Raw genomic sequence first — 72,089 nt, forward strand, 5'->3', positions numbered from 1 at the left:
ATTGGCCCAGACTTTACGTTCTAAGAGAATAGACTATGTGTGAGACTTTCTTAAGGACCACCAGCTCCATCCCCGTGTAGTCAGACGCCTGCAAGACACAGATTTTTATAGGATCATTGAGATCGGCCAACTGCAGCTAGATTGGTCGTTGATCACAGCTTTGATAGAGCGATGGCGACCAGAGACGCACACATTCCATTTGCCCATTGGCGAGGCCACTATCACACTGCAGGACGTGGAGGTCCTGTATGGGTTGTCGGTTGATGGACTTGTTGTTTCTTTGTCGCAAGGCATGAGAGATTATATGGGAGCTGAGTACCTGGACAGGTTGCAGCGGCTCACCGGTTTCTGGCCAGAGGATGAGGGTGTATTGGTTGGGGCTAGTCGTCTTGCATTGACGCCCATCCGGGTGCATTTGGAGGCCATGCATGATTATATTACTCATGATACACATGAGCTTTATATTAACCGGTACACGAAGTCACTGATGCTGCTTATGTTTGGAGGCGTATTGTTCTCGAACACTTCGGGAAACCTAGTCAGCTTGAGATTTCTTCATCATCTTGAGCGGCTAGATTATTTGCATGAATATAGTTGGGGTGTTGTTGTTCTTAGTTACTTGTACCGACAGATGTGCCAGACATGCATGGGCATCCAGCGAGACGTTACAGGATTTATGCCGCTACTGAAGGTGAAAACATAGTCAAATACTCTCTTCATTATAACATACATCATTAAAATATACCTTAAATTTTACGTCCAAATTGTATGTTAGGTTTGGGCTTAGGAGCGGTTCATGCAGTTTCAGCCACCTCTACCACCTATAGCTCAGGATGCACCACCTCCACCATTTCTCCCTTTGGCTAGGAGGCAGGTTGAGAGGCCGGGATACGGGCGCGAGTACGAGGCTCGACATAATCTCCCTTATTACAGTGAGTTGTTGGATTTGCTGGAGGACGCGTAGGTAATTCTATACTTAAGTTTACTTGACATGCATTAGATATGTGTTTTTGTATACTCACAGTTCCTGTTTTTACATAATAGCTCATTTGGAGGCCATACAACGACGAGCTAGTAGTTGGTTTGCCCAATTATTGCTCGCCCGGGCGGCTTATCTAGAGCTCTTTCGTCCTGTTGATATGTCTCGATATTGTCGAGCATCATACCACCGAGCGAGTCCTTCGCCAGTTTGGTCAACCACAAGTTGTACCTCTACCTCCCGCTTGGGTTAGGCCACATTACCAGCAGGATGATCGTTCGAGGGTTGACCAGGCATATGAGGCATGGCAAGAGGCGCAAATCGAGACTTGGGACCAGCGGCGTGACCAGATTCCACCACCCCCTCCACCAGAGCTTATGGCTGGTGTGCATGAGTATATCTACTGGTACTCCAGCATTACCCAACTTATCCTCGGAAATCATATTCATCGCACTGGCGGTCGGTTCGTTCCATTCGCCAGGAGGCATGAGGCATTGGTATGTTATTTGGTATACTTAGTTATAACATTGACATTACTTCTTCGTAATTAATATTTATATGTTGTGCAGGTTATTGGACTACATATGTTCCACCAGTTGGGACTGCAGATGCAACAGCATAACGGCGAGGGAGCGGCCGCTTAGCATGACTATGGCCGTCAGGTTACAGATTTGGCTGCCCAGACATTGCAGCAAGCTCGAGATGATGAGAGTTTGGAACACGAGGCTGATTATATGGCGCCGGAGTAGTGTCATCGTGGGCCAATAGTGTAGCCTGAACGTGGTCGACGTGGCAGGGGTATGCCACTAGGCGGGGGTGTGCCACGAGGTAGGGGTGTCCCACGAAGTCGTGGGGGTCAGCGAGGAGGTGGTCCCCAGCAAGGGGGTGTTGAGGAACCTATTGAGGATGTTGGAGTTGATCAGTCGGGTGACCACCCTAATCCTAGTGATGTGCCATCATTTAGCTCGAGGCTTACTCCTGGGACTACGTAGGTGACCCCGTCAGCTCCATTGTCGATTGTGGGTGTGACCTTTACCTCACATGATTGAGATGCGTTATTTTTTTACCATCCAGAGGCATCGACGGTTGCTGATGCTCGTCCGGTACGAGATGTGAATAGTGGACGCCGACTTAGTTATGGTTCATCACCGAGGGATGCTGAGGATCTTCCAAAGGATTTGGTTAGTTTGTATTATTATTACTTAATTTTTGTGTTTATCTCATTGATTAGTCATAAATATCTAAGGCATATTTTTTTTAAAGCCATCATCCTTGCCCATCGCGGAGGTCACTAAGTGCGACACTCACATGCCTGAGATGGATGAGTATATCCAGGAGCCCGCTGCGACCATGGTAAGATATTTTAATTATTTTTATGCAATCAATACCTACATTACTATTACATATTTCATATACTACAATATGACATTATTTTGTAAGTTACTGTTGCACCGACGACCCCTTCTATCGAGCCTGCTAGCCTTACTGGTGATCATATTGCAGCTCATCCTCCGATAAAGAGATGTCATAATGAGGATGACCCTGATAGTGTAGTCGGGCGGGATGGGATGCGCCTCAGGCCAACGGCTGCATTAAAGAATACAGGATACAGGATACAGGACACATTGATTTTTTTTGTATTTTAAGTACATATGACATTCAGTAAATAATAAAAACTACATTTATTGTTTACATTATATGTGAATTATGTTTTTATCTCTATGGTTCTTCATTATTTTAATACTACAACACAAACACAAATATAGCAACTTAACATAATTTAAATTCAGTACAATTAATGAAAATACAAGACAAGGAAAACATAAAGATAAGATACTACACTCAACACATACATGTCATTGTGTAGTCACTACCGCCTAGTATTCTCTGCTCCAACCACTTAAATTTCTCTTCCATCTTATTTTTTTCTTCTTCTGCCTCTTTTAGTTTCTCCTACAATGCCACAATTTCTCGTTTCATTTCAGACTCACGACGTTGGTATTCACATTTCATATTTCAAATATACTGCAAAGATTCTTTGTAGCATTCATGCTCAATGGGTTCATCATACCATTCCTCAAAATTGCAATAATTTCTGTCATTGCCTCAAAACCTGTTTACACACATCCAGTATTTGCGCCCAACATGACCATCGGACCAATATGACTTCATGATACAGCATTTGCCACAATAGCACATTGGTTGGTCATTGCGTCCAGACATTTGTTAATGCAAAAAAGAAAACACCATGTTTTTATGGAAAGTTTTTCTATTTGTTTTGGTTAAGCACAGATAATAACTAACACTAGTTATTTATAGGAAAGGCAACACATATAACGTAGTATTTAACCGCGCTATGCTTCGCGTGCTAAAGATTCTTTCAGGTACGATACAGTTTTTCCAGGCGAGCAGCTTTTTATGTCGACAAGACAACCCACATAACGTAGTATTTAAGCGCTATGCTTCGCATGTTAAATATTCTTTCGGGTACAAAATAGCTTTTGCAGGCGAGCAGCTTTTTACATCGACACGACAGCCCACATAACATAGAATTTAACTGCGCTATGCTTCGCATGTTAAAAATTGTTTCGGGTACAATACAACTTTTCTTGAATTTATCTTTTGTAGGCGAGCCACTTTTTCATACTTGTTAGAAATAGTGTAAGGAGGTTGTATATAAAATTTGAAGTCTTATTCTGTAGATTCGTCTACAAACACTTGTGTCTTTTTTGAAATTTAACTCAAATCTTTCTCAAATCTACTCCAAATCACTTCAAATTTTAATTTTTAACTCATTTACTTCAGATTGTTGTACTGAAGTATTAATGTTAAATATTAATAAGATTTAATAGCAATGGAAACATAATTTTATTTCATACATTCTTCAAGATAAATAAATACATACACTTATTATAACTACATTACAAACAAGATAAATAAAATACTACGTGTATCCTTGATAGTTGGGCATATGAAATTCCACCGGGAGTTGGATTACCACCACCACCCAAACCAGCTGAAGGACATTTACGATGGTCGTGTCCTGCTTGCGAGCATATACCACATTTACACGCATAAATCGTATCACCAACATCCATTTGGTTCTGTATATGCGTTCTTTTTTGCACTTGTAGCTTACACAAATAGTCCTTGTTACACACCATCTTAAATGGTTCTAGCGGCCAATAGTGCTCAGTACCAACTGGCTGCAACTGCCCACTATATATGTTTAAGTATGCAGCAACACTGTATTGCTTATCAACATAGTTGGTTGGCCCTAAACCTGTATGTTGAAAGTACTTGATAGCATGTGAGCACGTCATGTGGTAGATGGACCATTTCCCATAAGAACATAACCTGTTCTCTTCATTTACAGTGTGTATATTATTCCCCCGGTTTTGATGGATAGCGGTGCAAACTTCAAAAGTATTCCGTTCATTGCAATACTGTAAAAATGAATGCCAATGTGCTCGCCTCCTATATTTCTCAAATATTTTCATTAGGTTTGGCATAAATTCAACACCCTTCTCCATCAATTATGATGCACCTCTATGCTTTTCAACAAACCTCTCCGCCATCTGTTTGAATGACATCCGCACCATGGCAGTGACAGGCAATCCGTGTGCAGACTTCAATAACCCGTTGAAAGACTCTGACACATTTGTAGTCAGGGTTCCCATCGTCTGCCACCATCCGCATGCAACGTCCACTTGTCAAGCTCATGTCGCCATCAACCAATGATAGGATCTTTTGTCTTCCTACCTGATCGATTTCATGTGCCTCTTGAATTTGCACTCCTCGTCATCAGTTGCAGCCATCCACATTAAATCATGCAACTTTTTGTTGGGATATTTTTTCAGGAAATTGGCCTTCAGGTGCCTCACACAGTAACGGTGGTATGCATACGGTTCCTGCTATTCAGGCAAATACTCTACATAACTTAAAATACCGCCATGCCGATCAGATATTAGACAAATACCTGAATGTTGTTTGACAACATGTTCCTTCAAGTGGTTCAAAAATAGGGTCCACGTCTCTTGTCTTTATTGGCACAGATGGCAAAAGCTAGGGAAAATATTTGTCCATTAGCATCTACTGCAACAACGATCAACAACTTAAAATCATAATTTTCATAGATATGAGTACCGTCTATGGATATTACCGGCTGGCAATACATAAAACCATCAATTTCTGGTTTAACTACCAAGATCAAGTATCTAATATATATTCTAGTATTCTCGCACTCCGCTCAAGCTTCCATTCAACAACAGTATCGGGGTTAAAATGTTGCAATGCGGCCATGTACCTGGGTAGAGATACAAATAACTTATCCAGTCACCATAAACAATTTCAAATGCACGTTTGCCCCCGAGATATGCATTTCTTTTGGTAATGGTACACCCATATTCTTCAATGTGTGGAATCAATAGAAGAGAAATCTAGTCAACATCCAAGTTGAATTGATTCCCGCTGAATGTCTCCATTTCACAATTGTGGGTGCTAATGTATTTACCCACTTTCCACATATTTGTTTTCTTCTTTATCGCGCGCAACATCCAATTGCAACCCGTAAACCATCTACAACAAACAACATTGTATACATCCGGAGATGACTCTCATACCATCATCTCACGACACTCTTTTACGCTGTACATTTTTACCCCTACTTAGGCACGCCTTATCAGGAAAAAGCATGTCTTTTGACAGCATCGTTGTTCTAGATTCATCCCACATTGCTGTCCGAAGTTCGTCAATATCCCTTGTGAGGGCATCCACATCCGGCGTACTTGGCAAATGATCAATGAAGGGAATATGCCTTGAATGAAACGGCACGTGGGACTCGTACACTCTTGGTCTAACGGGAGGTGGAGCATGCTCCCTCGTTAAATTAGGTTCGGCATTCTCTTCCTCCTAATCATCACCCTCGTCAGGGAAGGGTGTTTCATCTCCAGATTTATCAGCATTGTCGTCATAATCACTATTCTCTTCCTGGCTCTTCGCATCTGTGAGATCCCGAGTAAATACGTCATCTTCGGGCAATTGAGTGAGGACAGGACCATCAAGTTGCTCGTTTTCACTGCACAACCAAAGAAATAATGAGTTACTGAATCTGTCCAAACAATACATATAACTTTATATATTCACTTACAAATCATAATGTGTTGATATCACATGATGCACATTATAATGTTAATGTTGACTCCCGGATGGACCACCATGATCCAACACACCAAAACGAGGCATATTCCAACTGGCTGTTGGTTTATAACTTGTAAAATTCATATCTGGTCGGTACCCTCTGTGGAATATTTGAGTGTTAATACAAATACAATACACAAAAATATACATTGTAACACAAAGGAAAATTGAAGTTTACCACTCGGTTTGTGGATTATGTATACTAGGGAAAATATTATTTTCTCACTCCTCATTCGCCCGTGGAGATAAGTTTAGATACGGCCAAATTCTTTCAGCCGGAACCTATTCGGCTAAAACTATTCCAAAATAACCACCCGATGATTGAGGGATTTCCCTACTTTGCGCAAGCTCATTATTGCGAACATCTTCAGCCTTGACGTACATTTCCAACAGTTTTAGCACAATAAATTTCCTGTATTCATTCGGAGTCCCCAAAAAATCTCTCAGAGTTTCATCGTTTTCGATGTTAAACTTAGCATAACAAGCAACTCCTTGCGAAGTCACAGAATACGGATGTCTTCCGGTTATTTTAAGATTCACTGAACGATTGCTCACATCTTATTTTTTTTTATATATATCAACAATACCAATTTATCGTACTCCATTGTAAGTGGCAAGTTAACATGAGACTGTGGAGATAAACTATAGCTTACTGAGTTATTCGCCACCACAACCTCCCCCCCCCCCCCAATATAATGAAACCCTAATTTTTCGCTCTTCAGACATTATAACAAAATGCAAAACAACTTAACAAAGAAAAATTTCAGAACACTTGAAGATGTTTATGAATGGAGTTTTACAAAATCCTTCACCTCTTTAAATAAGGCAAAAATCAATTCGGGGGTTCAATTATTTGAGGTATAGCGTCTTTTAAAAAATGTTATACCCAGTTGAATTATTGTTATGTCAGTTAAGCACAGAAGAATTATTTGTGGGCCCACTTAATATGTATAGCGTTTTAGTAAAGAATGCTATATATATAGCGTTTTTTTGAAAAAATGCTATACCTAACTGGCCAAATGGCCGTTAAAGTATAGTGTGGTTCCTAAAAACGCTATATATATTTTGGTTACAGTTTTTTCTCATATATTTTCGTTCTTTAAGTTCAAAAAAATCACATTTTGGTTCCGGACTCCCTGTAACCCATCATATATATATCTCTATTTTGTTATCACTTTTCTCTCTCCAAGCACTAAAAATGTAAGTATAAAATATTAATACTATACTTTATCAAAAACGACATGAATAAAGAGACATGTTCTCTGCAAGAAACGGTTCGATTGGATAAAAAGAAGCCAAGATAGAGAGATTTTGTTGTTGGGTTGATTTCTTTAGAAAATTTACTTTGCATTATCACAGTTGCACCACCTTATCTTATCTTCCCGACAAACTTTTTTCTAGACTCCCTTATTCTATAAATTTATTTATTATACATTGCGTTCCAATATATAAGATATTTGAAATTGAAAAGAATTTCCACATTTCTACCACTTTCTTCACCCTTTTTTTTTCCTCGGGACTCTCTAGCAGAGCTCAGAAAGAGAAAAAATATTATTGGATTTAATTCATATACATTGACGTCTAAAACTTTTTTTACGCTATTGATATAATTTAATTTGCTGTAAAAAATTATTTGTCTTTCTTTTTAAGTTATTTATTCCATGTATTTAATTATTAGCTACCTGCAATTATCTTTTTGGATCATCTAACAGTGTAAATATGCTATCAAAAATCATAAGGGGTCGTACGGTCTCTCTTTTAGTTTCCACATGATTTTCATCGCTACAATTGATGAGCTGGGGATTGCATCATTGACAAATTGAGCAATCAAACAATCACAAGCATCATGCTAATTGTTTGCCTCCTAACCCTTTGTGCCCTTACTTTCACAAAGTACATTTTCTTGGAAAACTCTTGTTCTGTATGGAGCTAACTGCTGGAGTAGGTGTAAATGCGTAATGTGATCATAATTTTGACTTTCTTTGCATGGAAATTTTCGAAGCCCTAGCTTGTAGCTCGTGGTTTCCTTTTTTTTAGTCCATGCACCTACTTTTTCAATTCCCTCTCTTCTTGCCCATAAAATGTACTGTTGAGCTGAGCATGTTCAAATGTGAATATGTTTGATAATTGACATACTAGGTTCAATTATATAAAAGAACCAAGTTTTGTGGAATTGGTAAACAGATATAATATGAAAATAACAAGAGATAGAGAACCAGTCTTGCAGCTGAATGATGTCCAGGGCTCATCAAACACGTGAATATTGAATAAGTGTGCAAGTTGAATTCCGGAAAGAAGTCAGTTTGTGCGCAATAAGGAAATATCTTAGGGTTAGTCTCCATGGCTATAGAGATGTAACCTAAAATAATCACTCCTTGAAGTTAGTGAAGTTCGAAGGAAAATCTCACGAGGGTAGATCATAATTCTTGCTCCCTTGAGCATGGAGGTTTTCATGTAAAAATCCTTATGTTCTTTATAGTCCGCACTTTACTAGCTATTTGTATATGTTCTAGGTACATCAAAGAATCTGATTCTTTGGTTCGAAAAAATCGGCTAAGACATAATTTACCTCTTGTGTCCCTAAAATAACATGTACTAGAGGCTGTCACAAACTCTTTTTTTTTCCACATGGTTTTTAGTACCCCTGTATGAAGCTCCAACTAATTCGGAGTTGTGCCGCGCTTAAGGCTCGTGTAATAACCTGAAATAAGTTATATACTAATTAATCGTGAGGTTGAAGAAGTAATTTTATTGATAGTTATTGGGTCAAATACTAAGCTTGTGTAGAAAATTATTATAATATATAAGGTAGTATACCATATAACAATTAGTGGACCTAATTTATAATTAGACATATACCAGGAGTAGTATAATAATCCTAGATAATAAAAGGGATTGAAAAAAAAATAATTTAGGCTCAAACCTTATACTGCTATAAGTTTAGGTATATACTTGGTTCTCTGAGGAAAGAAGATTAGAAGACAAAAACACTGTGTCTGCGTGAGTACATTAGAAGCCGTCACTACGGGGTCATTCTTCAAATTATAAGGCGTGAGGACCATTGTAGGGAAAAGACCAATTGTAAGGTATGTCTATTTTTAATATTTACATATAGTAGTATTCATGGAATTAGATAATCTTGACGACGATGGTTGGGACAATCATTATAACAGAGATGTGCTTAAGAATGAAATAGAAAATTAATCATGATGTCATGATTGCATATAATAAAGAGTCTACAATTAAAACCTTGCTATGGAAATTATATTAATTGTACTTTTCGGCTTCAAAATTTGGAGACTCAATATTAGCTAATGAGTGGATAACAAAAAAAGAAGAGGGAATCTATTCGAAGGAAATAGTTATAAATTTACAGAAAGTTTTTACCCAATTAGAATAATAATTATATAATGATGGGATTCAAGAATTAGAAATTTTTCCATCAATATACTGTTCCAGTTCTTTAATTTGGAGATAAAAGTATCATGCCATGATTACTATGTGTTTTTGAACTTCTGAGAAAAAGACAACATGATGGCTTCTGGAACCACCTCTATTTCGACATTTTAGTTCACTATATAGTGCCTCGCATGGTATTTATTTGTGTACAAATTTTTCTTAATTAGCCGAGGCTTTGACTTTGATTTTGATTTGTCCCGAGATTATGGAAATTAATTACCTAGACTAATTAGGACATGCCATTCAATATTTGGATAGATTGAGGACATTGGAAGCCGTTTGGTTGGTGTTTTAGGAGTTGCAAGGTTCGAGAACTCCGCTTTAGCGAGGTAAGTGAGACTTTAAGCTTTGATGCTTGCTTTTCCAAAACTCGTTTTGAAAGTATTTTTTTTGTCTGGTCCATGTGTTGGGACGAGCGTGCGCTTGGTAGAATCGGTGGTCCTTGACCAGCCGCAAATATATATTATTTTGTAAAAAGCTAAAATAATTTAATTAGTGATTTGTGATGTAGCGTGATGTGGCGTAGCCTCGTGCTATGGCGTTGGAGTGTTAGAAATTATTTCTTCGCTGCCGTAATATATTTGGGGCATTGTGTATGCCGCCGTGATAGATTTGGGGCATTGTGTATGATGTCGTGGACTCGTTGGGGTGTTTGGTTAATTTCCTACACTGTCGTTAATGACAAGTCCTTAGTGTAGATTGTGTTGAGATATATGTAGTATTGTTATTAATAACTGTTTGGACCTTATAGAGTAATTATACGATAAAAGGAATTTCTGTGCATATTATTTGTGTGCTTGTTGTGCATTTGTATTTTCTAACACTTGTTCTAGAGGTATTTAGAGTGGCGGGTCGAGGATCTTACTGGATTATATTTACGTATAACTCACTCCTTACCTGCATGTCTATGCAGATACTGTTGGTGAAGACGAAGCTAGTAGCCGGCGAGTTCGCTAGACTTGATTCAGTTGTTGAGGTGAGCCGCCGCATTGTTTGTGGAGGCTGCCTAAAGAGCCTTTATCATTTATTCATATGAGGTCTTTTGTAATTCTCTTAGATGCTCCATGGTCTAGTGTGGGATTTGGTCTAGAGTTTTAATCTAAAAATTTTGAGATATTAATTGTTCGTAATAGTTACCAGATTATTTGGATACTCATTTAATTAATTAAATACTGCAAATCAATCGCTAAGGTAAGAAAGTAAGGTTCGCCCGGCAGGTGGTGTTAGCTGGGTGCCAGTCACGTCTAGGAGGTAGTTTGGGGACGTGACAGCCCGTTAATGGAGAAGTGCTCCCAATTAGAAAGTTTTTCATTCTCAAAGCTCAAACTCGAAATTTTTTGTAAAAGATGGACGGATTTTATCCATCACATTGCAGCCCTTAATGGTGGTTGTCACAAACTTTATAAGGACATGTACTATATAAAGAATACCATATCCTCATAGGCAGATTCAGAGATTTTAAGTTAAAATGTAAAAAATCAACTGCACTATCTAGATACTCCTCTTTTTTTACTTGAATGTCAATTTAGTGGACGTGTATTTTTCACTTATATATCTAGAGGTGGAGTTGAAGATAGTAAGATTTTCAATCCGTGATGTACCATTAAATCTATCTGATCTATCATTGACTTGAACTATCTTCAAAAGTTGCCACAAGTTCATTCTCCTAATATATTTATGTTAAGATTAATCAATGATCAGTTATGTATTTTAATTATCTTCTAGAGTTTCCACACTTCATTTTCCTAAGACGTGTTGAGATTAATCTACAAACAGTTTATAGAACTTACAAAATAAGTGTAATTTGATTGTTCGAATATGTCATTTCACTCTTTTCCAGGTTATTCACCCATACTATGAACAATTATATGTAATTAACTTTAAAATAACTTGGTTGTGTAAAGTACTTTTACATTGTAAAGGCTCTATATCGCATTCAATGATCTCTGGCATGAGAAAAGAATAAAAGGGTGACTGATTTTATTTGTTTAGATGTGTACTCATTCCAATAATTTTCAGGTATACTCTTATAGGCAATACAACATGAACACACAATAACAACAGCCTGTAGAATGTAGATCTTGAATTTGCCAGGCGAGTACACGATTTATTCATACGCTGTGTTGTCTCTGATCCCTATTAATGTAGTTCTACTGACGAGGCGATGTACACTTCAGCTTGTTGATGCTTGCAGTTGTCGTCGAACAAGAGCAGTGTAAATTCCATCCATGACCAGAAGCTCGTCATGGCTTCCACTTTCCACAATCTGACCATCAGAAACAACTGCTACAATGTCTGCACTTTTCACAGTAGAAAGCCTATGTGCTATTACAAGCACTGTCCTGCCTCTCATCAGAGAATCCATAGCATCCTGTTAGCATTGACACATCAAAATTAACAGAAAGCTTTTCTATGGATTGGAAAGTAAGAATATCAATGAGAATACTTGGAAGCACTACAAATAAGTGTATTCCCTCTGTGTTTTAGTTTGACTAGCACGAAGTTTATGAAGGTAAAGTCTTGTGGTGTTAAACTAAAGGAATGTATAACATACCAAAAATACCATTTTAAATGCCATGTTGTTCCTATAAGGGAGTGTCATTAAAGGTAAAATGGGAATGCACGACTAGAAACTTACTAAATATAGAAAACTGTCACTCTTTTGTAAATAGAACTCTTTTGTAAATAGACTAAAAAGGAAAGTAAGACTCCATATATTGAAACGGAGGGATATAATATGGAAATATGAGCATATATAAGGTCGAAAGTTCATACTTGTACAAGGTATTCGCACTCAGCATCGAGAGCACTAGTGGCTTCATCAAGAAGTAGAACTCTAGGTCCATCAACAGGGCCCTGGCAATTGCAATTCTCTGCTTCTGCCCTCCTGATAAACTTAGTCCACGTTCTCCAACAACAGTTTGATATTTATCCGGAAAGGATTCTACAAAGTCATGAGCATTAGCCCTTTTCTGCACCATTATTAGTTGACAAAGACGAATCATGTTTTTGGGTGAAAACAGAGTGAAAGTGTAACAAGTCTTGAATTTTGGGACAGAAATTGAATTTACCGCTGCCTTTTCTATGTCAGCACTGCTTGCTTTGCCATCAAACCCGTATGCAATGTTCTCTTGTATTGAACAGTTGAAAAGAACAGGTTCGTGGCTCACTATACTAATCTAAATTAATGTAGAAGTTAAGATTTGGATATTTTAGAAATTTGAAGACCACTACTCAATGATAAGTTGATTAGTACTAATATTGTTGAAACAATAAAGCCTTTAGACAGACAGCTCAATATGGCATGCACAACACATTTGAATTATTAAAGGAGAGCCTTCTATAAGATATGGAGATACTTAATCGTAGATGATGAGATCATATTACCTTTTTGTGTAAATATTCATTTGGTATTTCAACCAAAGGAACCCCATTGAGCAGTATATTCCCCTTAAGTGGATCATAGAACCTCTCTATCAAGTTAGCAGTGGTTGTCTGTGTTGAAGTTTGGCAAAATGCCAAAGTCCCACATTGGTTGGGAGTTAAGTTTGGGGGGGATTTTTCCCCTATAAAAGAAGGCCTAATGTTTAGGATTGATACACACCTCTCATTTGCCTTCTCATCTGTTTAAGGCATTTGTATCTTCTCTCTTTAGTATTATTTCACTTGTATTTTTGGAGTGGAATAAAATATTTGGTTGTGTCCGAGGAGTAGGCAAAATTAGCCGAACCTCGTAAATTCTGGTGTTCCCTTTATTGTTGTTTTATTGTCTTATTTATTATTTGGTGGCTGTCATAATTTTTGGTATAGTAGTTGTGACTTATTCACACTATATACATTTGGCTTACGCAACAATTGGTATCAGAGCCAAGGTACTGTCTAAGTATGCTCTGTGGTTGCAGCATAGTCTGATCTTCCACATCAGAAAAGATTTATCTTGGTAACTGAGTCAAGGTTCTGTCTGAGTATGCTCTGTGGTTGCAGCTTAGTCTGATCTTCCACACCAGAAAGGAAATAATCTTGATTTGTGTCGTCAGCTATTAAATAATATTTGTGTCAAAGATGGGAGACAATAAACAAGAAGAATCTACATCAAGTGTCAACAATACGTCATCATTGGCATCTTCGCTTATGACAAGAATTGTGTCAAATGCGAAATTTGCGGTCGAAATATTTGACGGGTCCGGACATTTTGGGATGTGGCAAGGCGAGGTTCTAGATGTCCTTTTTCAACAAGGGCTAGATCTGGCCATTGAAGAAAAGAAACCAGATGTTATTGGAGAAGAAGATTGGAGAATTATCAACCGTGTTGCTTGCGGTACCATTCGATCCTACCTTGCTAGAGAGCAGAAATATCCATACACAAAGGAAACTTCTGCAAGTAAATTATGGAAAGCACTGGAGGATAAATTTTTGAAGAAAAACAGTCAAAATAAATTGTACATGAAGAAGAGACTGTTTCACTTCACCTATGTTCCTGGTACCACGATGAATGAACATATCACCAGTTTCAATAAGTTGGTTACAGATTTGCAAAATATGGATACAACTTATGATGATGGTGACTTGGCCTTGATGTTGTTGGCGTCACTTCCTGATGAGTACGAGCACCTTGAAACTACTCTACTCCATGGAAATGACGAAGTTTCTCTCAGAGAAGTTTGTTCGGCTTTGTACAGCTATGAACAAAGAAAGCGAGAAAAACAGAAGGGCGGAGAAGGAGAAGCACTATTTGTGAGGGGTCGTCCTCAAAATCAAACGAGGACAAAGAAGGGAAGATCCAAGTCAAGATCCAGACCCAGCAAAGATGAATGTGCCTTTTGTCGAGAAAAAGGGCACTGGAAGAAAGACTGTCCGAAGTTGAAGAATAAGGCCAAACATAACAATGGAAAGGCCATTATGGATTCAAATGTAGCTGATTGTGATGATTCAGACTTCTCATTAGTTACAACAGAGTCATCAACATCATCAGACATATGGTTGATGGACTCGGCTTGTAGCTATCATATGTGTCCCAACAGGGACTGGTTCATGGAATTTCAAGAAGGAGAATATGGAGTCATCCACACAGCGGATAACAACCCTCTTACCTCATATGGCATTGGTTCAATACGATTAAGGAACCATGATGGAATGATCAGAACATTGATAGATGTTCGATATGTACCGGATTTGAAGAAGAATCTCATCTCTGTGGGAGCCCTAGAATCAAAAGGGTTCAAAATCATTGCAGAAAATGGAGTGATGAGAGTATGCTCCGGTGCACTAGTGGTAATGAAGGCTAATCGGAAGAATAATAATATGTACCGCTATCGTGGCAGTACAGTTATTGGGACAGCGACAGTAACATCCAGTGACGACAAAGAGGCAGAAGCAACCAAGCTATGGCACATGCGCTTGGGACATGCTGGAGGAAAATCCTTGAAAACTCTATCAGATCAAGGATTGTTAAAAGGAGTAAAGGCTTGCAACTTGGAGTTTTGTGAGCATTGTGTCAAAGGGAAACAGACAAGGGTTAAATTTGGTACAACGATCCATAATACTAAAGGCATTTTGGATTATGTACACTCTGATGTTTGGGGTCCTTCCAAAACACCTTCATTGGGTGGGAAGCACTATTTTGTAACCTTTGTTGATGATTTTTCTCGAAGAGTGTGGGTGTATACAATGAAAAACAAAGATGAAGTGCTGGGAATTTTTCTCAAATGGAAGACGATGGTGGAGAATCAAACAGGCAGGAGGATCAAGTGTATTCGCACAGACAATGGAGGTGAATACAAAAATGATCATTTCAATAAGGTCTGTGAAAATGATGGCATCGTCCGACACTTCACTGTTAGACATACACCACAACAGAATGGAGTGGCAGAACGTATGAACCGGACCTTGCTGGAGAAGGTACGGTGTATGTTGTCCAATGCTGGCTTGGGCAAAGAATTTTGGGCTGAGGCAATTACATATGCATGTCACCTCATTAATCGTCTACCATCTGCTGCTATTGATGGCAAAACACCATTTGAAAAATGGTACGGAAAACCTGCTGTAGATTATAACTCTTTGCACGTGTTTGGCTCAACTGCATATTATCATGTGACGGAGTCAAAATTGGATCCAAGGGCAAAGAAGGCTATTTTTATGGGAATTACTTCTGGAGTCAAAGGATATCGCTTATGGTGCCCTATGACAAAGAAAGTAATATTCAGCAGAGATGTTACCTTTGATGAATTTGCTATGGTAAATAAGGTAACAGAAGATACCAAACAAAATGAAGGTGCTTCTAAGCAGGTGGAGTTTGAGGGAAAATTTATTTTTCCTACACAAGAAGCAGAGGAGGAAACAAATGAAGATTACCCTCTGGAAGGAGAGCCAGTAGAGGAGATTCCAACTCAGGAATCTCAACAACAACTTGAATCAATAGCAACCAGCAGGCCAAAAAGAACAATAACGAAACCTGTTCGTCTCATAGAGACGGTTGCTTGTGCAACCTCAATTGTAGCTGATGATGTTCCTACTACTTATAAAGATGCTGTCCAAAGTTCAGAAGAAGATAAGTGGAGGATTGCCATGAATGATGAAATACAGTCCCTTCATCAGAATCATACATGGAGATTGGCCAATCTCCCGAAGGGAAAGAAAGCAATTGGGTGCAAATGAGTATTTGCAAAGAAGGAAGGATTTCCTAACCAAGTAGATGTTCGATACAAAGCAAGATTGGTGGCCAAAGGATATGCTCAAAAGGAGGGAATTGATTACAATGAAGTGTTTTCTCCAGTTGTAAAACATTCCTCCATTAGAATTATGTTGGCTTTGGTAGCACAATTGGATTTGGAACTAGTTCAGATGGATGTAAAAACTGCGTTTTTACATGGAAACTTGGAGGAAGAAATCTACATGACTCAGCCAGAAGGATTCAAAGTTGCTGGAAAAGAAAATATGGTGTGCAAACTTGAAAAATCGTTGTACGGATTGAAACAATCTTCTAGACAATGGTACAAGCGATTTGACGAGTTTATGTTGCGGCAAGGGTACAAGAGAAGCAAATACGATCATTGTGTGTATTTGCACAAGCTTAAAGATGGTTCCTTTGTATATCTTCTCCTATATGTTGATGATATGTTGATAGCTTCCAAGAATTCGGAAGAAATTGATAAGTTGAAGATTCAACTGAAGAAGGAGTTCGAGATGAAGGATTTGGGTGAGGCAAAGAAAATTCTTGGCATGGAGATAATTAGAGATAGACGTTCAAAGAAACTCTGTTTATCTCAAAAGGAATATTTGAAGAGAGTACTTCAACGTTTTGGCATAGATGACAAGACTAAGCCAGTTAGTACTCCACTTGCTTCCCATTTTAAGCTAAGTACTACTATGTCGCCAATGGATGAAGCTGAACGAGAGTATATGTCAAAGGTACCATACGCAAATGCTGTTGGTAGCTTGATGTATGCAATGGTTTGCACAAGGCCTGACATTTCACAAGCTGTTGGAGTTATTAGCAGATATATGCACAATCCAGGGAAGGAGCATTGGCAAGCTGTGAAGTGGATTCTACGGTATATTCATAATACTGTAGATGTCGGGTTAGTTTTTGAGCAGGAAGACAATCAGTTTGTAGTTGGATATTGTGACTCAGATTTTGCGGGTGATATGGACAAACGAAGATCAACTACTGGTTATGTGTTTACTTTTGCAAAGGCACCAGTTAGTTGGAAGTCTACTTTGCAGTCAACAGTTGCTTTGTCTACAACAGAGGCAGAGTACATGGCTATTACAGATGCTGTGAAAGAGGCACTTTGGCTTCAAGGATTGCTAAAGGAGCTTGGTGTTGAACAAAAAGGTATCACAATTTTTTGTGATAGTCAAAGTGCTATTCAATTAGCGAAGAACCAAGTTTATCATGCAAGGACGAAGCACATTGATGTTCGGTATCATTTCGTACGAGAAATCATAGAAGAAGGTGGAGTCACGGTGAAGAAAATTCATACTACAGAGAATCCTGCTGATATGCTAACAAAGGTGGTGACTGTGGTCAAGTTTTAACATTGTTTGGATTTGATCAACATTGTTGAACACTGAAGATTGAAGATGAAGACACAACCAAAATTTGTTATTGAGAGAGAATTGAAAATGTGGAATTTTGCCAAGGTGGAGATTTGTTGAAATTTGGCAAAATGCCAAAGTCCCACATTGGTTGGGAGTTAAGTTTGGGGGGGATTTTTCCCCTATAAAAGAAGGCCTAATGTTTAGGATTGATACACACCTCTCATTTGCCTTCTCATCTGTTTAAGGCATTTGTATCTTCTCTCTTTAGTATTATTTCACTTGTATTTTTGGAGTGGAATAAAATATTTGGTTGTGTCCGAGGAGTAGGCAAAATTAGCCGAACCTCGTAAATTCTGGTGTTCCCTTTATTGTTGTTTTATTGTCTTATTTATTATTTGGTGGCTGTCATAATTTTTGGTATAGTAGTTGTGACTTATTCACACTATATACATTTGGCTTCCGCAACAGTCTGTAATCCAACCACGAGCTTGTTAGGATAAAAGTTTATCATCACAAACCTCATAATATCACATTAGCAGGTATTGTGTATATATGAAGTTTACTTTTCCTCCACCACTCGGACCAACAAGGGCAACTTTTGATCCTGGTCTCAATCTTAGCGATATACCCTGTTAATCCAAAGAAAACAAAAATAATAGGTGCTCTGCATAAGAGTTGTTTTTTAAGTCTCCCGACCAACTTTTACAACTTCAAATGGCTTCCTTTTTTAATCCTCCAAACAGTAAACTAACTAACTTTACTGTGAACACACCACAAAGACTTCTAGGCGCATTTCAAAGTTTAAAAGAAAACACTAAGAGTATCAGGTTAGATACTATGACTTGGCTACATCAAATTATAATAGGACAAAATGTTTCTGATATCTTTACGTATGTCAATGTCACTGTTGATACGCGAAAAAACTAAAATTTTACCTTGAGTACCATATGACTTGGGCGAGATGGGTAAGCAAACCATACATCATCCAGTTCAATGCCTCCATCCGGGTCACTGCACTAAAAGTCAAAATGTTATTAGAAGTATTTTTATGGGTCTTAACTTTCACAAACAAGTAATTAATCACCAGTGGAATACAAGCTTCTAACCACCAGCTATCCATAGGATGCTGTTCGTGGTTGAAGAAGGACGAACTAACCTTGTAGGACACTTGTCTCCTGATGTAGGCATGCTTGAGACACGATCTAGAAGCTGAAAAACTCTCCTACTTGCTCCTGCAGCTTTCATCGCTGTCGTATATAAACCTGATAGAGACGATATCGAGGATCCAACTGCAAGGAATTCAGTTGTGAATGAGGCCTCATAAATCAAACATCGTTTTCTTTTATGTAATAAACCGAAATGCAACTGATTGTATGGAACTATGTAGAATTCAGGAAATGTGCATTCTAGGTTTGATGATTAATTTCAAACTTGCCATTACATGATAAAGACAAGTGTGAGGAAGCATTACGGATATGCAGACCACAGAAACATAGGTATACAGCCACGTAATTTTTCTAGTGTATGCTTTATTATATCAAGACGACAAGGTCACTCTGAGAAAGCTGAGAATATTCAGAAGCTACATCTAATCAAGTGGTTATGGTCACTGTCTAATATGACAGAACAAAATCCTGAGAAATCCTCAGCACCAGATATAATATCTGAGTAACGTATATTTTGTAAAGCTTCTCTTAAGCATGTGATCTATCAAAATCTTATTGAGGTAGCTGCTAGGATTGTTCCTCAAGTAAATTTTTAGCTAGTTACTGTTTTAGGTGAAAGAAAAGGAAATGGAATGGCTTCTCTAGATAACAATTCCAGATTACACCATTTTTAATAACATTCCTTCTCCTGGCCAACTCGATTTGCAATATAAAGAAAAGGAAAACTCATGGGATTATTTACCTGTGAGGCTATAAAGAATGAAGGATGTCAGAGATCCTGCAGTCATGGAGCCTGTTATTGTTGCGGAAGCCAAATGTATATAGTGTGAATAAGTCACAACTACTATACCAAAAATTATGACAGCCACCAAATAATAAATAAGACAATAAAGCAACAATAAAGGGAACACCAGAATTTACGAGGTTCGGCTAATTTTGCCTACTCCTCGGACACAACCAATATTTTATTTCACTCCAAAAATACAAGTGAAATAATACTAAAGAGAAAAGATACAAATGCCTTAAACAGATGAGAAGGCAAATGAGAGGTGTGTTTCAATCCTAAACATTAGACCTTCTTTTATAGGGGGAAAATCCTCCCCAACCCTTCTTTTCCCACCGATGTGGGACAAAAGGTTTTGCCAAACTTCAACAAATCTCCACCTTGGCAAAATTCCACATCTTCAATTTTCTCTCAATAACAAATTTTGATTATGTCTTCATCTTTAATCTTCAGTTTTCAACAATGTTGATCAAATCCAAACAATGTTGAAACTTGACCGCAGTCACCACCTTTGTCAGCATATCAGCAGGATTCTCCGTAGTATGAATTTTCTTCACTGTGACTCCACCTTCTTCTATGATTTCTCGTACGAAATGATACCGAACATCAATGTGCTTCGTTCTTGCATGATAAACTTGGTTCTTCGCTAATTGAATAGCACTTTGACTATCACAAAAAATTGTGATACCTTTTTGTTCAACACCAAGCTCCTTTAGCAATCCTTGAAGCCAAATTGCCTCTTTCACAGCCTCTGTAATAGCCATGTACTCTGCCTCTGTTGTAGACAAAGCAACTGTTGACTGCAAAGTAGACTTCCAACTAACTGGTGCCTTTGCAAAAGTAAACACATAACCAGTAGTTGATCTTCGTTTGTCCAGATCACTCGCAAAATCTGAGTCACAATATCCAACTACAGACTGATTGTCTTCCTGCTCAAAAACTAACCCGACATCTACAATATTATGAATATACCGTAGAATCCGCTTCACAGCTTACCAATGCTCCTTCCCTGGATTGTGCATATATCTGCTAATAACTCCAACGGCTTGTGAAATGTCAGACCTTGTGGAAACCATTGCATACATCAAGCTACCAACAACATTTGCGTATGGTACTTTTGACATATACTCTCGTTCAACTTCATCCTTTGGCGACATAGTAGTACTCAGCTTAAAATGGGGAGCAAGTGGAGTACTAACTGGCTTAGTCTTGTCATCTATGCCAAAACGTTGTAGTACTCTTTTCAAATATTCTTTCTGAGATAAACAGAGTTTCTTTAAACGTCTATCTCTTATTATCTCCATGCCAAGAATTTTCTTTGCCTCACCCAAATCCTTCATCTCGAACTCCTTCTTCAGTTGAATCTTCAATTTATCAATTTCTTCCGAATTCTTGGAAGCTATCAACATATCATCAACATATAGGAGAAGATATACAAAGGAACCATCTTTAAGCTTGTGCAAATACACACAATGATCGTATTTGCTTCTCTTGTACCCTTGCCGCAACATAAACTCGTCAAATCGCTTGTACCATTGTCTAGAAGATTGTTTCAATCCGTACAACGATTTTTCAAGTTTGCACACCATATTTTCTTTTCCAGCAACTTTGAATCCTTCTGGCTGAGTCATGTATATTTCCTCCTCCAAGTTTCCATGTAAAAACGCAGTTTTTACATCCATCTGAACTAGTTCCAAATCCAATTGTGCTACCAAAGCCAACATAATTCTAATGGAGGAATGTTTTACAACTGGAGAAAACACTTCATTGTAATCAATTCCCTCCTTTTGAGCATATCCTTTGGCCACCAATCTTGCTTTGTAGCGAACATCTACTTGGTTAGGAAATCCTTCTTTCTTTGCAAATACCCATTTGCACCCAATTGCTTTCTTTCCCTTCGGGAGATTGGCCAATCTCCATGTATGATTCTGATGAAGGGACTGTATTTCATCATTCATGGCAATCCTCCACTTATCTTCTTCTGAACTTTGGACAGCGTCTTTATAAGTAGTAGGAACATCATCAGCTACAATTGAGGTTGCACAAGCAACCGTCTCTATGAGACGAACAGGTTTCGTTATTGTTCTTTTTGGCCTGCTGGTTGCTATTGATTCAAGTTGTTGTTGAGGTTCCTGAGTTGGAATCTCCTCTACTGGCTCTCCTTCCAGAGGGTAATCTTCATTTGTTTCCTCCTCTGCTTCTTGTGTAGGAAAAATAAATTTTCCCTCAAACTCCACCTGCTTAGAAGCACCTTCATTTTGTTTGGTATCTTTTGTTACCTTATTTACCATAGCAGATTCATCAAAGGTAACATCCCTGCTGAATATTACTTTCTTTGTCATAGGACACCATAAGCGATATCCTTTGACTCCAGAAGTAATTCCCATAAAAATAGCCTTTTTTGCCCTTGGATCCAATTTTGACTATGTCACATGATAATATGCAGTTGAGCCAAACACGTGCAAAGAGTCATAATCTACAACAGACTTTCCATACCATTTTCAAATGGTGTCTTGCCATCAATAGCAGCAGATGGTAAGCGATTAATGAGGTGGCATGCATATGTAATTGCCTCAGCCCAAAATTCTTTGCCCAAGCCAGCATTGGACAACATACACCGTACCTTCTCCAGCAAGGTCCGGTTCATACGTTCTGCCACTCCATTCTGTTGTGGTGTATGTCTAACAGTGAAGTGTCGGACGATGCCATCATTTTAACAGACCTTATTGAAATGATCATTTTTGTATTCACCTCCACTGTCTGTGCGAATACACTTGATCCTCTTGCCTGTTTTATTCTCCACCATCGTCTTCCATTTGAGAAAAATTCCCAACACTTCATCTTTGCTCTTCATTGTATACACCCATACTCTTCGGGAAAAATCATCAACAAAGGTTACAAAATAGTGCTTCCCACCCAATGAAGGTGTTTTGGAAGGACCCCAAACATCAGAGTGTACATAATCCAAAATGCCTTTAGTATTATGGATCGTTGTACCAAATTTAACCCTTGTCTATTTCCCTTTAACACAATGCTCACAAAATTCCAAGTTGCAAGTCTTGACTCCTTTTAACAATCCTTGATCTGATAGAGTTTTCAAGGATTTTCCTCCAGCATGTCCCAAGCGCATGTGCCATGGCTTGGTTGCTTCTGCCTCTTTGTCGTCACTGGATGTCATTGTCACTGTCCCAATAACTGTACTGCCACGATAGCGGTACATATTATTATTCTTCCGATTAGCCTTCATTACCACTAGTGCACCGGAGCATACTCTCATCACTCCTTTTTCTGCAATGATTTTGAACCCTTTTGATTCAAGGGCTCCCACAGAGATGAGATTCTTCTTCAAGTCTGGTACATATCGAACATCTGTTAATGTTTTGATCATTCCATCATGGTTCCTTAATCGTATTGAACCAATGCCATATGAGGTAAGAGGGCTATTATCCGCTGTGTGGATGACTCCATATTCTCCTTCTTGAAATTCCACAAACCAGTCCCTGTTGGGACACATATGATGGCTACAAGCCGAGTCCATCAACCATATGTCTAATGATGTTAATGACTCTGTTGTAACTAATGAGAAGTCTGAATCATCACAATCAGCTACATTTGAATCCATAATGGCCTTTCCATTGTTATGTTTGGCCTTATTCTTCAGCTTCGGACAGTCTTTCTTCCAGTGCCCTTTTTCTCGACAAAAGGCACATTCATCTTTGCTGGGTCTGGATCTAGACTTGGATCTTCCCTTCTTTGTCCTCGTTTGACTTTGAGGACGACCCCTCACAAATAGTGCTTCTCCTTCTCCGGCCTTCTGTTTTTCTCGCTTTCTTTGTTCATAGCTGTACAAAGCCGAACAAACTTCTCTGAGAGAAACTTCATCATTTCCATGGAGTAGAGTAGTTTCAAGGTGCTCGTACTCATCAGGAAGTGACGCCAACAACATCAAGGCCAAGTCACCATCATCATAAGTTGTATCCATATTTTGCAAATCTGTGACCAACTTATTGAAACTGGTGATATGTTCATTCATCGTGGTACCAGGAACATAGGTGAAGTGAAACAGTCTCTTCTTCATGTACAATTTATTTTGACTCTTTTTCTTCAAAAATTTATCCTCTAGTGCTTTCCATAATTTACTTACAGAAGTTTCCTTTGTGTATGGATATTTCTGCTCTCTAGCAAGGTAGGATCGAATGGTACCGCAAGCAACACGGTTGATAATTCTCCAATCTTCTTCTCCAATAACATCTGGTTTCTTTTCTTCAATGGCCAGATCTAGCCCTTGTTGAAAAAGGACATCTAGAACCTCGCCTTGCCACATCCCAAAATGTCCGGATCCGTCAAAAATTTCTACCGCAAATTTCGCATTTGACACAATTCTTGTCATAAGCGAAGATGCAATGATGACGTATTGTTGACACTTGATGTAGATTCTTCTTGTTTATTGTCTCCCATATTTGACACAAATATTATTTAATAGCTGACGACACAAATCAAGATTATTTCTTTTCTGATGCAGAAGATCAGACTAAGCTGCAACCACAGAGCATACTCAGACAGAACCTTGACTCAGTTACCAAGATAAATCTTTTCTGATGTGGAAGATCAGACTATGCTGCAACCACAGAGCATACTTAGACAGTACCTTGGCTCTGATACCAATTGTTGTGGAAGCCAAATGTATATAGTGTGAATAAGTCACAACTACTATACCAAAAATTATGACAGCCACAAAGGGAACACCAGAATTTACGAGGTTCGGCTAATTTTGCCTACTCCTCGGACACAACCAATATTTTATTTCACTCCAAAAATACAAGTGAAATAATACTAAAGAGAAAAGATACAAATGCCTTAAACAGATGAGAAGGCAAATGAGAGGTGTGTTTAAATCCTAAACATTAAGCCTTCTTTTATAGGGGGAAAATCCCCCCAACCCTTCTTTTCCCACCGATGTGGGACAAAAGGTTTTGCCAAACTTCAACAGTTATAGCCAAATAAGCTCCATAAATCACCACAATAATAACTGACAAAGTTGATGCTGCGCTCAGCCCTCCAGAAAATAGACCAACCACTTTCTGTAACCGAAACATGGTAACAAACAAACCTCACTAATTAAGTTAATATCCATTATCTTGTAAGTAAAAGAGAATCAATTCACGAGTATGCTCACTGCTTGTCGAAGTCCTAGCTTTAGGGTCTCATCAACCTTCTCTGAGTAGCCTGATATTGCATATTTTTCTTTTGCAAATGATCTCACTGTTCTGATAGCCCCAAAAGATTCCTACATATTTACAAATTCAAGAGAAGCTGCATGGTCTCAAAAAGGCAATTACAGGCATGCGATTGTAAAATCGCACGAAGTAAATACCAACCTCAGCAATGGAGGCAGCTGCTTGAGTTTCATGTGACAGCTCCTTCATATAGCGCCCAAATTTACGAACACCAATGGAAATGATAGGCACAACAACCAGAGACAGCACTAACCAAGTGACAGATCACTAATGAGGAGTAGTAGTATGTAGGGGTAGTTAGTGGGGGCGTGGGAATCTTGATTATAGAGATACTCACATGTCAACTTCCAGGAAGATGAGAACATGAATCCAATCCCAATAAGTGCAGTTGTTAGGTTTCTTAAAGCTTCTGATAGGTTGGTGGTTGAAGCATTTTTGATGATTTGGGTGTCTTCTGATAGCCTGCTTAACAGTTCCCCTGTCCGAGTCACATCATAGAAGGCTATTTCCTATAAGAACTATAAATCATCAAGCAGAAACAAGTGGCTCAACTCTGAACCAAGACATTTTGCTGTGCTGTGGCCATAGTCAAGTAAAAAGTACTTCAAAAGAAAAGATTGTGTGCAAACATTGAGAAGAATAAAGAGAAACATGAAAAAGTGGGAGAAGAAAGGAGGAATTTACTTGCTGGATAAGGTGACTAAACAAATTCTTTCTCAGACGAGCAACAACCCACTCACTGACGGAAGAAAACAACCATGACCGTAATGCAGTGGACAGAGAGCTGAAAAGAATATTTCACGGCATGAAAACTTGGGAGAAAAAAAAAACAAGCTAAAGTATGCAAAATGCAGCAACCATGTTACAGTATCTTTTAATGAGAATCAAAGAGTTCACTACGACAAAATTTGGACAAGGCATATTACTTATTTATGGGTCTCCAGAGCAAATGGCACACAACAGACTCCTCACTCTCTTCACTAGATTTGGTGAAATCTGGTGCCGATAAACTATTACGCAGACTGGTGTTGAAGTTTGGCAAAATGCCAAAGTCCCACATTGGTTGGGAGTTAAGTTTGGGGGGATTTTTCCCCTATAAAAGAAGGCCTAATGTTTAGGATTGAAACACACCTCTCATTTGCCTTCTCATCTGTTTAAGGCATTTGTATCTTCTCTCTTTAGTATTATTTCACTTGTATTTTTGGAGTGAAATAAAATATTGGTTGTGTCCGAGGAGTAGGCAAAATTAGCCGAACCTCGTAAATTCTGGTGTTCCCTTTATTGTTGTTTTATTATCTTATTTATTATTTGGTGGCTGTCATAAATTTTTGGTATAGTAGTTGTGACTTATTCACACTATATACATTTGGCTTCCGCAACAATTGGTATCAGAGCCAAGGTACTGTCTAAGTATGCTCTGTGGTTGCAGCATAGTCTGATCTTCCACATCAGAAAAGATTTATCTTGGTAACTGAGTCAAGGTTCTGTCTGAGTATGCTCTGTAGTTGCAGCTTAGTCTGATCTTCTACATCAGAAAGGAAATAATCTTGATTTGTGTCGTCAGCTATTAAATAATATTTGTGTCAAATATGGGGGACAATAAACAAGAAGAATCTACATCAAGTGTCAACAATACGTCATCATTGGCATCTTCGCTTATGACAAGAATTGTGTCAAATGCGAAATTTGCGGTAGAAATTTTTGACGGGTCCGGACATTTTGGGATGTGGCAAGGCGAGGTTCTAGATGTCCTTTTTCAACAAGGGCTAGATCTGGCCATTGAAGAAAAGAAACCAGATGTTATTAGAGAAGAAGATTGGAGAATTATCAACCGTGTTGCTTGCGGTACCATTCGATCCTACCTTGCTAGAGAGCAGAAATATCCATACACAAAGGAAACTTCTGCAAGTAAATTATGGAAAGCACTGGAGGATAAATTTTTGAAGAAAAACAGTCAAAATAAATTGTACATGAAGAAGAGACTGTTTCACTTCACCTATGTTCCTGGTACCACGATGAATGAACATATCACCAGTTTCAATAAGTTGGTCACAGATTTGCAAAATATGGATACAACTTATGATGATGGTGACTTGGCCTTAATGTTGTTGGCGTCACTTCCTGATGAGTACGAGCACCTTGAAACTACTCTACTCCATGGAAATGACGAAATTTCTCTCAGAGAAGTTTGTTCAGCTTTGTAGAGCTATGAACAAAGAAAGCGAGAAAAACAGAAGGGCGGAGAAGGAGAAACACTGTTTGTGAGGGGTCGTCCTCAAAATCAAACGAGGACAAAGAAGGGAAGATCCAAGTCAAGATCCAGACCCAGTAAAGATGAATGTGCCTTTTGTCGAGAAAAAGGGCACTGGAAGAAAGACTGTCCGAAGTTGAAGAATAAGGCCAAACATAACAATGGAAAGGCTATTATGGATTCAAATGTAGCTGATTGTGATGATTCAGACTTCTCATTAGTTACAACAGAGTCATCAACATCATCAGACATATGGTTGATGGACTCGGCTTGTAGCTATCATATGTGTCCCAACAGGGACTGGTTCATGGAATTTCAAGAAGGAGAATATGGAGTCATCCACACAGCGGATAACAGCCCTCTTACCTCATATGGCATTGGTTCAATACGATTAAGGAACCATGATGGAATGATCAGAACATTGATAGATGTTCGATATGTACCGGATTTGAAGAAGAATCTCATCTCTGTGGGAGCCCTAGAATCAAAAGGGTTTCAAAATCATTGCAGAAAATGGAGTGATGAGAGTATGCTCCGGTGCACTAGTGGTAATGAAGGCTAATCGGAAGAATAATAATATGTACCGCTATCGTGGCAGTACAGTTATTGGGACAGCGACAGTAACATCTAGTGACGACAAAGAGGCAGAAGCAACCAAGCTATGGCACATGCGCTTGGGACATGCTGGAGGAAAATCCTTGAAAACTCTATCAGATCAAGGATTGTTAAAAGGAGTAAAGGCTTGCAACTTGGAGTTTTGTGAGCATTGTGTTAAAGGGAAACAGACAAGGGTTAAATTTGGTACAACGATCCATAATACTAAAGGCATTTTGGATTATGTACACTCTGATGTTTGGGGTCCTTCCAAAACACCTTCATTGGGTGGGAAGCACTATTTTGTAACCTTTGTTGATGATTTTTCCCGAAGAGTATGGGTGTATACAATGAAGAGCAAAGATGAAGTGTTGAGAATTTTTCTCAAATGGAAGACGATGGTGGAGAATCAGACAGGCAGGAGAATCAAGTGTATTCGCACAGACAATGGAGGTGAATACAAAAATGATCATTTCAATAAGGTCTGTGAAAATGATGGCATCATCCGACACTTCACTGTTAGACATACACCACAACAGAATGGAGTGGCAGAACGTATGAACCGGACCTTGCTGGAGAAGGTACGGTGTATGTTGTCCAATGCTGGCTTGGGCAAAGAATTTTGGGCTGAGGCAATTACATATGCATGCCACCTCATTAATCGTCTACCATCTGCTGCTATTGATGGCAAAACACCATTTGAAAAATGGTACGGAAAACCTGCTGTAGATTATAACTCTTTGCACGTGTTTGGCTCAACTGCATATTATCATGTGACAGAGTCAAAATTGGATCCAAGGGCAAAGAAGGCTATTTTTATGGGAATTACTTCTGGAGTCAAAGGATATCGCTTATGGTGTCCTATGACAAAGAAAGTAATATTCAGCAGAGATGTTACCTTTGATGAATTTGCTATGGTAAATAAGGTAACAGAAGATACCAAACAAAATGAAGGTGCTTCTAAGCAGGTGGAGTTTGAGGGAAAATTTATTTTTCCTACACAAGAAGCAGAGGAGGAAACAAATGAAGATTACCCTCTGGAAGGAGAGCCAGTAGAGGAGATTCCAACTCAGGAATCTCAACAACAACTTGAATCAATAGCAACCAGCAGGCCAAAAAGAACAATAACGAAACCTGTTCGTCTCATAGAGACGGTTGCTTGTGCAACCTCAATTGTAGCTGATGATGTTCCTACTACTTATAAAGACGCTGTCCAAAGTTCAGAAGAAGATAAGTGGAGGATTGCCATGAATGATGAAATACAGTCCCTTCATCAGAATCATACATGGAGATTGGCCAATCTCCCGAAGGGAAAGAAAGCAATTGGGTGCAAATGGGTATTTGCAAAGAAGGAAGGATTTCCTAACCAAGTAGATGTTCGCTACAAAGCAAGATTGGTGGCCAAAGGATATGCTCAAAAGGAGGGAATTGATTACAATGAAGTGTTTTTTCCAGTTGTAAAACATTCCTCCATTAGAATTATGTTGGCTTTGGTAGCACAATTGGATTTTGAACTAGTTCAGATGGATGTAAAAACTGCGTTTTTACATGGAAACTTGGAGGAGGAAATCTACATGACTCAGCCAGAAGGATTCAAAGTTGCTGGAAAAGAAAATATGGTGTGCAAACTTGAAAAATCGTTGTACGGATTGAAACAATCTTCTAGACAATGGTACAAGCGATTTGACGAGTTTATGTTGCGGCAAGGGTACAAGAGAAGCAAATACGATCATTGTGTGTATTTGCACAAGCTTAAAGATGGTTCCTTTGTATATCTTCTCCTATATGTTGATGATATGTTGATAGCTTCCAAGAATTTGGAAGAAATTGATAAGTTGAAGATTCAACTGAAGAAGGAGTTCGAGATGAAGGATTTGGGTGAGGCAAAGAAAATTCTTGGCATGGAGATAATTAGAGATAGACGTTCAAAGAAACTCTGTTTATCTCAAAAGGAATATTTGAAGAGAGTACTTCAACGTTTTGGCATAGATGACAAGACTAAGCCAGTTAGTACTCCACTTGCTTCCCATTTTAAGCTAAGTACTACTATGTCGCCAATGGATGAAGCTGAACGAGAGTATATGTCAAAGGTACCATACGCAAATGTTGTTGGTAGCTTGATGTATGCAATGGTTTGCACAAGGCCTGACATTTCACAAGCTGTTGGAGTTATTAGCAGATATATGCACAATCCAGGGAAGGAGCATTGGCAAGCTGTGAAGTGGATTCTACGGTATATTCATAATACTGTAGATGTCGGGTTAGTTTTTGAGCAGGAAGATAATCAGTCTGTAGTTGGATATTGTGACTCAGATTTTGCGGGTGATATGGACAAACGAAGATCAACTACTGGTTATGTGTTTACTTTTGCAAAGGCACCAGTTAGTTGGAAGTCTACTTTGCAGTCAACAGTTGCTTTGTCTACAACAGAGGCAGAATACATGGCTATTACAGATGCTGTGAAAGAGGCAATTTGGCTTCAAGGATTGCTAAAGGAGCTTGGTGTTGAACAAAAAGGTATCACAATTTTTTGTGATAGTCAAAGTGTTATTCAATTAGCGAAGAACCAAGTTTATCATGCAAGGACGAAGCACATTGATGTTCGGTATCATTTCGTACGCGAAATCATAGAAGAAGGTGGAGTCACGGTGAAGAAAATTCATACTACAGAGAATCCTGCTGATATGCTGACAAAGGTGGTGACTGCGGTCAAGTTTCAACATTGTTTGGATTTGATCAACATTGTTGAACACTGAAGATTGAAGATGAAGACACAACCAAAATTTGTTATTGAGAGAGAATTGAAAATGTGGAATTTTGCCAAGGTGGAGATTTGTTGAAGTTTGGCAAAATGCCAAAGTCCCACATTGGTTGGGAGTTAAGTTTGGGGGGATTTTTCCCCTATAAAAGAAGGCCTAATGTTTAGGATTGAAACACACCTCTCATTTGCCTTCTCATCTGTTTAAGGCATTTGTATCTTCTCTCTTTAGTATTATTTCACTTGTATTTTTGGAGTGAAATAAAATATTGGTTGTGTCCGAGGAGTAGGCAAAATTAGCCGAACCTCGTAAATTCTGGTGTTCCCTTTATTGTTGTTTTATTGTCTTATTTATTATTTGGTGGCTGTCATAAATTTTTGGTATAGTAGTTGTGACTTATTCACACTATATACATTTGGCTTCCGCAACAGGTACTTCCACAAAACAGCAGCAAGTCTCATTGAGATGAGGAATTGATAAGGAACCATTGACAGGTCGCATGCAGGTCCTCCACAGCGTTGAATCTCAGAGCCTCATTTTATATTTTACTCTTATGAAATGAAAAAATTGGTGAACTTAAAACAGTAAAAATCTAGCCTAAGTGTGCGCCTATTTCTTCAAAAAACACTTCTGAAAATTGAGTTAGAACTTAGAAGGAACCTCTTCGTAAGTGCTATCAAGTCTAAAGTGATGGAGTTCAGTTCTAGGAAATGTATCATCTCTTCAAGATACCATATCCAGTAAGGAAAGAATAATAATCTCACAGAGCAAACGAAGCAAGGATTTTAATAGGTACTTGATAGATGTACAAGATAAATGACAGGAAAAGGGCAGAGATTCCCATACCCAGTAACAACTATTAAGATAATAGCCATTATCGTGTTTTTCACGGCTTCTAATGCTTCAGCTTGCTGTTGAGGGGTTTGTATGTCTCTTGATACAATGTCAATTACCATGCCACCAAATTTCGGCTGCAATGGGTAAAGTACAGCATCAATAGGAGATCCAAGAAGACTGGCAAAGGGCGGATGTCCACAACTGAGTTTTAGTGGAATCTTACTGTTGACGTTGAAATAGGTACTACATGCTTTATGTGATCTCTTATCTTTCCTTAATATTGGTTTAAGTTTCAGGTATAGTAATAAAAAAAAGTGTGAAACTCAATTACTAAACTCTCAGCATTTTCAAAACTCTAATGCGATGAGATGTTAAGAGAGAGTAACAAAAGTGGAATGAGAATGCTATACTATGAGAAGGTTTGTTGTTGATGCTATCAGCAATGCAATAGTAGCAAAAATTAGCTTTCCTGCATCTGACTTTGCCTGAAATCAAACACAGTTAGCAGTATTGATGAAAACTAGAATACCTGACATTCAAATTTTTGAGTACTCACCAGAAGAAATACTCTACAAAATCCAACATTGGCAGCCTGAATTCAAGCACAATAAGTCAAGATCTACACAAGGGAGCTGCTTTAAATGAGGGAAAAAGCGAACGAGCCAGCAGAAAAAGCAATCACCTCTGCTTCTCCATGCTCAAGATCAGTCCCAGGACCACTAGAAGTGCCTTCCTCATTTGTCTTCACCCGAGCCTAAAAGTGTTGCACTCAGCAAATGTCAGCAACTACTTCTACTCATTTTTTGACCAATTCGAACCTTAAAAAGTGTATATTTATGTTTGTGTATCTACATATATAAGAATTTTTACTGAGCTCAGCATTCGGTACACTTCATTATTCCTTCTCCATACAGAAAACTATTTACTAAGCGCTGCTCAGGTTATCAGCATATATAAAGTAGCAGAAGCTTTAAAAAAAGAGTCCCTTTCTAAATTAAAAGGGAACACATAAGGGGGAACCAAATATCATATGAACTATTGAACCCTACAGTAAAATTCCATAATGTAGGAAGCAAGTCCTATACCTTAGAATTAAGATCACAACTTTGCGCTTAATGCTTCAGGTAACACATAGCACCCAGCTATCTAACGGCTGTTACTGCATCTAGTAAGGCAGCCAGAAATTATAACAAGGGGATTCAAAAAACGCGCAAGAATGTCATATCTGGGATTTGAACCTAATTAAATTTTGTCTCCGCTTTAATCCCGCAAAATTTTTCCCAAAAAGTCTCACACCATTAAGAGATCTTTACATCTTATACGTAGGCTCCCAATTTTTCAGTTACCAATGTGTGGTACTTTGTTCGCGCACCCAACATCACCTTCACCAGAAGCTTCCCTTGTGTAATTCAATAACATATACTCATAGTACATAGGTGTGGCAAAATAGTTAAAAAGAAAACAGTTAACCACCTATATTATCCACTAAAAAATGGGTTAAATAATGAACTTTTTTAAAACGGGTCAAAAATGGATAAGAAGTATATTATCCATTTAGAAAATGTATAACCAATATGTTTGACATTTATCCTCAAGTTAGGGAAACTAAGAATTATTCATATGCAAAAAAATTCCAGCACCAAAGAGAAAACAAAAACAAGAAGAAAAAAGAAAAGAACAAAAATCATGAGAAAGCCTTCATTTTTGTTACTATACTATGCTTTATTTAATGAGTAAGGTAAAAAAGAGAAAGCTTACATCTTTTTTTAACAGGGACACTCTTTCGCTTCCCGTAGACATTATGGATCGTGCAGTCCAATCTAAAAGCTTTTTCTTGCCCATTTCTACCATCCAAAATAGTACTATTAACAAGAAAATCTATATCACTCTACTGCAAACGAAAAAGAAAAAGGTTGGTTGAAAGTTGGCTTAGAATGGACGCTACACTTTGAAGCAAACAATTAGAATGGACATTTATGTGTGTGTCTATGGAAGATTGAAAGTGGATACGTTGCAACCTGACTTATTAGTTACTCACGTATCAGTTAATGTCGACACCATTTAACAAATGTGAGTGTACTATGAATGTACCATTTGCAAAGCGGCTATAAAAAGGAACAAAAAGGTATGATTAGGATTTAGGACCGTAGGAGTGTAAAAACTTATCCGGAGGTTACGCTAAACTACATTACTTCAATTTATATTATAGTTAAGCGAGAATTAAAGATTTAAGGTGACATTGTGTAATAATTAGCTATTCTTTCTTTCTCACTTTGTGTGATGTACTTATTACTTGGAGAATCAAAAGAACTTTTTCTTTGACCATAATTATTTCATATGTCTTTTAAATATTTTGAATTATTGCTTATAGTGACTTATAGTATTTTTTACTTAGTTTTTAAAATTTATACTTATTTTAAAAAGTTCCAAGATTTTGTATCTCAATCCACATAGAAAATTAGGCAGTTTGACAATCTTATCACATAAAGGGAGCATATGCAGTATGTTTTGGTGATAACTGTGTATGTGAAGACATGTGTCATGTATTCAATAGGTTGGCATAAATATTGGCATAAATATATATATAAATATTGGCGAAGCGTAATCCCCAAAGCACGGGGATAAGCCCCATGAGTATTTAATTTTTAATATTTTATAAAATAATATAATAACAGTAAATATTTATAAACAGGTAAAATTACATAAAAATTAAAAAAAAACTATATATATGTGTGTGTGTGTGTGGCGCGCGCGCACTCCATTACCACAAAAAAACTAGTCAAAATAATTTATTATACGCTTCTTACAAGCACAAGTAACTTGAGTCGAAAAGAATAAAGTTTTATACACGGAGGAACAGAAAGAATGACTAACCTGCAATTTGAAATTTGAACTTGTTGCTATGAAAGAGAAGGGAGTTCTCTTTGTATTTATAAAAAAAATTGAATATTCGTTGTTTTGGGAGATATTTGTGTCCGTAAAACTGTACAGTTGAATTTATACGTGGTTTCTAGACAAGTGAATTAATTTGATCCTGAAAAAATAAAATAACTGAAGAAATATATAATACTTAGCCTTAAAATGTAGATGAAACGACAGAATTGACGGATCGGAGAACAAGGTTTCCGGGTACAACAATGATGAGATCAAAAGAAAGAAAGTAAAATTATAGTAAGCTTTGTATAGAACGTAGTATAAGTTAGCCAAAAAATTCGTGTCCCTTACAATGATAACTGAACTCTCTTTTTATAGCCATGTCTTGGGAATGAGGTCTTAGGATCGTGCCCTTCTTTAATGTCAATTATGAGGGTCATTGATGAAGATGTAACATTGGACATAAATGCCAAATTCCCTGTAACGGGCCGTTGCTCTTAATGCTGCAGAAGATTCCTCATTAAATGCTACCGGGCGCAGATCATTTAATACACCTTTCTATGAAAGTTATCCCTTCTGGTGACAAGCGGAACCTCTTAGTTTGATGGTCATCTCCATCTTGGGTTCCATGTGTCATTCCTTTATATGACCATGTGTCATATCGCATTTTACGCTATACAGATAGTCCTCCTGCTTTCCGGTGACATAACTTTGTGTTACTAGGAAGTTGGTAGAAACACTATTTTTGGCGGGAATTACTATAATTCCCGTCGCATGCTTCTGACGGTTGATTAGACACACGTATCTCCGCATTTAATGCTCCAAACACGCGTCATCCCACAATTCAGCACAACCTTTGCCGATTATCGAGGTAATCATGGCCATGAATTTAGCCGCCAAATTTTATTTATACGCATCATCCTCTTTTTTCTTTTCCTTTGTATTCCGTAATTTCTCGAACTTCTAATTTGCATCTTTGTTTTCTATTCTTTCTCTAATTCCCTTCGAACCAAAACCTTTTCTTTCCTCTTATTCAATAGCTTCTTCTTCCAAACGCATTGATTTTTCAAAGAACAAGAACAAGGCCGAGGACTCTGTTCCTCCAACGGTGAGTTCCACCATCCCTAGAAGTCTTAATACCACAAAAGACTTCAAAGAGAAATTTCCTACTGCTAACCCTCGTTCATGGGCTGTCAGCAGGTATCCTTCTTCAATTTACCCTTCTAGTATTCCTACTGTGAAGGAAGATTGCCGCTTCCATGAGTTGGATATTATTGCTCCTGATGTATTAGAGCGAGTGACCCTTCCCAAGAAGGGTTTTACATATTTTTACACGTATCTTTTTACCTTAGGTGCGTTTTCTTTAAGTGGAGAGTAGGATTCCGTGATTGCAGAATTTTTCCTCCGCTACCAAGTATGTTTGGCACAAATAAGTCCTTCTGTGTGGAGGACAGTCGCCTGCCTTCGATGCTTATGCCAGGACACTGCAGAAGAGCTAACATTAGCTCGTATGATGAACCTTTACTCCCCCAAGATTTTTTTTTTTGGGGGGGGGGGAGAGGGGGAGGGGGTATGATAAACCTCTTTAAATGTGGACACCATGCTCTATTGACTAGCATGGATGATGATAACGATTGTGGGTGGACAAAACGGTTCGTTGCAATTGCCACTAATAATATCATTCTGTCAACAGTTTCATTCTTTCCAACCGTGCTCGTAAGACCTCTATTTAGTATATTTTCGTTCACTAAATATTCTTCCATGACTGTATTGATTCTTCATCCTTCATATGTTTCAGTAACTCGATGGACCCCACCGGTGGTGGAAGGCCTAGACCGGTGGATTCAGAAGATCTTGGAAGTTACAACGCCCGAAACTCATTTTTGGTAAGAACTGGCCCTTAAGTATGGGTGGAATGACAAAAATTATGGTAACTGAATCTCACTTTATTTCAATTTTTCATGTGAAGAACTCAACTAATTTCATCTATCTTTTTCTTGAAATCATGTCTACCTGCAGGCTCAATTGTTGTCCCCGAGGAGGACGTTCTGGTTGATCCTGCTGATGCGGCGAGTCTGCTTCAGGAGACGCTTACTTGGGCAGGTGTCTTCGGGCCTGCTTCCGGCACATGTGTTTCATTACGGAGTCCCTGGCCGGAGAACAAGTAACCAAAAAGAAGGCATTCCTCTACATCCGAGGAAAAGAATAACAGGGCAAAAACTACTTCCCTTGTGTCATCTCTGGAAGTTGCGATCACTAGCCCTCCTCTCGGGCCAGTCATAGACACCATAATGATTGACGATGATGGAGAAGCCAATGATGATGGGGCTTCTCAACAAAGAAGGCGACGTTCATCATCAACTTAACAGAATGCTCCATCTGCTGAGTTAACTACTCTAACCGAGGACGATGTCTCGGTGCTCTGGGGGGAGTTTGATTTGGTAGAAAATGCCAACTCTTGCTATCGGGTCCCAACTGGTGTACCCGGTACTGCGGGGCCGAGTACCGAGTCCCTGTCGTCTTTGGTTGGCGAGCACCCAACCAGCACTACACTTGATGCAAGTGCTTCACATCCTTCAACTCCATCAGCTTCATTTCCATCTTTACCGCCACCAGTAATTGCTATATCATTTCCATATTCATCCACTCTTCCACCAATAATTGCTACATCATCTCCACCAGTTGCATCTGATCACGAAGGAGATGTTCTTCCTCCCTAGTCCCCAGTTCATGGGAATTTGGGGCAAAATTACGCTACCTCTTTTGAAGATCCACAAAGGAGGAGAAATGTTACTCTTTCGGTCTCTACTGGGTGCAACCTATTTTCCTGGACGATGGAGCTTGCTAACTATCTAAAGCCCTTGGCTTCAGAGAAAGATTAGGAAAAGGTTCGGGCACTCTCGGGAGAGTGTCTGTTGAACAATGCCATGCATAATGCCACGGCGGAACGTTCCTTTCTTCTTCTACTTTTGCATAAATATATTTTAAGTTTCCCTTCTCTTGCTTTGCAGGCTAACTTTCTTGCTTCCGAGGTCCTTCAAAAGTTTATTCGCGAGAAAGAGGAACTTACTTCTGAACGAAATCAGCTTTTGGCAGAACGGGACCAGACTGTCCTCCGCCTCTCGTAACTGGAAACCAAAGCCACTGAGGTCATTATTTTGGAGGCTCGTTTGCAGCAAAGTGAGCAAGTGGTGGTAACCCGAGCGCGAGACTTCCATTGCTAAAAAAGTGATTGAATTAGAAGTAGCCTTGGACTCCAAAATCAAAGAGCTTGTTGTTATGGAGGTGAAGTGTGCTCAGTTGGAAGAGAAGTACAGGAAAAACTATTGAGCATAATAGGCTCTTTAGTTAGCCTCCAACCATTAGGTCCGCCCGGAAAAGTCTCTCTGATAAGGTAACCCAACTCAAGGAAAAACTCAAACACCGAGCAGCTTCCCTTATTATTTTGAAAAAACTTACACCATGTACAACATGAGAAGAAAAACCTTGGAAGAGGCCAAAGTAGGCATCCTTGACTTTGATGCCAAAATTGCTAGGGCCCAAGAGCTTGAGTTGGCTGCTAAGAATGGACTCCCAGCGCAGTCTAATACTTCTGGTTCTTTTGGTTCTAGTTTTGAGTATTCGGGAACTGAAGAGGAATCGTAGGATGATAATGCTGAAGACCAAACCGAGGAAAATGTCGAGCCATCGGCGGATCCACCTACTTTTCTAGGGGTATGGACACTTCTCTTCCTCCTGGTTCCGGAGATGCTGCAGTTTAGCTTTTCTTTCTTTTTCCCATTCTTTTATATTTGCCATTTTGGCACGTTTTTGTAAATAAAGACACATTTTTGCTCAAATATTGTTTGAGTCTTATTTTCACTTGAATATCCATGCAGGTCCTTAATCTTTGCATTTGCTTAAGAATTTTGCGCACGTTTTCATTTCATGCTTTGCGATGTGTAATATCGGTTTCACTTTCTTTGAAGTACCTTGGTTCCGAGAATTATCCCTTTTACATGAGGGTTTCTATAAGTATTTGGGCAAGTTTACTTTTTTGCATCCTTTCGTATACATCTTCGGGTGCATATTTCCCCGAAGTTATTTTGATTACGGGCATAAACTCTTCCGAAACCAACCCTTTAACGTGAGGGTTTTCATAAGAGAGGGTCCTCTTATGTTTACGGTGCTCTTGAAGAGGACGTCTCCTGTTCATTACAGCACTAGCATTTGAAGTACTTGTTTAACTCTCAAATAACAAAGTTAGTTCATCGTTTAGACAAGAAAGAAGATAAAAAGGATTTCATTTCATTTAATTTCTTCTATTTTCAAAAGTACAAAAGCATCTGTTATACTAAAAAGAAATTGTCATTGCTTGTGGCTATCTTGTACAACTTGTTTCTACGGGGCTGGTTGTGCAGTCTCGGTCCCGATGACACATCTCTGTTTTCGGATTTTCATTCCCGATAGATGCGGCAGTTATTGATGTCGTATCCTCATATCATCCCCCTCACTGGCCGAATGCGAATAATGCGAATTGAAACACTAGAAGTCTTGTGCCTTCAAAGATTCCACCAATGAATTACTAGATAATCCTTAACTCGGTAACACACCTTATTTTCCCTCAAGAATATATGCTATCAAGCGAAGGATTATCTAACAATCCTCTAGTGGTTTATGCTCGTGAATGGTCGGGTAACCTTTGCTCAATAGCAGACTTAACTTCCAGTAGGAATTTGATATAGAGAAAAAGACTATCTGACCATCCCGAGTGGAAACTTGCTTGTTTGCCTTGCTATCGAATGTCTTATTGTTGTTGTCTTCGTAGTATGCTTTCTATTGCTGCCACGTTAAAAACCTTGCCATAAAAACCCAATTGGGACAGAAACTGAACGAAGGGAAAAGGAGTGCGGCACATACTTTCGGACTGGATATTGTTGATCGCTAATATTATCTTTTGAGGTGCGCCATGTCCCAAGTGTTGTGCAATTTGTCTCTATTTTGGTTCTCCAACTCGTATGAACCTTTTCCAATGATAGCTAAAATACGTTAAGGACCTTTCCACATTAGCCCCAGCTTCCCCGCATCGAGTAACCGGATATTTTGGGTTACTTTACTCAAAACCAAGTCTCCCACTTTGAAATAACAAAAAATAGCTCTCCGATTATAATATCGCTGCATTCTCTTCTTTTGAGCTGCCATTCTTACGCGCGCCAAGTCCCTGCGTTCCTCGAGCATCTCCAAGTTGATTAGTATTACTTCGTTGTTCGATTCTTCATCTGCCTTGAAATATCTCAAGGTGGGTTCCCCCACTTCCACCGGGATTAGATCTTCTGTGCCATACACAAGGGAAAAAGGATTCTCTCATGTGCTCGACTTGGCCGTTGTTCGGTAGGCCCATAGAATTCCGGGTAATTCTTTGGGCAAGTTGCCTTTTGCTGCTTCCAACCTTTTCTTGAGGTTTTGAATAATCACTTTGTTTGTTGACTCTGTTTGACCATTTGCGCTCAGATGATAAGGTGAAGAGGTGATCCTTTTTATCTTCAAATCTTCAAGAAATTTCGTAATTTTTGCATCGATAAACTGCGGCCCACTGTTCATGCTATCTCTTTTGGTATTCTGAACCTGTAAATTATATTTTCCCGTAGGAAGTCAACCATTTCACTTTCTTCGATCTTCTGACAAGGACCTGTTTCCACCTATTTAGACAAATAGTCAGTCAAAATTAAAAGAAACCTTACCTTTCTATGATCCGGTAGGAGTGGTTCGACGATGTACATCCCCCATTTCATGAACGGACACAGGGACAAAACCAAATGTAAGGGTTCTGTCGTTGATGTACTAGTGGTGCGTAACATTGGCACTTATCACATTTTTGCACGAAGTCTTTGGCGTCTTGTTCGATGTGGGGCCAGTTATATCCTGCGCGAACTAATTTTAGCGCCCAAGAATTATGCGCCGGAGTGATTGTTGCATATCCCTTCATGGACTTCTCTTATGACATAATTAGATTTTGACGCTCCTAAGGACCGGGCCAACGGGCCTTGGAAGGATTTCTATACAATTGGCCTTTCTTAAAGCTATACTATGCAGCTTTGGCGCGTAACGCCCGTGACGCTTTGGGGTCTTCGGGCAACTTCCCGTGCTCGAGATAATCGATTATTTCATTTCTCCAGTCCCAGACCAAACTAGCCGAATTCATCTCATAGTAACCATCAGTATTCAGGACTGAATTTATTAGTTGTACTACCATTCCTAAGTCCGATCCTTGATTCTTGCCGATGAGCCCAACTTTGCCAATGTGTCTGCTTCCGTGTTATCCTCCCTTGGGACTTGAGTAAATAACCACTCCCAAAATCGTGCCAACAAAACCTGGACCTTTACCACGTATTGTTGCATATGTTCCTCCTTAGTGTCAAAGATCCTGTAGATCTGATTTACTACCAGTTGGGAATCACACTTGATTACTATGACCTAGGAGTCCAGTCCCCGGGCCAATTCGAGCCCTGCGATTAAAGCTCCGTACTCTGCTTCATTGTTAGTTAAATGGATCGTTCTGATTGCTTGCCTTAGGTTTCCCCCGATGGCATGATTAAAGACTATTCCGAGCCGGACCCTTTTACGTTGGAAGCTCCGTCCGTAAATAAGGTCCAAGGCCCCGATATCAATTCTGACACCATTACTGCCTCCTTGGTTGCCAGAAGCAATTGTCCCGAACTGAAATAGACCACGAAATCAGCCAAGACTTGCGACTTAATTGTAGTCCTCGGTTTATATTCTATGTCAAACTCGCTCATTTCGACAACCCATTTTGCCAATCTACTCGAGTGCTCGGGTTTATGGAGGATGTTTCGCAAAGGGAAAGTAGTCACCACAGCTATCATGTGGAATTGGAAGTAGGTGTATTGGTGGTGAAAAAGCGCTACACGTGGAATATTGGAATGTTGATATGGCATGGCACGTGGGATAATGATACAACTACATGTGGCTTTCTTAATTGTTAGGGAAGAAAAAGAACGGGAAGAAATACCCACGAGATGGTATCGGGTCTAAAAATTGGCAAGAAATGAATGAGAATGGAATGAATAAATAATAAAAAAGAAGGAAAGATACATGAACCGAAAGGAAATAAGGAAGGGAAATCAGAACGGATATGAGGCATTTATAGCAATAAATACATCGCTTATACATTTCCAACATTATGGGAAATTAATATTATTAATGCCCATAATTAACCCAAATTATATGGGAAAAGCCGTTACTATTGTATATTCTTATATTAGGGCATAGAATTCTATTTGTGAAGACGGATTTGGGACAATATTGAAATATACTCTTTACTTTTCTACTTTCTCGAAATTCTCTATCTTGACTTTGCAATCAATTATTTCCTTAGCTATTCTTATTATTTTCCTTTGATATCATTGAGAAAGTGAGGTAAAACTTGGTTATCAGTAACCCGTTTTCTTTTAAAATTAGATTTTGATCAAAAGACATATTTTTAGTTAAACAAATTGGTTCCGTTACCGGAAATCTGATAATTATTTCACTTTCCAAATTCACTTTTCTAACAAACAATCATGTCAACTGCCAACAACAATAACCAATTGAACCAACAAGATGGCAGAACTCCACCAATCCCTTCACCATAAGAATCTCCTCGACAGTCACGAGAGGGAACACCTCAAAGATCAACATCACATACGAATGATCAACGTGGGGACGAGCCGACTACTGAGGACGCATTGAAGTAATTAATTGCAGAACACATCAACAACGCTCTTCAAGATTTTGTTAGTGGATTGCCAGTTGCGCCACCTACTCTACCTCCAGACAATACCGCGACTATAGAAAACCTACAACCTGGACTTGCTAATTTAGGAAGCGGAGGAACTCCTAATGAATCTTGTGATGGAAGGTCAGGTACACCGAATAATTTTGATTTACAAATTATGGTACTAACTTTGCAGAAGCAACTGAAAGAGCAGAATGATCGTATAGAACAAATACCTGGCGTGCTACCCCTGATTAAAGGAGTGGATATTGATAAATATTCACAACAGCCTTGGAAGCCAAGTACAACACCTTTGCCGACTCCTAAGAAGTTTAAAATGCCTGATATTCCATAGTATGATGGAACAACTGACCCTCGAGATCATGTAACCGCGTTTACAACTGGAGCGAAAGGCAATGATATAACCAAGAAAGAAATTGAGTCAGTGTTGGTCAAAAATTTGGTAAAACACTCACGAAAGGAACACTAACATAGTATTCTCTCTTACCAGAAAACTCTACTGATTCTTTTGCTGAGCTTGCAGATTCATTTATAAAAACACATTCGGGAGCTCAAAAAGTTGAGAAGAGGATGGAAGTATATTCAAAATAAAACAAGGAGATACGGAGCTACTCAGGGAATTTGTGGATATATTTCAACGTGAAAGGATGACGCTACCGCGAGTACCTGATAATTGGGGGGCCATGGCGTTTGCAAGTAACTTAAATGAAATAAGCTTAGAAGCCACGAGGAGATTCAAGGAAAGCTTACGAGAATTCCCTGCTACAACATGGAATGATGTGTACAATACATACATCACGAAGCTGTGGATAAAAGAAGACACAATCACTCGGGCAAACAGTGATGAAAGAACAAGTTCGAGATGACCAGAATCCGAAAAAGGGTCTGGTAAAAACAGGTATGAACCTTATATGGGACCAGCATGACGGGATTCACACTCTGAACAAGAAAAACCAAGGTATGGTTCTAGATCAAGGGATAAAGATTCGGGTTCATCATCCAAGTTTGGAAAAGAGCGAGATGCACGAGATAGTATGGCTAATACAAATTCAAAGATTGGTGATTACAATTTCAATATTAGCACTTCGGAGTTAGTGTCTGTTTTAAGAAGTATGGGAGATAAGGTGCGGTGGAAAAAAGGAATGAGATCGAACCCTAGCAGAAGAAATCCAGATTTCTGGTGCGAGTTTCATAATGACCATGACCATAAAACGACAGATTGCAGATTGGTTACAAGGTGAAGTAGACCATTTGTTAAAACAAGGTTATTTAACTGACTTGTTCAGTGAGAAAGGTAAGCAATCATATATGAAGAATAGACAAGAGTCTCTAAAACCTCTATCACTAAAAAGAACGGTTAATGCGATAAGCAGGGGAGAAGAGGTCGATGGTGTGATGTATACGGCTGCAAAAAAGACATCAAAAGTCACGGTTACCCATGGGAAGTGAGTTCACCAAGTTTTGTAGGAAGACAGTATAACAATTGATGATGTGGATGCAGATGGCGTGATAATCCATCACAACAATGCACTATTAACATCTTTACTTGTACATGATACTAAAGTGAAACGAGTTTTGATTGATCCAGGTAGCTTCGTAAATATTATTCTTCTGAGGGTTGTAAATGAGATGCAAGCTGATGACAAGATGGTGCCCAAAGCACGTAGATTCGACAATTCAAGCGTTATCATAAAAGGGAAAATAGTGCTTACCACATTTGCAGAATGAGTCATCAAGGATACAAAATTCCAGGTTATAGATACAGTCATGGCTTATAATATGATTCTTGGCAGGCCATGGATTCATGATATGGATGTTGTACCATCTACTTTACATCAAGTTATTAAGTTTCCTTCGCAATAGGGGATTCGATAAATCAGTGGAGATCAACAAGCTTCTAAAAGTATCAATTCAGTTGCGGATTCGAGCATAGCGAATGATGATGCAAATGAGAAATAACAACTACAGAATTCAGTTGAGGACATAAAAACACAAGCCTCAACTAAAATCGGATAGACAGATATAGATTTAAGACCTGAAGTCATTCAAAAGCTAGAAGAGAATGAAAATATCAAAACAAAAATTGAAGAACTCGAGGCTATCACACTTTCCGTGCAGTGGCCAGATAGAAAAGTTTATATTGGAATGATGCTAAGCCCGGGGATGAAAGGTAAACTTGTCAAATTTTTACAAGCTAACGCAGATTGCTTTGCTTGGTTGCATTCAGATATGACAGGTATACCACCAAAGGTGATAACCCACAAACTGAATAAAGATCCATCATACTCACCTGTCAAACAGAAGAAAAGGAAGTAAGGCTCCTTCAAGAATTAGGTAATCCAGGATGAGGTACAAAAACTTTTAAAAATTGGGTCAATATGAGAGGTAAATATCCTAAATGACTAGCTAATACTTTAGTAGTATCAAAAAAGAATGGGAAATGGCGAGTCTATGTAGATTACACTGACTTAAATAAAGCTTGTACAAAAAATTCATTCCCTTTACCACACATAGATCAACTAATTAATTCTACTGTAGGACACGCGTTGTTAAGTTTTTTAGATGCCTATTCTGGATATAAAAGATGGACCATTTAGATGAAGAAAAAACTTCCTTTATTACAGACAGGGGGACTTACTGTTATAAAGTCATACCTTTCGGACTAAAAAATGCTAGAGCCACGTACCAAAGATTTGTAACAAAAATGTTTCAATAAGATCTGGGAAGACTATGGAAGTCTACATCGATGATATTCTAGTCAAGTCCGCACAGGCAGGAGATCATATCCAACATTTGTCAGACACTTTTCAGATTCTCCGCAAGTTTAATATGAAGTTAAATCCCGAAAAATGTGCCTTTGACGGGGCTTCAGGTAAATTTTTAGGTTTTCTTGTTTCTAACTGAGGTATTGAAGTAAACCATGCACAGATCAAAGCTATTGAGGAGATACCAGACACACTCACTAGCAAAAAAGAGGTGCAGAGGTTGACAGGTAGGACAACAGCTTTGGGAAGATTTATTTCCAAATCCTTGAAGAAACATTTTAAGTTCTTTTCAATATTGAAAAAGCAAAACCAATTTGAGTGGACTGATGAATGTCAACAAGCTCTCCAAAATCTAAAAGTATACTCGTCAAATCCACCCTTATTGGCTAAACCGAAGGGTTGAGAAAGGCTACTTATCTATCTCACTGTATCAGAAATGGCGGTAAGTGCAGTATTGGTATGAGATGACAAAGGTAAAAAAATCTCTAATTTATTATGTTAGGAAATCTTTGTTGGATGCTGATAACTCGATACTCTCACTTAGTAAAACTTGCTTTAGCATTAATTATGGCTTTTAGAAAGTTGAGACCTTATTTTCAATGTCACCCTATCTTTGTAGGACCGCTTACCCCCTAAGAAATATATTGAATAAGCAAGAACTATCAGGAAGGTTAGCTAAATGGGTTATAGAACTAAGTGAATACGATATCGTGTATCAACCGAGAACTACGATAAAATTACAAATTTTAGTAGATTTTGTGGTATATTTCAGCGCAGGGATAGTTCCTGAAGCAGAAAAGGAACTGCAGGTGTTCACCGGATCTAATCCAGGTACTTGGACCCTGTTTACTGACGGCTCCTTGAATGTTAAAGGAGCGGGTTAAGACATTGTTCTAACTCCACCTTCGGGGGAACCATAATGCATGAAATAAAGTGTCATCCCATTACAAATAATGAAGCAGAATATAAGGCTATAATTGCAGGTCTGAAATTGGCACGAGAACTTGGAATAGAGCATATTATAATCAAAAGTGATTCGCGGCTGGTAGTTAATCAAATACAGGGGACTTACATAGCTAGAGAGTCACAAATACCGCAATATTTGGATAAGGCACGAGAATTAATCAGACAATTTCATCGTGAAAAATCGTGCAAATACCCAGGGAAGAAAATGTGGAAGTAGATACACTGGCTAATCTCGCATCTGTTGCAGAAGTAACGAATGTGGAAAATGCTACCGTAATACACTTGTTTCATTCGTCACTCGACCAAGATAAAAATGAGGTAAATTTCAATAATTTAACTTGTGATTGGAGAAATGAATTTGTTAATTTTCTTCAGTACGGAATTCTATCTGAAGACAAGAAAAAGGTTCAGTTGCTTCGACGAAAATCTGCTTGTTACTATTTGGTTCGTGGAAACCTGTATCGAAAGATGTTCGAAGGACCTTTAGCAAGATGTCTCGGACCTTCTCAAACAGAATATGTGATGAGAGAAGTACATGAGTGGCACTGTGGAAATCACACATGAGGAAGATTCTTTGTAAAAACTCTAAAAAGAGCAGGATACTATTGGCCAAAAATGGAAGAAGAAAAGGAAAATTTTGTGGCCAAGTGTGACAAATGCCAACGATATGTCAATAACATGCATCGCCCAACGGAGCTATTATATCTGGTTATTTCACCATGGCATTTTATGAAATGGGGGATGAATATCGTGAGTCCACTACCACAAGTTAAAGAAAAGGTACGATTTTTTATTAGTATTAACGGATTATTTTACCAAGTGGGTAGAAGCAGGTGCCTTCAAACAGGTTCGGGAGAAAAAAGTCTGGGACTTTATTTGGCAAAACATTATATGCCGGTTCGGAGTTCCAAAATAAATCGTATGTGATAATGGCCCGCAATTCATATGCACGAAAATCACAGAATTTTTTCAAAGTTGGCAGATTAAAAGGATAACTTCAACACCTTACCACCCTGTGGCCAATGGACAAGCTGAATCAACAAACAATGTTATTATTAATAACTTGAAGAAAAGATAAGAGGAGTCAAAAGATAAGTGGCCTGAAGTGTTACCAAGAGCCCTATGGGCTTATCGAACGACAGCAAAAACAGGTACGGGAGAGACTCCATTCTCACTTGTTTATGGTGCTGAAGCATTAGTTCCAGTTGAAATAGGTGAACCAAGTACAAGATATACACAAGAAACTGAGGAATCAAACGAGGAAGAAATGTGAATTAATCTAGATTTGCTTGAAGAAAGGAGAGAGAAACGACTCTAATAAGAATGGCAGCTCATAAACAAATTATCGAGCGATACTACAACCGGAAAGCTCATCTTAAATACTTCAAGATTGGGGACTTCGTCCTCAAAAAGGTTTTTCAATTAACAAAAGCAGCCAATGTAGGGAAGTTGAGTCCAAATTGGGAAGAGACCTATAGAATTCGAAGCATTGCTGGAAAAGGTGCATATGAGTTGGAAACAATAGAAGGCAAAGTACTCCCATCAAATTGGAATGTTGTTTATTTAAAGAAGTATTACTTCTAGGCAAAGGAAGTACCCATGGTGAGGTATCACTCACGTATGATTTAATTTTGTTCTTTTTAATTATACTAACCATTTTAGATGATAGGCAAAAAGCTAGCCCTTACCAAATGGTGATATTAGACCCGAAAGACACGAGTACTACTGAATTATTCTCAGTCTAGGTTACAACCCTTCTGATGGATAAAAGGGGTTTCTTATCTCTTACTTGCTAATTGCTCTACATATTTAGTTGAAATTCGTATTTCTCTTATTTCGTATTCATTATTTAACTGTGAAATTCTTTATTGAAATTGCTATTTCTTGGAATATCTTGTTGTTAAAGTTGATATTGAGTTGCTAAGGCCGTGATTTCTATTGAGACTTTATGTACATTGTGGTTAAGACGTGAGCTCCTTTTTGTGAAATTATATTATTGTTTGATCTTTCTAGCAAATTGTGATATTGGGCACTGGAGGTGCAATTTGTGATACGTTGTGATATTGATACGCATGCGGTGGTATAAGGTGGGGGTGTTGAAATGCATGCACTGAGATAAGGTAGGCTTGATACACATGGCTAGTAGGGGAACTACTAGAAGTCATGCGGTGTGATAAAGTGGGCTAAATCACGGGATGCTATTTGAAAAAAACTGATTTTCAAAACTGAATGTAAAGACTCCCGCGATGATATAAGGAAGGATTGTGATTTATTTTATGATTTGAGACTACGAGGCGATACCTCGGTAGTGATTTTTGTTGGAATTTCCCCATTCCTTTGTACTTGTCTTGATCGTTGTTCCTTAGCATATTATCAATTGCTTAGTTTTGTATAGTTAATCTAGTTGTGCTAGTCACTATTTTAATTTCATTACTGTCTTTATTTGACTACCCACTTTTGTTCAGTCTTTTATTTATTTCTAGTAAGGCCTTGATCTGACCTCATCACTACTCTACCGAGGTTAGGCTTGGTATTTACTGGGTACCGTTATGGTGTACTCATGCTACTCTTCTGCACATAGTTTTTGTGTAGATCCAGGTGCTCCTTACCAGTCCAGGCAGTAGTTGGGATTTCACTGCGAAGACTTCAAGATATACCTACCGACGTCCGCAGGCCTCGGAGTCCCTTTCTCTCTAGATCTCTTATTTCGTTATCCTTATTATAGTCACGATGTATAGGATTTTACATTATTCATACTTAGAGCTTGTGACTTGTATTTCACCGGGTCTCAGGATTTATATATATACTTTTAGCTGTGGAGATTTCCCTTTTTATTTATGTTGCTGAGTTTTGAGATTTTAGATTAATATTTTATTTACTTCCACATGCTTGTTAGGCTTATCTAGTCTTAGAGACTAGGTGTCGTCACAACATCTTAAGGAGGAAAATTGGGGTCGTGACAGTTTCTTTAATATTAATAGATTTCTTCTTTCATATACGATTTATGCAGATTCATAATTTAACTTATACTGAATGGTTGTATTTTAATATATTTGAATTATCATGTAAACAATAAGTAATATCATATATCTAATTTATTGCTTTAAGTAACTATATTTGATATCTATTAAAATCTTTAATATATATCATTATTTTATAATTTATATCCCAATTAAATAAAAATAAAAATTAATTGAATTTTTATAATAAATATTTAAATTTATTTCTCTCTTTTAAATAATACTAATTGTAAACTGAATATTTTGTTATTCTTTTATGTAACTAACACTCAAAATTATTTTTTAATAAGATTGACCAAACACAATTTGCTTATCGAATATTATAAAAAGCACTTTTCAAATGAATTGGTCAAACACAAACTGCAACTTTCCAAAAGTATTGTAAGCACATGAATTTTGTGGAATTAAAATTCATATTAAATTTGGATAAATTCCTAAATTCAAATAATGTTGAGCTCAAATTAAAATTAATTATTTAAGTCCACCACGGATTTAGTTAAAGTTTATTTTTATTTGGGCCAGTCTATTTAGTTGGACTCCAAAAGAGAGCCCATTTTACTAGCTCAAAGTCCAAACGGTTAGTAGTCCATCTTAAAGCCTAGGCTCGTACCACGTGTCAAGTGATGTGACAATCCAAGTGAAAAGAACGAGCCAATAAAATCATGCCATGTGTCAAATAATATGGCAATCTAAGCCAAATAAATGAGCCAATGAAATCGTGACATGTAGAAAGGGTGACATACCAAGTCAAATCAACAACCAATAGAGTTATGCCAAGTGTGTAGACGGTATTGATCAGTTCAAATGGACTAATCAAATCACAGAGCCATGCCACTTTCTACCGCTATAAATAAAGGTCTTCATAAAGCTAAAAGATTTTAGAATTAAGAACAAGAAGCAAGCAGAGAGCTCGCGGATCAAAGGCTGCAGATTTCTCTACAAACTACAAGTTCAAGCAGTCAAGCTACAAGTTCAAGTTCAAGGTCAAGAACGAAGGCAAATCGAATACCAAGACGTTCAAGATCAAATTACTTGTTCGTGGTAGATAATTCAGTCAAGCTCAAGACGAGATTCAAGACCAAACTTTACAAGTCCTTGAATCAAAATTAAAATCAAGCTCATCAAGATAGTTTACATTCTTGAAGAATCATGGAATACCCTAGAGATTGTAACACTCATTATTTATTTTTTTGTTACAGAATTTTTTTCGGGACCATCTCTACCTCTCATCTCTTCAATTACAAAATTTCAAGAATACTGAAATGACTCCTAGGTAGACCAACTTCAAACTCACTACTGCTAAGGCTACAAATTCCAACTTTTCCTTTGATGTTAAAAACTTGCACGATGCTATTGTGGAAAGCGTATGACCTGTCACTAGGAACAAAGCAAACTTGTTGGGACAACAAGCATTTCAAATGTCATATGCATCAGTTCCTACCTTTGATTTTCGATCCTCAAATGGGGCAATATCACTTTTAACTAAATTCGAAGAAGGAGCGAACATTGTTGAAATGTTGAAAAGACATTGGATCTACATAGCCCTTCTAGATCTAAGAATCTCATTGTCACATCTCCTTTTTTCCTACACCCACGTAAAGGGATGTATAAGGGAGTTTCTTCCAATTTAAGTGACAATCGACACAGGATTATTTTATTTAAAATTCAGAGTCGCCACTTGAGATAATTTTATGGTGTCCTAAGTCACCGGTTCAAAATCCCGAATCGAGGAAAATATTAACTCCGTATTACAGTCCGCAAACACAAAAATCTGGGTAAGAATTTTTGTTAACCCGGGAGAAGGTGTTAGGCACTCCCGAGTTCCATGGTTCTAGCACGGTCACTCAACTGTTATATTCGGCTTAATTATATGATTTTAACACATATTTTGGCCTATGGTTCAATTTTAACTTTAACCACTTTTATTCATTTTTAAGAAGATTGCAACGTTATTAAAACACGTCTCGAACCACGTCACATAAATGTACTCGTGGTCTTCGACATATTTTAACATTGTTGAGATTTGGATTTGGGTCACATAAATGCGCACCTGAATTTAGGAAAGTAGATTATTACAACAACGTGCCTAGAGCAACTACGCGTTTGCAACTTTGCGAGGGCCATAAAAATTTGCTAAATGGCGCACCTCGAATTCTAGGGATCAAATAAGATTAATTAAACGAGGGCCAGGGATTATAAATCGTCTAATATGGTTCGCCTCAAATTTATTTTAAGACAAACTAGTAAAAGAAATGAAGGGACTAATTGATTGTTTGCAACTGCGTAGAAATCGACAGAGGGGCTGTATCCAGTAACCAATCACCTGAAATTTGCACTTACGCCAAAGACTAAATAAGTGAAAGAACCGCATTTGTATGAAATGAAACAAATCTACAGGGGTAAAACAATCTATTACAAACATATTCGGCTTTAGGCTCAAATGAGCCCAAATTGATAGAAGCCAAGCAGTCCATGTCATGGAATACACACCTGAAATGAGGCTATTAGCACTTGGACCAACACCAAGCCCAACGTTCAAAACCATACAATGATGCTCAACACCTTAGCATGAAAACACAATTAGAAAACACGCTACTAGATTGACATTTTGCTTGTGCATTTTTAAAACTAATTAAGTCCTAAATAGTCTAACCCAGCATTCTGAGGTTCGATTATGGGTTTAAAAGTATTCAACATGCCATCCAAAATAAATCAATGCATGCTTTTACCCTTTTTAGGCAGCCCGAACCATTTCCTTTCCTACTAACAGGATTATGCGTACACTACACCTAAGGGAACCTTCATCCACCTCAATTTCATGAGCATTGCAGCATCCAGATCCAACAATATTGACAATAATGTGAATGATATTACATAGTGGATAACGTCCCATGCAATTACAAGTTTAAGATGCAGAATCTAAACTATATGACTTAACCAAACAAATCATTCTTCCAGTTTCATGACAATTTCAATTTGAACACAGCAGTAAAAGCTCACTTGTTCAAGCTAAACTCGACTCGTCAGTGTAACACATTAAAGTAAAAGAACAAATCAAAGTAACATTATTGAGTCAACAAAATAAGCTAATTGTTATGCTTGAAAGTCTGCTTCTCATTTCATTCCCCAAGTTCACTTCACAAACATTAAGGCTCAAAAGTATGTACCTGGATGTTGAAAGAGCAAAGACAAAGAGATGAAGAATCAGTAGCCAACAACAAAATAGAGCCCAGCAACAGGAAGACAACCAGCAACACTAAACCCAGAAAACAACCAATAGAACAGTAAGAAGCAGTAAACCAGAAATTAATCTTCAAGCCATCCTTAATTCATTTCTCAAATCAGATTACAACTATGGAATTTTTGGAGAATTTTGACTAGCACAAGAGGAATCAGAAATCCAAATCGAAAAGCAGAATTTCCTGTAGTTTTCAACAGGGAATGCAAAATTTTAGAAAACTTTCTAAAAAAATCAGTCATTTCATCTTTTCAGGGGTTTTCTCCTCTCAAAGTCTGACTTGAATATCAAGTAATGATACTTTTATAAGGTATTAGGGCTGTTGAAAGATATCATTCTTTGCACTTTGCCCCCTTTTTAATTTTTATTATAGCTCAGATGCCCTTAATTTGGCTATCAAAATTTCAAAGCAGCCCCCAACCTAGCTTCCTGGAAGCTTCTCAATCTGTTACAACAATATTCCCTACCATAGAATCCCTAAATTACCCTCTACACCCCTGTTAATTACCCTTCTAGCCAAACAGAACCTGGGTCCAATTGGCCCAAGTTAATGGGTCCAAATAAACCCAATTCAGTTCACTTCCGGCTATTCAATCCTTATGAACCCAAACAAACGAATAGCCCAATTAAAGACTGAAATACCCGAAGCAAGCAAACATTTCAGCAATTAAAATCTAGCCTAAATAGTTTGTTAACTAGAATTAACTAAGTTAGTAAACTAAGTTAATTAACGGCTAATTATACTGATTAAAAGAAAAGTGTCGGACTAATCATGCACGAACAAATTACCCTGGAACAAATAAAAAAGAGACACAGAGAAGAGAAGAAACAGAGCAGTAGAAAAGAACAATGAAGAAACGGTTAAACCAAAGAAAGAAAAGAAAATACCTAAAAAAATCCGGAATCTGAAAGAGGGGACCTAGATCATCAATTTTCTGATTTTCCGGTCAATTTTGATGTTAATTGTATGCTCTTACAAAAAGCACACAACTAAAATCAGATTAGACCCGAAATTGCGACAAAATCTTGGCTTGAAATTTTTATACTCACCTTCGATCTAATATTTGAGAAACTCTAGAAAGATTCGAAGGGAACTGACCCGGGATTTGGGAAGAGGGGGTCGTGGTGGTTCTGTGGTGTATTTTTGGGGTCGATTGGGTAAACTAGGGTTCAGGTCCGATCTTTGATCTAATATTCGAAGGGTTTGGCTGTGATTCGAGGGAAACGGTTTAGGGTTTTGGAATGGGAAGGTGAAGAGGAGTCAGGGGTGTAAATTTGGTGGTGTTTGGACGCCGGCCGCCGCCATAGACGATTTCCGGCGGGCGGCAGGCGGTGGTTTAGGGCGGGGCTAAAGGGAGATGAGAGACGAGACGGGGTAGGGGGGCGACAGATTTGGACATATATATATCAACAAGACCTGGACATATCAACAAGACCCCTAGTTCCCAGCCGTTGGATCTAAAGGAAATCAACGACTGGGATTCACGCTTATCAAAACGGGGTCGTTTAGTTTAAATAGGAGGGGAAAACCGAATGGGGACGGGTCTGGGCCGGATTTTGACTGGGTTTCGGGGTAAAATGGTTTGGGCCCAGGGTTTGCAGCCCAAACCAGCCTTTATTTCTTTTTCATTTGTTTTCTTTTCATTCTTTTTTCATTTTCTTTTAGTTTCTTTTTAAATTAAAATTAAAAATAATCATAAACTGATCAAATTATCCTATTACATAAATTAACTCTAAATAATAATTAACACAAATAATTAAAAACCAAATTCAAAGAAAACTACCAAAACTAAAAAAATTAAAATTAAAGTGCAAAAATGAACTATATTTTTTTTTTTTGATTTTTTCACTTTTATAAAACCACTAAATTACTAATTAATTCAATAATGCAAAATTAGATCCTAAATGCAAATGCAGCATATTTTTATATTTTTCATTAATTAAACAAAATTAAAAATGCACAGACAAATGCAAACAATTGTCAGAAAATACCACAAAATCCTCAAAAATTGCAAATAATGAAAAGAAGTTATTTTGTTTTGAATTTATGAGAGTAATTCATATATAGGAAAAAAATCACGTGCTCACAGCTGCCCCTCTTTGCCCGAAAACATGAAGAGTTTTCGTGCAAAGATAAAGTGAGCGGATACGAGCGATTTTTGCCCGTTTGAATACTACGTGGGAAGCATTTTTTGAAAGATTTGACCGCACCCTACTTCCGAGGTTGCCTACATATCCTTGGCTAAATAGGAATTAGGTCAGTGTAGTTCGGGAATGTTTGGTAGCTGGGACTACCATGAAGCTATGATTTCACTGTTGCTGCTGTTACAGCTTACTGCATCCCCTTATTACACCACGATAAAATAAAAAGAAGCTAGACTATGCTATGATCTATGCATTACAAAATCATGTCTGTAACTTCAGACTTGCTCTTGTGGTTCTTGTTTCCTTGTTGACTTGTACTCTCCTGGTGGAATCCCCTTGTTGCTGCTTTGAATTGTAATCTAAGATGTTTTCCGCTTCTCCAGGTGGATGCCTGACTGCCAACTATACTTTGAGATGTTTTTTCCTTTCTCCGTGTGGACACTTGATTTCTGAACTTGAATGTATTTCCTGCTCTTCAGGCGGGCTCCTGATTGCTGAACTTGAAATGTATTCCCTGCTCTCCAGGCGGGCTCCTGACTTCTAACTTGAAATGTATTCCCTGTTTTCCAGGCGGTCTCCTGACTGCTAACTTGAAATGTATTCCCTGCTCTCTAGGCGGGCTCCTGACTGCTGACTTGAATGTATTCCCTGCTCTCCAGGCGGGCTCCTGACTTTTGACTTGAAATGTATTCCCTGCTCTCCAGGCGGGCTCCTGACTACTGACTTGAATGTATTCCCTGCTCTCCAGGCGGGCTCCAGACTGCTGACTTGAATGTATTCCCTGCTCTCCAGGTGGGCCCCTGACTTCAACAACATAGACAAAACAAAGAAAATTTTCTGCCCCAGTTTGGATATCTGGGCACAGATGTGAGGGTAAAACTAAATCATATCACCAAATATTACTAAGAATTTGAAAGCTAGATCCCATTATTCAGGGGGTCCTGACAACTCTTAACTAAATGACAATTTTAAATCTACATTATATCTTCTACAGGTGTGACTTCTGCTAAATCTTACTATCTAAGAGGATCTTTAAACTACTACCCATTATCCAGGAAGGTCCTAAAAATCAAAGGTCAAATTTTATCTCGAGGGTGACAACTTTCAGGGCTGAATTATACTACCCTACAATAGAGTTTACGCTATATGTTGTTATCGAATCGAAATCTTAAAGCTAAGTCCCATTATTCAAGAGGGTCCTGTAAACTCCTAATTGAATCCTATCTCAAACATGCAAATTTCTAAGCTAACTTATATTCCTTTGGGGTACATTTATGCTAGATTATGCTATTTCTGAACTTTTAAACTAGGTCCCATTTTCCAGGAGGGTCCTGAAAATCAAAAATCAAACCTGTTTGGTGATTGCCTTTCTCCACGGAAGGTTTCCCCGAAACAACCGAAATTTCCTGCTCCTGTTTTAATCAAAGAAAAATTTTGTCAGTTTAAAACGTGGTGGTTAGTTGATGGCATTCTTTGCTGAAGGTCTCTCCGCTGCCTTGTTTTGTTTTGACTGGCTTCCCTGAACCGCCTGACTTTTCGACTGACTTTCAAAACCCTATGACTCCGGATGACCCGAGTGTTCTGTACCTGAACCGTTGTTTCACACATCTAACCCCTTTAACTGAAACTCTGCATCTCCCATGAAATTACTAAATCATTTTCCCGATGGAGCTTTTGCTGGCACTTTATCCCACTTTGCATCATGCTATCTTTTGGTATGCTCCGGCCGCACTGTGCTTTGCAATCTTGAAGCTGGTAGTGAGCTTTGAAATTCCTTCTTATTTGCTTAAACAGAACTGACATTGGGAACATCTTAGAGAAATAAATCCAAAAGAAATGAAATGCAATCACTTTCGGAATTAAGGATATGGAAATCCAAAACTGGAAGACTATCTGAAGAGGAAAAAGAAAAAGGACTTATCTGAGTGGAGCAGCCGACACCAATGATCATAACACACATTTTGGATTAATCGGCCCAATCTGTCCAACTAATCAACTTTCAGTTGCCATACTTTGTTGCCCCGGAATTTCCATAACCTGATTTCTTCACCCAGATCCTGACCTTGTTCAACCTGCAGTGCCTTGAAAGGTTTTCACCAGCATACCTCTCTCACTCATCCATCCGTCAACTCGCTTTCGCCTTAAGGTGCCCATAAGGGTTTTCACCAATAAGACTCTCTCATTTTTTATTTCTCTCAGCTCCCGTCGCCTTATGGTGCCCGTGAGGGTTTTCACCGATAAGACTCTCTCATTTTTTATTTCTTTTCCCTCTTTGGACCAGAGTGTTGTCCCTGATGTGAATCACCGCTACCTGCTCGCCTTGGTATTTCTTGAAGACTGATTGGAAGGTCTTTCTTTAGACCATAATGTGGGCTTTTGGATGGGGTTAGAAAGAAAGGGCATAAAAGGCTCAAAACAACTCATCATGGGTTCAAAATTACAACTTTCGGAACCAGATTTCTTACAACAACCACAACTTCTGCCCCAGTTTCTTGCTTGGGGACTTTTGGATTTTTATTTTGATGGGACCGAACCATGAGGCTGCCTACGTATCCTTAAAAGGAATCAGGTCAAACGTAGTTCATGTCATAGAAATTATTTTTTTGTTGTGATTTTTCTTTTTCTCTTTCTTTACTCTTTCTTTTGCTTTCTTTTTCCCTTTTGTTGTTTTTCTTCCTCTCTTTTTTCTTTTCATTCTTTCTTTCTCTTTTCATTCTTTCTTTCTCTTTTCATTCTTTTCTTTCTCTTTTCTTTTCTTTCTATTTATCTCTGCTTCCTTTACTTATCTTTTATGCTTGTGTTTCTAATATTTGTTACTGATTCCGAAAGAGGGGTATGAAAGAAAATAAATAAGGCTCAAAAGGGGTGACAAGGGATAAAGTGTTTAGTTAGCAGAACAAAATGCCTTCATCATTTCAATATTCGAGACATGCCAAATATAAACAAGTACAATCAAAGAAAGAAATCATACATAGTATCTATTGACTGCATCAGAATTGATAGCCATTTCTATACATTTGCCTTCTACATCTGTCAAATACAATGCACCATTGAACAACACTCTAGTTACAACGAACGGCCCCTGCCAATTTGGGGCGAATTTTCCTTTTGATTTAATCTGATGAGGAAGAATGCGCTTCAATACTAACTGACCCACTTCAAACTTCCGTGGATGCACCTTCTTATTGTATGCTCTTGCCATTCTCTATTGATACAACTGGCCATGACACACTGCTGCCAGTCGCTTCTCATCGATCAAACTCAATTGTTCCAAGCGGGTTTTGACCCACTCATCATCATCGATCTCAGCCTCCGCGACAATTCGAAGGGACGGAATTTCCACTTCTGCGGGTATCACTGCTTTGGTGCCATACACCAACAAATAAGGAGTCACCCCTACTAAAGTACGAACAGTAGTGCGATAACCCAGCAATGCAAACGACAGCTTTTCAAGCCATTGCCTAGAACCTTCCACCATTTTTCGAAGTATCTTCTTTATATTCTTGTTGGCCGCCTCAACTGCTCCGTTTTCCTTAGGGCAGTATGGGGTAGAATTGCAATGTGTAATCTTGAACTACTGACATACCTCTTTCATCAGATGACTATTGAGATTAGACCCATTGTCTTTAATGATCATCTTCGGTATCCCGAACCGGCAAATGATATTTGAATGCACAAAATCAACCACCGCCTTCTTGGTTACAGACTTGAATGTTTTAGCCTCTACCACTTGGTGAAATATTCAATGGCCACCAAAATAAACCTGTGCCCCTTGGACGCTGCTGGATCGATTGGTCCAATGACATCCATTCCTCAAGCAACAAAAGTCCATGGTGCAGACATTGTATATAATTCAGATGGTGGAGAATGAATCAAATCTCCATGCACTTGGCACTAATGACATTTATGCACGAAACTGATACAGTCTCGCTCCATAGTGAGCCAATAATAACCTGCTCGGAGAATCTTCTTTTCCAACACGTACCCACTCATGTGCGGTCCACAAACTGCAGAATGTACTTCGGTCATAATAGTTGTGGCCTGCCTAGCATCTATGCATCTCAACAGTCCTAGATCTGAAGTCTTTTTGTACAAAACTCCCCCACTGAAGAAAAATCCGCTTGCCAAGTGACGAATTTTTCTCTTCTGATCACTTGTAGCTTGTATTGGATATACTCCCATCCGGATATATTCCTTGATATCGTGGAACCACGGTTTGTAATCGAATTCTTCTTCCACCACGTTACAATAAGCATGCTGATCGCGGACCTAAATATGCAACGGGTCTACATAAGCCTTATTTGGATGATGTAACATTGACACCAGAGTAGCTAAAGCATCAGCGACCTCATTATGAATCCTTGGAATATGCCTGAACTCTATTGATTGGAAACGCTGAAAAAGATCATGCAAACATTGCTGGTACGGTATGAGTTTTAAATCCCTAGTTTCCCATTCTCCTTGAATCTGGTGCACCAACAGGTCCGAGTCACCCAATACCAAGACTTCCTGGACACCCATATCCCCAGCCATCCTTAAACCTAAAATGCATGCCTCATACTTAGCCATGTTGTTAGTACAGTAAAACCGAAGCTGAGCCATAACAGGGTAGTGATGCCCTGTTTCAGAAATAAGTACCGCTCCTATCCCAACGCCTTTCATGTTTATAGCCCCATCAAAGAAAAGTTTCCATCCTGGCTTTTCAATCTATTCCGATTCATCAATGTGCATTACCTCTTCATCAGGTAAGTAAATCTTCAAAGGCTCATATTCTTTATCTATAGGATTCTCAGCCAAATGGTCGGTCAATGCTTGTGCTTTCATTGCAGTACTAGTCACATAGATGATGTCAAATTATGTGAGCAAGATTTTCCACTTTTGCGAGCCTCCCTGTGGGCATAGGCTTCTGAAAGATATACTTTAACGGATCCAAACGAGAGATGAGGTAAGTAGTGCAAGATGACAAATAATGCTTCAACTTCTGTACCACCCAAGTGAGGGTGCAACACATCCTCTCAAGATGAGTGTACTTAACCTCGTAAGTTGTGAACTTCTTGCTGAGATAATAAATGGCCTGCTCCTTCCTGCCGGTAATGTCGTGCTGGCCCAACACACAACCAAATGAATTGTCCAGGACCGTCAAATACATAATCAAAGGTCTCCCTGGTTCTGGCGGGGCCAACCCAGGTGGGTTTGACAAGTACCCCTTTATCTTATCAAATGCTTCCTAACATTCATCTGTCCACTTGACTGCAGCATCTTTCTTTAACAGTTTGAAGATAGGCTCACAAGTTGTCGTGAGTTGAGTAATAAACCAGCTGATGTAATTCAATCTCCCCAACAGAATCATCACCTTAGTCTTGTTCTTTGGAGGTGGCAATTCCTGGATAGCTTTGATTTTTGACGGGTCTAATTCAATACCTCGTCGGCTGACTATAAATCCCAACAACTTTTCCGACGGAACACCGAACGCGCATTTTGCAGGATTGAGCTTGAGATTGTACCTGCGAAGCCTTTGGAAGAATTTTCTCAGATCTATGACATGATCAGACTGCTTTCTAGACATGACAATTACATCATCCACATAAACCTCGATCTCCCTGTGTATCATGTCATGGAATATGGTCGTCATTGCCCTCATGTAGGTTGCCCCAGCATTTTTCAAACCAAATGGCATGACCTGATAGTAGTATGTTCCCTATGTCGTGATGAATGCTATCTTTTCTGCGTCTTTTTCATCCATTAAGATCTGGTGGTAGCCCGCATAACAATCCACAAAAGAACCAATCTCATGTTTGGCACAATTATCGATCAATATATGGATGTTCGGCAGTGGGAAGTTATCCTTGGGACTCACCTTGTTGAGGTCTCGATAATCAACACACACCCTGGTCTTGCCATCTTTCTTCGGCACAGGCACTACATTGGCTAACCAAGTGGGATACCGAGTGACCCGAATAACCTTTGCATCGAATTGCTTGGTGACCTCTTCCTTGATCTTCACACTCATATCAATTTTAAATTTCCTCAGCTTCTGCTTGACAGGAGGGAATGCCGGATTAGTGGGCAATTTGTGAACCCCCAAGTCAGTGCTTAGACCTGGCATATCATCATAGGACCATGCAAAAATATCTTTATACTCGAACAGTGCTGTAATTATCTCCTCTCTGAGTTGTGGTTCAAGATGGACACTTATTTTAGTTTCCCGAACATTATCTTGGTCCCCTAAATTGATTGCTTCTGTATCACTCAGGTTAGGCTTGGGTTTTTCTTCAAAATGGTTTAATTCTTTACTGATCTCTTCAAAGGCTTCATCCTCGTCATATTCCGATTCAACATCACATTCTATTTCTTGAATTACTATTTCGAAATTAGATTGGCTTTTAAGACTGGGCTAGAGATTCCGCATGCATGTCATATCATTGAAGCCAGCATAAAAAGAACTGTACAAGGAAGAAAAGAAAAAACAAAAATAAAACTATCAGGAAGAGAGGAAAAGGGAAATTGCATTTCATTGAAATTAAAAGATAACACATAGAATCTGAACTACAACCCTGGAATAATCTCGATAAACTGAAAGAAAATCAAAGCAAACTACCAAAACTCCTTCCTGGTGGGGAGAGAAGTAGCTTCCCAATTGTTAATCTTTGCACTGGGCCCAACAAATTGCACATCCGCCTTGCTAGAACCCTCTCCAGCTTCCACCATGTTCACTTCGTCGAATATCCTGTCGAACGTTTCCATCAAATCTCCATCCACATCAACCACCGAACTGGGAACCATTGTCACTGGGCGCTTTCTGGTACCAGGCCTGACAAATGATCTGGAAAGATGCGGGACTGGCTTTGGAAGGGCCCATGCTCTCTGTTTCATTTTCCTGGCTCTTCTCAGATCCACAACTGTGGGCTTGAACCCCAGACCAAATGTATCCATGTTTTTGGGGAGAGAAATCGGCTGTATGATACCTTGTAGAGATGCACCCAAACCCTTACCCAATACAAAACCATTTTTCAACATTTAGTCGGCTACCATGACTGATGCCGCAACTACCCTGGGAGTTGGAATGCACTTCCCTTCTAGAATTTTATCTACTGATACCATGTCTAAAACCTGATAAACCCATGGTCCCTTGTCTTCTTCAACCTCTATGAGCAGAACAATGGCATTATTGGGAACACACAAATTATCTTCGCCGTGCACAACAATTTCTTGTCGATCCCATTAAAACTTGACCATTTGATGCAGAGTAAACAGGACCGCTTTGGCAGCATGAATCCAGGGTCGCCCCAACAACAGATTGTAAGAAACAGCCACGTCGAGCACCTGGAATTCCATAGTAAATTCAATTGGCCTTATTGTGAGCTCAAGCACTATGTCCCCGACTGAATCTTTCCCTCCACCGCCGAATCCCCGAACGCAGATACTATTCTTGTGAATTCTTTCATCCTCCACCTTCAACTTGTTCATAGTGGAGAGAGGAAAAATGTTCGCACTAGACCCATTATCAACCAGTACCCGAGTAACCATGGAATCTTCGCATTTCACCGTCAGATAGAGGGCTCTATTGTGCTCAGTACCCTCCACAGGCAATTCATCATCAGAAAAAAGTGACTATGTTTACCTCAAATATCTTGTTACCTATCTTTTCCAAGTGGTTTACTGAGATTTTTTCAGGAACGTGGGCCTCATTCAAGATCTTCATCAAAGCCCGACGGTGCTCATCTGAATGGATCAATAATGACAATAACGAGATCTGAGCTGGTGTCTTCCTTAACTGCTCCACAATGGAATAGTCCTGCACTTTCATCTTTCTCAGAAATTCCTCTGCTTCTTCCTCGGTCACAGCTTTCTTCACCAACACTGGGTTATCTTTGGAGGTCTTGGCTTTTCTTAACTCTTCGGGGGCAAAGCATCTCCCCGATCGAGTCAAACCATGGGTCTCACACACTTCTTCTTTAATCTCTTTCCCCTTGTAAGTTATTGTCACTTGTTCATAATTCCATGGGACTGCCTTGCTGTTGACTATCAGTAATTGAGTTACCGGTTTGATAATGATGGGATCTGTGCGGGCACCCTTCACAATTACCATAGACTTGTTTGTCACTCCTGGTACAACCACTTTCGCTCTTTCATGTTTCCCTGCAACGTCATTTGAGGACCCCTTCTTGATCACCGTAGATGGTTCATTATTTGACCCATTCAACTTGATCACAGACTTCTCACTTGTTGACTTTGCAGACGGCTTGGCTTCATTAGCCTGAATCATCATGACCGTTTGCGAAGGCTTCTTGGGCCCCCCTCCCTTATGCACTATCTCAATCATATTTGTCTCATGATGGGCTGGCAAGGGATTCTGACTGATATTGGGTGCCTCTGGAGCTTGTACCTCAATCCGATTAGTATCAATGAGCTCTTGAATAGCTGTTTTCAATTTCTAGCATTTCTCTATATCATGACCCGGGGCCCTTGAACAATACTCACAACTTGCTGAACGGTCAATATTTCTAGGAGAGGGATTCAGCAGTTTAGCCTCGATCGGATTCAACATACCCAATTGTCTCAGTCTGTGGAATAGACTAGCATATGATTCTCCCAATGGAGTGTAAGTCTTCTGTTTCTGCAACCTCTCATTCTTAAAGGCTTGATTGGGTCAAAAACCTGTTCCAGGAGGATTTTTGTAGGCTTTTGGGGGATGGATAGGTATTTTGTGGAGCTGGGTATGAATTTTGTGGAGCTGGAACACACCATTATGCGTGAGCAAGAGGTTGGGTATAGGTTTGTGTGTGATGGACGGAAAAATGGGGATCGGGCAGTGGGTAGTAGTGTTGTGGTGGGCTATATGGAGTGTGGGGGTAAGTTTGTTGATAGGGCCGAGGCTGGTTGTAGTAACGTGGAAGGTTCCGGGATCCAACCCAAGATCCCAACTCAATTGTTGCAACATTCTCTTTCTTCTTCTTCCCGAGTACACCCCCGATACCGTTTTGAATGGCCTGGGTGATCGCTTTGATTGCTGAATAACTCGTGATCTTGTTGGACTTGAGTCCCTCCTAAACCATGCCTCCCATTTTTACAACTTCATTAAAGGACTTGCCCACTACTGACACCAAGTGACCAAAATAAGTGGGCTCCAAAGCCTGCAAGAAATAATCAACCATCTCACTTTCCTTCATCGGAGGGTCAACCCTCGCTGCTTGCTCTCTCCAACGGAACCCATATTCTCTGAAACTCTCACCGGGCTTCTTCTCGATCTTTGTCAATGACAGGCGGTCTGGGATAATTTCAAGATTATACTAAAAATGACAGGCGAAGGCTTGGGCCAAATCGTCCCATGTGTACCACCTGCTGTGATCTTGTCTGGTATACCATTCTAACGCCGATCCACTCAAACTTTGGCTGAAATATGCCATCAACAACTCATTTCTTCCGCCTGCTCCTCTCATCTTGCTACAGAATCCTCTTAAGTGTGCTACTAGGTCACCATGCCCGTCGTATAGATCAAACTTGGGAATTTTGAACCCTGCTAGTAACTGAACAACTGGGAACAGACATAAATCCTTATAGACCGCACTTACTTGACCTCCCAACCCCCTCACATCTCTGAATGATTGTTCTAAGCTTTTGACCTTTTTGATCATCTTCTCATGTTCGGGATTCTTGGGTGGCTTCTCGGTTTCTGCCGTGAGATCAAGATGAGAGGTGTAAGAATATGGTTCTGAAACTTTGAAGGTGGGTTCGGGGGGATAATACTGGTTGTTGTGAGTCTGGAACAGAGGTTCGCTGGAAGATCGGTGTAATGTAGCAGGTGGAGGTGCCACAAAAATAGGTGTGATTGGTGGGGGAGGGTGTAGGACTTGTCTGGGTGGAGGAGCTTGTGATGTATGGGAAGTGGTGCCGTGGCATTTTTGGTAGAGGGGAAAGGCTGGAGATGAGTTCATAGTGAGAGGTTCCTGAGGTTGAGCCAATGGTGTGATATAAACAGGGTTGGCGGGATAAACCGGTGGTGGATGCCCCTTTGCCCAGGCTTGGTACATTTCATCCATTTGCTGCTTTAACTTATACATCTCTTCCCTTATCACATTAACATCCAATTCTTCCACCTCTTTTGACGGGTCAACAATACTTGCCTCCAATTCTTGGTTGGCCATGTTTAGCTTGTCTTTTGATCGGGTGTTGTATGAGTGAGTTGCCAGAATGCCAATCAACTAACCACCTGCCTGGACTCAATACATCAACAACAACCTTGTTAGTGGTTAGGGCTTTGACAGATTGGTAACCGCACACTTGGGGAATGAATGCACCTAAGCAGTTAACCGTTTCTATCATGCATTTGATCGACTGCTTGCGTCATCCCGACTTTTCCACTTACAACTTTCCTTCTTTTTCTCTTTATTTTCATTCTGGCCTTTGCTCTTCTTTTTTCATTTCCCTCTTGTTTTGCCATTGTTTCTTTTCTCTTATTTTCTCTTTTTTTCTTTTCTTTTTCTCTCTTGTTTTTCTCTCTCTTTTTCTTTGGTTATAGTCGAACCCTATGGAGATTGCCTACGTATCATGATCCTGCATGAATCAGACCGAGCATAGTTCTGGGAGATAAGTGTGAAAGTAAATAAAACATTTTTGGGATTTTCAATTTTCACAAAAAGCAAATGCTTTGATTACAAAGACTCAAAACCAACGGACTCCAAGAGAAACTAACAGACGTTGATGAAAAGATAAAATACAGACTCAAAAATAAACTTATCATACTCCGATAGAAGAAAATGCAGACTCTAAAACACTTGACAGACTCCAGAAGAGAGAAAATACAAACTTACGCAATTGACAGACTCTAACGGAAACGGAAATACAGACTCAAATGAAAAATCATGAATACATCAATGCTCCTGGTGCCCGCGGGACATCATTCGGTCTCGCTGCGGGCCTATATGCAAGATCCCTTTGAAGTCGGTCCAAGTCGTTCATTATCTGTTTAACAAATGTCATCAATACTGCGAAGAAGGTGGTGCGAGTCATATCCTCACAGACTTGGCACTTCACAACAATGTAATCGGCGATGTTTCTAATTCTCTCTCTTATGGCACCTTTTACTTGTAACAAACGCCCGATCTGCTGGGCCCTAGCTTCCAAAGTTTGCTTGGCCACATGATTCTGCTCCTGAAGTTGTTGCAAATCTATTTCTAATTGTGCCAATGTTGTATAACAATGTTCTCTTTCATCCTTGAAATCTTTTGCCTGTTTGATCATTTTGTTTTCCGTGGCGATGACCCTTTTCTTTAACCCCATGACCTCATTGTTGTACTTTTCTTTCAACTGCTTAACCAGGCATGCTCGCTCATCTGTGTTTTTAGCCAATTGCTTTCGAACCCTGGCTAGTTCACTTTCTGCCTTGTTCAAATCAAAACCATAGTCGCTCACTTTCTGCCTCAGGTTATTTATGAGTTTTTCATCTTTGGCACTTCGGGCGGGGTTTTCTGCAACTATTTTCATTTTCTGAATTTGCTCGAAGGGCCTCGTTTTCTTTGGCTAACTTTTTCTTTTCTCCTTCGTCCGCCGCGACTTGCAAGCTATTCTCGAATTGAAGTTCTCTGACTTGCTTTTCCAATTTTCCTATTGTGGCCCTGTACTCATTCTCCTTAGCCAACCAAGCCCATTGTTCTTGCGATGCCTTAACGAATTCCTGAATGTTAGGCTTTTTGGCTGGTCTTTCTGGTTTGGCCCTTGCAGTGTTCTTCTTTCTATACCAAGCAAGATAGGTGGCTGAGACTTCGCCTCTAGATAAGTCACGCACTCGAGTGTTCACTATCAAATACTGGCATTCATTCCAAATAGAACAAACTGTTTCTTCATGAAATTGACCGTCGGAACTAACCTCGACCGCATAAACACTAAGATCTTCATCTGGGTGCATCACCTGACACCTTCCCAAATATCTCATCGCCTGGTAAGGAGTGTAAGGATGGATACCTCGCAGACCCATTAGGAGGAAGTAAGGACCAGTGGCGGGCATATACACAATTTCTTCAATAGAAAGCCAACCCAATGTCCATTCTATTTGTCCCGCAGTAATGGAACAAAGGCAGGATACCCAATCTCCGAACCCCTCTGGCAGCTTGAACCCTGAAATCCTTGTGTCAAACTCTTCAATGCAACTTTTCTTTGTGGACCCGTAACTCATATACTGAGGGCGATGACACAGGCGCTCGATCATCCACATCTGTAATAGCAAACTGCATCCCTCGAAGAAATCTGCCCTAGCTTTACAAGTTGTGAGAGCTCGGTATATCTCAGACACTATATTAGGGGCAAAAATGCTTTTGGCGTTGGTAATCAGGACCTTGACGACTCCAGCCTCCCGCAAATCGATATTCTCGTCTTTTTGGGGGAACACCACAAGGACTAGGAAAGCTACCATAAAGGCGAAACGCCTATGCTCATCCCATTTTGTTCGGTTTCCTCTGCTACAAACCCTGCTTGCTGGATCGTTGAACCCTCCTACATGCCCGTACCTCTGATATATAAAATGTAGAGTGGAAAAACCACCCTCCAATTCGGAGTACGGGACTCCCTTACTTATCTTTAACAAATACATGAATTTGTGAGAGTTAACGACTCTTGGAACGATCAGATACTTATGTCTCAGCCCTTCAGTACTTCCCATATAACCTGCTATCTCTTCCAAAGTTGGAGGGAGTTCAAAATTTGAGAAGTGAAATACGTTATGGGTTGGGTCCCAAAATGTAACCAAAGCCTTTATGATATCTCCTCTAGGTCTGCTTTTTAACAACCCGGTGAGACCTCCCAAATATAGATTGACTTTATCTTTCTCCGATTTTCCCAGATCCTCCCACCACATATGCAACTCCAAAGGGATCTTGTTCATGACTGTTATCGGCAAATTTGGACTCGTGCTCATTCTGCACATTTATTAGGGTGATTAAGCAAAAATCAAGACTCATTTGACTCAAAGACAAAATTGACACTTTTTCCTCTCTCTTTTTTTTCTGTCATTTAAAAGAAAATAGTGCTCATTGTGCACATTTATTAGGGTGATTAAGCAAAAATCAAGACTCATTTGACTCAAAGACAAAATTGACACTTTTTCCTCGCTCTTTTTTTCCCCTGTCATTTAAAAGAAAATCAAATCCGGTTTTGCAAATACGGCCTTTCAGCACTTCGAAGACGAAGATTTTAAGGCTGTGTTGGCTAACCGGTAAAAACCTTGAAAAATGACCACAAGTGGTTGTTCTTGCAAAAGCAACCTTTCGGTGCCCTTTTAGGGACATTCAGCTATTTCTGACAAGAATGGCATCACCCTAACTATTTTCAAATAAAAGTAAAATTTTTGTTCTTTTGGGCTATTTTTGCAAAAAAGAAGTTGGACCCGATGGGGGTTGCCTACGTATCCCACATTCGGTGGAAATCAAACTGGCGTAGTTCGGGCAAATAAAACGAACTACTTTTTGAAAACAAAATTCCTTTCTCATTTTTCAATTCGTTTTTTCTTCTTTTTTTTCAAAAATTCGGCAAAGTTTCAGCGCCATTTGGGGTATGGTTTTTCTTTAAATAGGTGATTCACTCCCTTAACCCTCTACACTGCTATTTCTTTTCCAAATTCTCTACTTTCATTCAAAAGCCGGTCAGCATGCAAATCCGAAGCAAATAAATGCGCAAGTAGCAAGTAAGATGCATCAGGATGGTTTTTTTATTTTGGGTGCACCTGTCCTAGACAGACCCAACCCCTGTGTTGAGTCTCCAAAGTCAAAATGCACATGATGCAAAAAAACGCTCCTACTAGGGATTCGGCATGAGGTATTATTATACTAGGTTTAAAAACCTGGGTTTATTGTTCTAGACCTGGCTTACCCGAGCGGACAACTCGAGACGGGGGGAGGGCTGCGTACTGGTAACCAAAAGATCATCTGGTTTTGCAACTTGTCTGAACCTCATTCTATTTGGGATATGACACTAACAGAAAGAAGTCACGACCAGCGTGCACTCCTCAGGAGGGAGAAGAGAGGGGTTTTCGTAGCAGTTTATATATACAGTTCAGATAATATCAAAGCGGTAAAAAGCAACAATTAGCACATTAGGCCCCAAACATGTAATAGAATCAGATAATAAATAAAGCCAAATAATAACAATTATTCTAAGCTCGAATTCTGAACCCTGAACCAGAGATTCTGGGTTCGTTCCCCAGTAGAGTCGCCAGAGCTGTCACACCTCTTTTTTTCCTACACTCGCGTAAAGGGATGTATAAGGGAGTTTCTTCCAATTTAAGTGACAATCGACACAGGATTATTTTATTTAAAATTCAGAGTCGCCACTTGAGATAATTTTATGGTGTCCCAAGTCACCGGTTCAAAATTCGGAATCGAGGAAAAGATTGACTCCGTATTACAGTCCGCGAACACAGAAATATGGGTAAGGAATTCTGTTAACCCGTGAGAAGGTGTTAGGCACTCCCGAGTTCCATGGTTCTAGCACGGTCGCTCAACTGTTATATTCGGCTTAATTATCTAATTTTAACACATGTTTTGGCCTATAGTTCAATTTTAACTTTAACCACTTTTATTCATTTTTAAGAAGATTGCAATGTTATTAAAACACGTCTCGAACCACGTCATATAAATGCACCCGTGATCTTCGACATATTTTATCATTGTTGAGATTTGGATTTGGGTCACATAAATGCGCACACGAATTAAGGAAAGTAGATTATTACAACAACGCGCCTAGAGCAACTACGCATTTGCAACTTTGCGAGGGCCACAAAAATTTGCTAAATGGCGCGGATCGAATTCTAGGGATCAAATAAGATTAATTAAATGAGGGCCAGGGATTATAAATCGTCTAATATGGTTTGCCTCAAATTTATTTTAAGACAAACTAGTAAAAGAAATGAAGGGACTAATTGATTGTTTGCAACTGCGTAGAAATCGACAGAGGGGCTATATCGAGTAACTAATCACCTGAAATTTGCACTTACGCCAAAGCCTAAATAAGTGAAAAAACTGCGTTTGTATGAAACGAAACAAATCCACAGGGGTAAAACAATCTATTACAAACATATTCGGCTTTAGGCTAAAATGAGCCCAAATTGATAGAAGCCAAGCAGTCAATGGCATGACATACGCGCCTGAAATGAGGCTTTTAGCACTTGGACCAACACCAAGCCCAACGTTCGAAACCATACAATGATCCTCAACCCCTTAACATGCAAACACAATCAGAAAACACGCTACTAGATTGACATTTTGCTTGTGCATTTTTAAAACTAATTAAGTACTAAATAGTCTAACCCAGCATTCTGAGGTTCGATTCTGGGTTTAAACGTATTCAACATTCCATCCAAAATAAATCAATGCATGCTTTTACCCTTTTTAGGCAGCCCGAACCATTTCCTTTTCTACTAGCAGGATTATGCGTACACTACACTTAAGGGAACCTTCATCCATCTCAATTTCATGAGCATTGCAGCATCCAAATCCAGCAATATTGACAATAATGTGAATGAGATTACATAGTGGATAACGTCCCATGCAATTACAGGTTTAAGATGCAGAATCTAAACTATATGACTTAACCAAACAAATCATTCTTCCAGTTTCATGACAATTTCAATTTGAACACAGCAGTAAAAGCTCACTTGTTCAAGCTAAACTCGACTCGTCAGTGTAACACATTAAAGTAAAAGAACAAATCAAAGTAACATTATTGAATCAACAAAATAAGCTAATTGTTATGCTTGAAAGTCTGCTTCTCATTTCATTCCCCAAGTTCTGCTTCTCATTTCATTCCCCAAGTTCACTACACAAACATTGAGGCTCAAAAGTATGTACCTGGATGTTGAAAGAGCAAAGACAAAGAGATGAAGAATCAGTAGCCAACAACAGAATAGAGCCCAGCAACAAGAAGACAACCAACATCACTAAACCCAGAAAACAACCAATAGAATAGTAAGAAGCAGTAAACCAAAACTTAATCTTCAAGCCATCCTCAATTCATTTCTCAAATCATATTACAACTATGGAATTTTTGGAGAATTTTGACTAGCACAAGAGGAATCAAAATTCCAAATCCAAAAGCAGAATTTCCTGTAGTTTTCAACAGGGAATGCAAAATTTTAGAAAAATTTCTAAAAAAATCAGTCATTTCAGCTTTTTAGGGGTTTTCTCCTCTCAAAGTCTGACTTGAATATCAAGTAATGATGCCTTTATAGGCAAGGCATTAGGGTTGTTGAAAGATATCATTCTTTGCACTTTGCCCCCTTTTTAATTTTCATTATACCTCAGATCAAAATTTCAAAACAGCCCCCAACCCAGCTTCTTGGAAGCTTCTCAATATGTTACAACAATTTTCCCTACCATAGAATCCCTAAACTACCCTCTACACCCCTGTTAATTACCCTTCTAGCCAAACAGAACCTGGGTCCAATTGGCCCAAGTTAATGGTTCCAAATAAACCCAATTCAGTCCACTTCCGGCTATTCAATCCTTATGAACCCAAACAAACGAATAGCTTAATTAAAGACTGAAATACCCGAAGCAAGCAAACATTTCAGCAATTAAAATCTAGCCTAAATAGTTTGTTAACTAGAATTAACTAAGTTAGTAAACTAAGTTAATTAACGGCTAATTATACTGATTAAAAGAAAAGTGTCGGACTAATCATGCACGAACAAATTACCCTGGAACAAATAAAAAAGAGACACAAAGAAGAGAAGAAACAGAGCAATAGAAAAAACAATGAAGAAAAGGTTAAACCAAAGAAAGAAAAGAAAATACCTAAAAAAAAATCCGGAATCTGAAAGAGGGGACCTGGATCTTCAATTTTTTGATTTTCTGGTCAATTTTGATGTTAATTGTATGCTCTTACAAAAAGCACACGACTAAAATCAGATTAGACCCGAAATTGCAACAAAATTTTGGCTTGGGATTTTTATGCTCATCTTCGATCTAATATTTGAGAAACTCTAGAAAGATTCGAAGGGAACTGACCCGGGATTTGGGAAGACGGGGTCGTGGTGGTTCTTTGGTGTACTTTTGGAGTCGATTGGGTAAACTAGGGTTCGGTCCGATATTTGATCTAATATTCGAAGGGTTTGGCTGAGATTCGAGGGAAACTGTTTGGGGTTTTGGAATGGGAAGGTGAAGAGGAGTCAGGGATGTAAATTTGGTGGTGTTTGGACGCCGGCCGCCGCCGTAGGCGATTTCCGGCGGGCGACAGGCGGTGGTTTAGGGCGGGTCTAAAGGGAGATGAGAGACGAAACGGGGTAGGGGGCGACGGATTTGGACATATATATATCAACAAGACCCCTAGTTCCCAGCCGTTGGATCTAAAGGAAATCAACGACTGGGATTCAGGCTTATCAAAATGGGGTCGTTTAGTTTAAATGGGGGGGGAACCGGATGTGGACGGGTCTAGGCCGGGTTTTGACTGGGTTTTGGGGTGAAATGGTTTGGGCCCGGGGTTTGCAGCCCAAACCAACCTTTATTTCTTTTTCATTTGTTTTCTTTTCATTCTTTTTTCATTTTCTTTTAGTTTCTTTTTAAATTAAAATTAAAAATAATCCTAAATTAATCAAATTATCCTATTACATAAATTAATTCTAAATAATAATTAACACAAATAATTAAAAACCAAATTCAAAGAAAACTAACAAAATTAAAAAAAATTATAATTAAAGTGCAAAAATGAACTATATATATATTTTTTTTGATTTTTTCACTTTTATAAAACTACTAAATTACTAATTAATTCAATAATGCAAAATTAGATCCTAAATGCAAATGCAGCGTATTTTTGTGTTTTTCATTAATTAAACAAAATTTAAAATGCACAGACAAATGCAAACAATTATCAGAAAATGCCACAAAATCCTCAAAAATTGCAAATAATGAAAAGAAGTTATTTTGTTTTGAATTTATGGGAGTAATTCATATATATGGCAAAAATACGTGCTCACACTCTTCCCACAAGATAATGATGATGTCTTGATCGCTGGA

The 72,089-nt window shown here is 38.9% G+C and overlaps 1 pseudogene; it reads right to left on the bottom strand.

The window, feature by feature from the left end:
• Positions 1 to 11,541: 11,541 nt before the first annotated feature.
• On the bottom strand, positions 11,542 to 33,373 carry LOC107809233 (ABC transporter B family member 27-like; annotated as a pseudogene).
• Positions 33,374 to 72,089: the final 38,716 nt, after the last annotated feature.

Source organism: Nicotiana tabacum, chromosome 20 (assembly GCF_000715075.1).
Source record: "Nicotiana tabacum cultivar K326 chromosome 20, ASM71507v2, whole genome shotgun sequence".
Lineage (NCBI taxonomy): Eukaryota > Viridiplantae > Streptophyta > Magnoliopsida > Solanales > Solanaceae > Nicotiana > Nicotiana tabacum.